General features: G+C 37.5%; 5 protein-coding genes and 1 long non-coding RNA gene across 8 annotated transcripts; 2 read left to right on the top strand and 4 right to left on the bottom strand.

The window, feature by feature from the left end:
• Window positions 1–23,416: 23,416 nt before the first annotated feature.
• LOC113313672 (glycosyltransferase family protein 64 protein C5-like) lies at window positions 23,417–27,237 on the top strand. Its single transcript, XM_026562467.1, has 4 exons — window positions 23,417–23,985; window positions 24,095–24,217; window positions 25,097–25,264; window positions 25,373–27,237. The coding sequence occupies exons 1-4, from the start codon at window positions 23,680–23,682 to the stop codon at window positions 27,056–27,058; spliced, it is 2,283 nt and encodes a 760-aa protein (XP_026418252.1). The 5' UTR covers window positions 23,417–23,679; the 3' UTR covers window positions 27,059–27,237.
• Window positions 27,238–27,329: 92 nt separating this feature from the next.
• LOC113313674 (betaine aldehyde dehydrogenase 1, chloroplastic-like) lies at window positions 27,330–31,671 on the bottom strand. The gene is made up of 15 exons (XM_026562468.1): window positions 31,417–31,671; window positions 31,071–31,213; window positions 30,635–30,715; window positions 30,397–30,545; window positions 30,142–30,234; window positions 29,901–30,024; window positions 29,719–29,784; window positions 29,441–29,507; window positions 29,133–29,209; window positions 28,886–28,999; window positions 28,450–28,527; window positions 28,201–28,352; window positions 28,055–28,115; window positions 27,817–27,923; window positions 27,330–27,723 (listed from the first exon to the last, which is right to left on the bottom strand). The coding sequence occupies exons 1-15, from the start codon at window positions 31,535–31,537 to the stop codon at window positions 27,618–27,620; spliced, it is 1,539 nt and encodes a 512-aa protein (XP_026418253.1). The 5' UTR covers window positions 31,538–31,671; the 3' UTR covers window positions 27,330–27,617.
• Window positions 31,672–32,303: 632 nt separating this feature from the next.
• Window positions 32,304–34,227, bottom strand: LOC113307630 (LOB domain-containing protein 30-like). Of its 2 annotated transcripts, none has more exons than XM_026556078.1 (4): window positions 34,126–34,227; window positions 33,379–33,851; window positions 32,843–33,271; window positions 32,304–32,603 (listed from the first exon to the last, which is right to left on the bottom strand). In XM_026556078.1, the coding sequence occupies exons 1-4, from the start codon at window positions 34,139–34,141 to the stop codon at window positions 32,568–32,570; spliced, it is 954 nt and encodes a 317-aa protein (XP_026411863.1). In that variant the 5' UTR covers window positions 34,142–34,227; the 3' UTR covers window positions 32,304–32,567. The 2 variants fall into 2 exon arrangements, with proteins under 2 accessions (XP_026411863.1, XP_026411864.1); XM_026556079.1 differs by having other exon boundaries at window positions 32,304–32,598.
• Window positions 34,228–37,147: 2,920 nt separating this feature from the next.
• LOC113311808 lies at window positions 37,148–38,967 on the top strand. The gene is made up of 2 exons (XM_026560607.1): window positions 37,148–38,239; window positions 38,452–38,967. Exons 1-2 carry the CDS (start codon window positions 37,148–37,150, stop codon window positions 38,965–38,967), a joined length of 1,608 nt encoding a protein of 535 aa, XP_026416392.1.
• Window positions 38,968–44,225: 5,258 nt separating this feature from the next.
• Window positions 44,226–46,684, bottom strand: LOC113309168. Of its 2 annotated transcripts, XR_003340419.1 has the most exons (3): window positions 46,323–46,684; window positions 46,109–46,229; window positions 44,226–45,130 (listed from the first exon to the last, which is right to left on the bottom strand). It is a non-coding gene; the product is annotated as an uncharacterized LOC113309168 (long non-coding RNA). The 2 variants fall into 2 exon arrangements; XR_003340418.1 differs by having other exon boundaries at window positions 44,226–46,229.
• A 9,462-nt stretch (window positions 46,685–56,146) lies between these two features.
• Window positions 56,147–56,880, bottom strand: LOC113311806 (ATP-dependent RNA helicase drs1-like). The gene is made up of 2 exons (XM_026560606.1): window positions 56,575–56,880; window positions 56,147–56,338 (listed from the first exon to the last, which is right to left on the bottom strand). Exons 1-2 carry the CDS (start codon window positions 56,878–56,880, stop codon window positions 56,147–56,149), a joined length of 498 nt encoding a protein of 165 aa, XP_026416391.1.
• Window positions 56,881–72,089: the final 15,209 nt, after the last annotated feature.

Raw genomic sequence — 72,089 nt, 5'->3', positions numbered from 1 at the left:
CATTACACTAACTAATCATCACCCAAAATTAATCAAGAGGGTAATTTAGGTATTAATATAAATATCTAGATAAGGGGTGACCTAGATTTACTTCTAATGTCTTTACCCAAAATAAAACTATGGTCCCCCAAAAAAACTATAGTCCCCAAAAAATCGTTCTTAATATATCCCTACCATCATGGTAGGAGATTTAACTGCTTGTTCTTATCACAAGACAAGTGGGGCAGAAGACCCATCTCTTATAACGACACAAAAATACTAGTAGAAAGTTTAATGACAGCTTAGGACCTTAGATACATGTCATTCTCTGGACACGACTTTACATGGACCTACAAGCAAGAAGGAAATAATCGGGTACTGTAAAGAATTGATCGGGCCATTGTAAATAGTGTGTGCGAGGTTGCTTTTCCGCAAACTCACATTCTTCATTTACCCTGTATCAATTCTGACCACTCCCCAATCTTGGTTTCTCTTGGTCCTAATATAAATAGCCTGCATAAATCTTACCACTTCAGGTCCATGTGAACAAAAGATCCGACCTGTAAAATTATTATTGAACAAGCCTAGGCAGTTAAAGTGAGAGGCTCAAAAGCCTTTCAACTGAAACAAAAACTGAAACATGCTAAATAAAACTCAACCACCGGAATAAAGTGTCTTTTGGTAATATAAATTTCTCAATTCATGAAACTAAACAGAATTTAAAGGAAGTGAAAAACAAATCCCCTGGAGATACTAGTGCGATATGTATTTTATCTGATAAATTAACATACTTATATTCTCTAGAAGAAATCTCGTGGAAAGATAAATCTGGCTACAAGAAGGTGATAAAAATACGTCATTATTTCACAAATCCACCATGTTTAGAAGAAAGAGTAAAAACATTTCTTGGCTTAAGGATAGAACTGGAACTTGGTTAACAACTAGAGCGGCTATTGGCGAAGAATTCATCTCATATTTCCAACAACTTTATAGAACTTCTGGTAATACTGAACAAGACAACATCGTCGATACAATTAAATCTAAAGTTACACACATGGAGAATGAGGCCCTAGAGGCCCGTTATTGGATGAAGAAATAAAGAAAGCTTCCTTCCAATTGGGAGCAAAAAAATCACCATGACTTGATGGGTTCACTGGTCTTTTATTTTAAAATTACTGAGACATAGTAGGAGAAAGTGTCACTATGATGGTTCAACAATTATTTGATTCTGAACATCTTCTAACTCAATTTAATCATACAAATATAGCTTTGGGACATAAAAACCCGATGGATGACTCTGTAAACCAATTCAGGCCTATATGATTGTGTAACTTTACTTACAAAGTAGTTTCTAAAACCATGCCTAACAGGATGAAGCCATTAATGGAAAAAGTAATCCCACCCAATCAAATTGCATTTGTCTCAAAAAGACAAATTGCTGACAATGTCGTGTTGGCACATGAACTCATACATTCAATAAAACATAAACAAGGAAGGGTGGGATTTTCCGCCATAAAATTGGATATGTCAAAAGCCTACGACAGGCTTGTGTGATCTTTTTTGGCCAAAGTCTTGACGATATTGGGTTTTCATCCGAAGTGGATAAGGCTGATTATGAATTTCCTTGGAATTGTACCTTACTCTATCATTCTTAATGGTGCCTCATTGGGAAATTTTAAACCAGAAAAAGGGTTAAGTCAGGGGATCCTTTGTCCCCCTTCCTGTATATCATTTGTGCGGAGACATTATCATGTTACATCAAACATTTAGAAGAAATTAACCTGATTCATGGAATTAAATGTGCAAACTGGACCCCTTCTGTGAGCCATCTTCTTTTTGCTGATGATAGTCTTCTATTTGTTAAGGCCATCATTCCTGAATTCCATGGTATTAAAGAATACATGCAAAAATATTATAAAGCAAGTGGGAAAAGGATTAATTTCGACAAATAAGGAATTTTCTTTAGTAAAAAAATGTATCCAAGACATATAAGGATTTTGGCGAAAATTCTTAATATATCTAATCTCAACCTTGGGTAAAAATACTTAGGGGCTCCTATAATAGTTTTAACATCAAAGGCGCAAACCCATCTCTCCCTTTTTTTTGTTGTAGAAAAAAGAGTTAATGGTTGGTTCACCTAATTTTTATCTCAAGTAGGAAAAATCACCTTGGTAAAACATGTGGGTCAAGCTATGTCACTATACCAGATGACTACATTCCTAATCCCTAAAAGCATGGGTCATAAGATTGATAGTCACTTAAACAGATATTGGTGGGGTGAAGACCCCAATTCAAAAAAGAAAAAAATTTATTTGATAGCTTGGGAAAATATTTGCAAATCAAAATAGGGCCTGAGATTCAGAAGTAGTGAAATTAACGACATGGAAATGATGACAATGAGTGTGTGGAGACTAGTAGAGCAACCAGAACCACTCCTAGCAAAAGTGTTGAAAGCTAAATACTTTCATAAGACAGATATCCTCAATTCTAAATTCTCAGACCAATCCTCATGGGTCTGGAAATGCCTACACCGTACAATGTGTAAAATCAAACCATTTATATTGGGTTGTGAGGGAAGGAAACTTCAATGACCCATGGTGTGATAATTGGAAACCTGGAAAAGGGATTGTTACACCGTAGAGTAACTCTACCCTCGATTTAAACCTGAAAGTACAAGACCTTATAATTCAAGAAACAAAAACCCGAGATACAACAAAATTAAGTGTTGTATTTGATCAATCTACGAAAGAATTGATTGAACAAATACCTCTTAGTGTTGAGCCCACTATGAAAAAGCGGGAGTCTAACAACACCACCCAATATTTCGCTTAGCAATCTGTATGGACTAACTCCGAAATACTTTGCTAGAGAATCAACTAGACAGTCAGACTCAATCTAGATAAAAGTATCTCAAGGAGTTAATATCTCTCTCTTGATTTGATTTTTACTCAAGCTAAAAACAATAGCGATTCTTTATCAAATACAAGGAATACTTGGACGGTACCAAAGACCAATGTCCAAGGATCAATCAATATCAATCAACAACCAAAGGTTGAATTTCCAATTGATGATCACGAACGCACAACCTGTATTATTTCAATTATAAAATATAATGCGGAAAAGAAATAACACAGACACCAGAAATTATGTTAACGAGGAAACCGCAAATGCAGAAAAACCCCGGGACCTAATCCAGATTGAATACACACTGTATTAAGCCGCTACGGACACTAGCTTACTGCAAACTAACTTTGGACTGGACTATAGTTGAACCCCAATCAGTCACCCACCAATCCAAGGTACAATTGTACTCTTACTCCTCTTATCCCAGCAGGATACTGCGTACTTGATTCCCTTAGCTGATCTCACCCACAACCAAGAGCTGCTGCAACCCAAAATCACAGACTTGATAATAAACAGATCTGTCTCACATAGAAAAGTCTATCAAAGGATAAATCTGTCTCCCACAGATAAACCCTAGAAGATGCAAGATCATATTACACAACTACGATAAAGTAGTATCGGTCTGGCTTCACAATCCCAATGAAGTCTTTAAGTCGTTAACCTGATTTTAGAGAAGAAAATCAAAGGTTAATGGAGATCGACTCTAGCGGGCGCACTAGTAGCACATAGACTTGTGGGGATTAGTTTTGCACAATGCTAGATGTCTCCTTTATATAGCCTTCAAATCAGGGTTTTGCCGTAGTTACAAAGCAATCCTTATTCACCGTTAGATGAAAACCTGATTTAGATTCAAGCTAATATTTCTCAATCGTTAGATCGAAAACTTAGCTTGTCACACACACTTGGGTAGACGTTTACTGGGTTCGTGAAAACCATGCCCAAACGTGTACGTGTATGTTGGGTCAACATAGTAATCCAAAAGATTAACCATATGATCATTTCATATTAACCTTGTTCTTCTTCACCATAACTAATTCAATTGACTCAAATGAACTAGTTAAAGAGTTGTTCAATTGTTATGAGATCTTATGTAACTACACAAGACACAATTGAAATAAAGATGATTCGATTTGATTGAATCGGCTCATGAACATTATATCCATGGTTTGCATAAAAAACTCCTTAGTAATTTAATGTTTCATGTTCAGAGCACATCTTTAGATCATAACCTCTTAAGTTCACAAACAAGTTCGCGGACTTAAGTTAATCGGTTGAGTTTTCCAAACTCAGCAGAAATTCTCGGAAAGAGAACTTCCGCCAGTTCGCGGACTGGGTTCGTGGACTTAGCACACAAACGAGTTTTGGAAAATCCAGCAGAAATTCTCGGTCGAGAACTTCCGACAGTTCGCGGACTGAGTCTGCGGACTGGATTCGCGGACTTGGCAATCCAATTCCACAATCCTCCCGATTTCTCTTGATCAACAAAGTTTGAAAACTTCGGTTCAAGGAATACATGGTTATGTAATCTAAACTCTCATTTCAATCATTGAGACATTCTCAGAGGACGCTATGTAGCCGTTATTCACAGTCTGATTCACGTCAGAGCAATTCTCAAAGTGATTGAAACTTTTCATGACTTTCGTCACTAGGTGAAGATAAACTTGATCAAAGGGAAACGCTTTACCAACACACGATTTCGAGATAAAAGATAAGCAATGAATGCTCGGCTCGAAATGTCAAATGTGTATGATCTAGTCTATATAGCATACGACTTTTGTCTCATAAGAAGTAGGAGATAGAAGAGATAGACTTTTGAGTGATAGATAAGTTCAAGTATCCACATACCTTTTTGTTTATGAAGTTCCACGGTTCCTTGTATAAATCTTCGTCGTTGTATGATGAATCGCCATGAAGTCCTTGAGCTCAACTACACTTTTCTATCCTAGTCCGAGACTTAGATATGTAGGCTACAAATCAATACTTATAGTTTTGATCACTAACATTGACAAACATGCTTGAGATAGAAACGCATGCGAGGTTGACCGAGCTATGCTCTAACAATATCCCCCTTTGTCAATTTTAGTGACAAAACTATTAATACATATGGAATACAAAAAAGATAAACTTTAGTGGCTCCTATTCCATAGTATAATCTTCAACGATCCTTGAAATCTTCGTCCTTCCAAGTACTCAAATGATCCCAAAGGTTGTAAGTTTAGCACCATCGTTGTTGAAGATCCGTAGCTATAACAATGAGAGAAATCGAGATTCTCGATCATTATTATACAATGTCATAGTGTTATTATATAACATCAAAGCCCAATTGTATCACGACTTTAACATTAATACTACGATGATATGTATTACTCCCCCTTGGTCAATACTCCATCTCGATCATGGAAACCACTCCCCCTTACACAATGATCCGAAAACCATATGTATTTGTAGTGTGAACTACAATATTTCTCCCCCTTTTTGTCAATAAAATTGGTAAAGGTACAAGAATGGGTTCATAATGAAATTTCCACCAGCCGAAACTAACAACATTCATCAAGGAGTTTTAAGATAAAAGATAACCCCTAAAAAATTCCACAACCGCACTCCCCGCGATATATTATCATTAAGCACAAGTTCAAAAGAACTCTCCCCCATTTGATGTCGTTCCCGAGAGAACAACAAGAGCGACCTTGATTTCGAAAGAAAAGAATAATTTTTTTATTGGACACCAAAAATCATAGGAATGATTTTCTATATCCAAAGCTCAACCAAATTAACCACAAGTAAACCCATGATTAATTCAATTGGAATACGCAACTAAATCAAACCACAAAAGTAATCAATTTAATTGAAAGTGCTCAACATAAGTAAACTCACGGATCTACGACTAAGTTAATCATATGGAGATGACTAACTTAACCGTTCAAATACTCAACATAAGGAATAACTTACAGAATATATGACTACATTAACCAAATAACATGATAGTGTAGCCTTTCATATACTCAACACAAGAACTTGTGGAATATATGAAAACTCAACTAGATTAATTACAAGAGAACCTATATTTAATCTAATTGGAATAAAACAACCAAACTAATCACGAAGTAATTAATTTAATTATTTTGGGCTCAATCATAAGAGAACTTATGGAACCCCAACTAAGTTCATCATAGAATATGACAACCTTAACCGTACATGTACTCAACATAAGAAAGAAGACTTATGGAGTACTAACTAAATAACCAAACTAGTTGATTAATTTAGTTCCTAATGCTCGACATATAACATCTTATGGAACAACCAACAAAACCAAGGTAATTCGACTTAGTTGTAAGGTGCTCAACATAAGACACACAATGGAGCCTTCACGGTAAAACATAATAAAATGGATCAATGAAGATCAATACCGTGGATAACATACAAGTATCTATTCTATTTTTCATCATAATGACATAATAGACTTTATCCTTGTTGAAAAAAAGATTTTATCATATTTTCCATCAAATACATGATTGCATAGGCATAACTTTTGTATATGTCAAAAGTCCATTCGTCCTTTCATCAATACGAGTACCAACCTATGAACGACTTTACTTTTGACAATATGGGATACATATATAGCAAATATTTTCATAACAAAAACAAAAATATTCAACGCTAACCATAAAAGTTATTACAACCCATGAAGAGTTTAAACCAAGGTTTTAGAAAAACAAACATTAGCATTCATACATTATAGAGATTACTCACTTTCATAATAGTGATCTCTCTCGATTTCATAGAACTTTTCTCCAAGGGCAGGTAAAACAACTACAGGATACTCCACCTTTTCTTTAAGAACAGAAATTTCTCTCTTGGCGCAAGAAAGCTTTTCTTTTGTTTCAGCAAGTTCAATCTGGAGAAGGTCCATCTCATCCGCATCAACAACAGGTGGAGCTATAGGAGCATTTCTGACAGTCGAGGGCATCATCTTTTCAATGCTTGACCTTCTTATCATTGATAGTCCTCCGAGATTGGTTCTAATCATTTGAAGGTTGTAACTAGCACAGATTCTTGAAATGAGACAGGGAAGTCCAGGTCTTCTATTACTGCTTTGTTTAACATTGATCATAGAGTTGACAATCACTCCACAGAAATGGATCTGCCTCCCTTCAACAATTAGATAGATAAACTCAGTAACATCCTTCGTCCAGCGGTTGTTGTCACAGGTGCTTGGCAACATATTTTCCACAATTAGCTTAGAAGCAACCTTGAGATGAATACCTGCTCCTTGTACACAGACCTTACCATCATTTCGAACGAGATTCTGATTAAACAGTAAGACAAAAAGGTCTTCTAAAGTTCGTCTTTCAGTTGGAGTAAAATGAGTGCCACCAATAGGTATTGAACAAGTCTTGAGACAATTTCTCTGTTAACATCAATTACAGTTCCTCCCACCATGGTTTTGAAAGAGCCGTATACACGGTTCACATCATGAATATTTGCATAAAATTATGCAACCAATTCACTATGAACATTACCCGAGGGTTCGTGGATTATTCCCCAATGATGATTACTAAACAAATTGTTAAAGTAGGGAATATCACCAATAGTTGGATCAAGAAAACGTTCGCGAATGGGTGTTTTTCCCATGAGTTCAACAAACAGTTCACGTGCTGCACGGTTAAAGAATCTAACACTTAATTCTAGATCAAGAAACGATTCATCCCTGGGTTGATGACTAGAGCTACCAACTTGTCTAGTTCTTCTATAACTCATGATTGGAAGAAGAAGAAAAATCAAAAAGAGGTAGAAGACTTACTCGGTTCGCGGTTTTGGACTAATGGTGAATCTCGTACACAACCTCGAAACACAAAACGAGATTCAACCCAAGGTGCACAAACTTCTTGTAAAGACAGGGGTACTCACGGTTTTTTTGTTTGGTTCAAAAATGTGAGCATGAGGGTGGAAGAATTGAACACGAACTGTTGAGATAGTTCTCTCGTTTTCGAACTGAAGAAGCAATGGAAGAATGTGAAGTGACCGAGGGGAGGATTTTTCACTTTTTATGTGTTTAAACAAAACACTTGCCACGTTCGCGCACTGGACTCGTTTGTGAGACGGTTCCAACAACAACACGTGCGAGCGGCTTGTGTGGTACCAAGGGTGTGTTTGGTTGTCCCTCATAACACCATGAGAGGGATTCCTTCCAACAGCTCTTACCACTAGCAAGAACTAGATAACTCCAGAGTAAAGTTCTTTTACAAAGAGTATAATCAGGGTCAAGAAATTTTTATAATTTCTATTTTTCCATCTTTTATGTCGAAGATTTTTTATGTTGCATAAAGCAAATTTTTTGAGAGAACAGAACACCCTCATTCCTTCATAGGGCTTGATAATAGAATTATCTTGGTGAAAAAAATTAGGAATAGAGCAATGAGCCAATTCACGCTTTGAGATGATATACTCAGATGTCTGAGATTTAAACTCCTCTTGTAGTTCTTTTAGTTTATCAAAACTAATTGGATTACACCAAGGAGAAGCATTGAATTTATTATTTACCATAACTTGATTTAGCCTATCAAGAGACTCCTGTTCCTTCAGAACAAAAAGGTCAACATCAGAAGTTAGGTTTTCAAGTTTCTTTTCAATCTCAGAAAACATTTCAGGGGATTTTAAACCTGGTGAAAGTTTAGACAAGAATTCTTCTATTGAAAAGATAAAATCAGACATGGAAGAGAATTCTTCAATTCCTGGATCTGGTGGTGTATTTATTGAGATATCACTTCTGTCCATAGAGTCAGATCGTTACAAACACGGACTTTTTAGGTATTAACGTGTTTGCCTGCTCTGATACCAATTTAAAAAGCGGGGGTCTAACAACACCACCCAATATTTCGTTTAGCAATCTGTATGGACTAACTCCGAAATACTTTGCTAGAGAATCAACTAGACAGTCAGACTCAATCTAGATAAAAGTATCTCAAGGAGTTAATATCTCTCTCTTGATTTGATTTTTACTCAAGCTAAAAACAATAACGAGTCTTTATCAAATACAAGGAATACTTGGACGGTACCAAAGACCAATGTCCAAGGATCAATCAATATCAATCAACAACCAAAGGTTGGATTTCCAATTGATGATCACGAACGCACAACCTGTATTATTTCAATTATATAAAATATAATGCGGAAAAGAAATAACACAGACACCAGAAATTTTGTTAACGAGGAAACCGCAAATGCAGAAAAACCCAGGACCTAGTCCAGATTGAATACACACTGTATTAAGCCGCTACAGACACTAGCCTACTGCAAACTAACTTCGGACTGGATTATAGTTGAACCTCAATCAGTCTCCCACCGATCCAAGGTACAGTTGTACTCCTACGCCTCTGATCCCAGCAGGATACTACGCACTTGATTTCCTTAGCTGATCTCACCCACAACCAAGAGTTGTTGCAACCCAAAATAACAGACTTGATAATAAACAGATCTGTCTCACGCAGAAAAGTCTATCAAAAGATAAATTTGTCTCCCGCAGATAAACCCTGGGTTTTTGTTCCGTATTTTGATATAAAATCAAGGTGAACAGGAACCAATTCATAATCCAGTCTTATATTTCCGAAGAACATCCTAGATTAATCAATTACCTCTCTACAATCCTTCCTGACTACACAAGCTGGTTGTCGAGGAATCACAAACAGTGAGACGAAGATGTTTGTAACTTCTTTATCTTGCCTATCGAAGAACTCTCACGATATCAAGCCAATCAATCGATTGTACTCGTATGATAAAAAATGCAAGATCAGATCACACAACTACGATAAAGTAGTATTGGTATGGCTTCACAATCCCAATAAAGTCTTTAAGTCGTTAACCTGATTTTAGAGAAGAAAATAAAAGGTCAATGGAGATCGACTCTAGCGGGAGCACTAGTAGCACACAGACGTGTGGGGATTAGTTTTGCACAATGCTGATGTCTCCTTTATATAACCTTCAAATTAAGGTTTTGCCTTAGTTACAAAGCAATCCTTATTCACCGTTAGATGAAAACCTGGTTTAGAATCAAGCTAATATTTCTCAACTGTTAGATCGAAAACTTAGCTTGTCACACACACTTGGGTAGACGTTTACTGGGTTCGTGAAAACCATGCCCAAACTTGTACGTGTATGTTGGTTCAACATAGTAACCCAAAAGATTAACCATATGAGCATTTCATATCAACCTTGTTCTTCTTCACCATAACTAGTTCAATTGACTCAAATGAACTAGTTAAATAGTTGTTCAATTGCTATGAGATCTTATGTAACTACACAAGACACAATTGAAACAAAGATGATTCGATTCGATTGAATCGGCTCATGAACATTATAGCCACGATTTTCATAAAGCATGCCTTAGTAATTTAATGTTTCATGTTCAGAGCACATCTTTAGATCATAACCTCTTAAGTTCACAAACAAGTTCGCGGACTTAAGTTAATTGGTTGAGTTTTCCAAACTCAGCAGAAATTCTCGGAAAGAGAACTTCCGCCAGTTCGCGGACTTAGCACACAAACGAGTTTTGGAAAATCCAGCAGAAATTCTCGGTCGAGAACTTCCGACAGTTTGCGGACTGAGTCTGCGGACTGGGTTCGCGGACTTGGCAAGCCAATTCCACAATCTTCCTGATTTCTCTTGAGCAACAAAGTTCGAAAACTTCGGTTCAAGGAATACATGGTTATGTAATCTAAACTCTCATTTCAATCATTGAGACATTCTCAGAGGACACTATGTAGCCGTTTTTCACAGACTGATGCACGTCAGAGCAATTCTCAAAGTCATTGAAACTTTTCATGACTTTCGTCACTAGGTGAAGATAAACTTGATCAAAGCGAAACGCTTTACCAACACACGATTTCGAGATAAAAGATAAGCAATGAATGCTCAGCTCGAAATGTCAAATGTGTATGATCTAGTCTATATAGCATACGACTTTTGTGTCATAAGAAGTAGGAAATAGAAGAGATAGACTTTTGAGTGATAGATAAGTTCAAGTATCCACATACCTTTTTATTGATGAAGTTCCACGGTTCCTTGTATAAATCTTCGTCGTTGTATGATGAATCGCCATGAAGTCCTTGAGCTCAACTACACTTTTCTATCCTAATCCGAGACTTAGATATGTAGGCTAGAAATCAAGACTTATAGTTTTGATCACTAACATTGACAAACATACTTGAGATAGCAACGCATGCGAGGTTGACCGAGCTATGCTCGAACACACTAGTATGGGTTACATCAAAAGATGGTAATTTCAACACCAAATATGGTTACTCTGCTCTAAGTATAAGCGCGGACATTACAAACTCTGATCTGTGGTTAACTGTGTGACAACAAAATATTCCTGAAAGAATTAAGTTTTTTGTTTGGAAAGCTTTGAAAGGGGCTTTACCAGTAAAACAAATTCTACATAAAGGTACACACATTTCAGAATATATTTTCCCTAAATGCAAATTGAAATCTGGGACCATTATGCAATCCCTAGTATCTTGTGCTAGACTGAATAGAGTATGGATAATCCTAAATCAAAATGCACAATTTCAAAATTTTACCTTTGATCAGTGGATTAGATATTGGATCCAGCTGCATCCTTACAAAGACTCTTCTGGAATAGATGAATTGTTCTCAAAGATTACGTGCATGACGTGGTCAATTTGGACAAACAAAAATGAGACCGACCACAACGATTTAGTAGAAGAACTCTCAACAAATTGGGCAAGAGAAAAATTGATGTTGTTAAATACCCCCAAAGCTCTAAGAATGAACAAAATATCTGCAATAACACTTCAACAGTTAACATCACCTTGGGAGGCTCCTCCAACAAATTGGATAAAAATAAACACAGATGGTGCTTGGAATTTAAATTCTCAAGAAGGAGGAATGTGATTTATCATCATAAACTCATATTTGGAATTCATATTTGCCCAAGCGATTGACCTGATTTGCTATTCAGCAGAAGAAACGGAGATTCAGGCTATTAGAGACGCCCTAAAAGCTGCGTTCGAGAAAAAGCAGGACCGGATTATTGTTGAAAGCGATGATGTGAACACTTTAGAGCAAATTAAACAGAAGACGTTTATGGGAGATTTGAGAACTCATGTTCTCTGCCTAGACGTGAAAAACCTAATTCCTAAATTAAATTCCATCTATTTTTCTTATTTCAATTGAACAGCTAATAAAGCTTCCCACAATCTGGCTCAGTGGGCTAAGAGTAATGTAAGTTATATGGTATGGTCTACTCCATCGGTCTTGTTAATTCAAACTCTTTATGATGACCACTGAGTGCTAAGGGTTAGTTTGTAAATTCCTTTAATTTGCCTATATAAAAAAAAAAACTAATTAGGCACAGGTGGAATAATAAAACCAAACACTCTCGTAACAATGTATTCTTCTTATTTTATCGAAATCTAGTCCTAGAAAGGTTATAACAAGAATGTTAAACAGATGTCAAAAACAACTGCTTGTGGTGAAAAATAACCATCGAGATTGGGATTATGTCTATATTAACCTCAAACTTTGAGTCCACTGGTAGGGTTAATATCGATAATTTTAAATTTATATACTTCCATACAAGAACGAAAACATATCTTCTCTTCTGGATGATCCACGATTATAAAAGTTACCAGGTCATATTTCCATACAGGGACAAATATCGTTATTTATTTATTAAGTTTTTATGGGATCACCACTGGACTCAAATATAAGAGTTGGGTTCCAGGCCAACTGAGCTAGCCCCTAATAACCACGGAAATATGACATGGACTAACACTAGATTAGTCCAAAAAAAAAATTAAATTTAAAATTTAAATAGTGGAATTGAAGAGCTAATCCGGACTTGACCATGTTAGCTCTCTTTTATTGCGTCCGTCGTTGTTTCCATAATCAACCGAAATTTCGAAGGTCTATATGAGAATTTTTAATCAACCGAGAAACAAAACAATCCAGTTACGATTTGCATATACAAAAATTTTACCGTCGAATTAAAAACATGGAATGTGTGGGTAAAATACCCGATGGCCACGTGTCAACATCCTAAGGGATGAATATATGATGAGATGATAAGGTTGGAGCACCAAATCATTCGTTGAGAGAAAGTTTTGTCTAAGTCGAGGAAACTGCACAAGTGCCACATGAATGACGCGTGTGTATAAAGGTCTAATCTGCTCAGACGGTCAAGTCTAAAAAGCAAGACCGCATTTAATGAAGGATGAGAATAGGACTTGGGTAGTTGGGCATCGTGACGGAAGACTCGGACGATCTATACTACGACCCAGAGACGATGGAGCACGGGGTTCTCCACAGAAGGTTAGCATGATCCAAGGGAGAGCGAGATAACTCGGAGGGAGGACCAAGTATGCCATCGCGAGGGACGGTATAAAACGAGTCCGAGGGAACCAGGACGACGTAAGACAGCTCACCCAACTTGGACGATCAAGCGACCACGAGTTTATTCTGTCTATAAATACCAGTCCATGTACCAGGAGATGGACAACTTATGTAATCTTAGATGGTCTTTCTACAGAGAATTCCTGAGAGAGACTTATAGATAGAGAGAAAGTAATAAATGTAAAAGAGATCTGTAACACTTTCAAGGGTAAGACCTTATAATCAATAAGAAAACATCTTCTTCTCCGTGGATGTAGGTCTTCATGGTCGAACCACGTTATATGCTTGTGTCAATCTTTACATTTCATGTTATTTACATCTTGTTTATGTTGAATCTTGTATGGTTAAGTAGTTTTTAGTCTTTAATCTTACTTGGGTGTAGTAGTCAGAAAATATGCAGCTACATTTTGGCGCTAGAAACAGGGAGGTATGAAGATCTAATCTACCTCCATAACAACAACTCTATATTGTTTTCATAATCTCTGTAAGAGAAGTGTTTTCACACTACAAAGTATATTTCTGTTGAGATGAATGAGTAGAGCTCGGACTCAAAAAGGATCTTCATGATCTGAGAAGTCTAGAAGAACCTCAAGATCAACAGATCTACGTTTTTTCACTAATTTTATTTAAGATTTCTTGTTATTTTCGATATTTTTAAAGTCTTCCTCAAGTAGCTCAGGAGAGTTGTAGATCGGAGTAAACATGGAGTTTTAAACGCTTTGGTGCTCAAACGACCTCATCCATGAAAGGGTTGGGAAGAGATGCTAGTCAGTAAACTACATAAGGAAGCAATTACCTTATGAGAGTTGAAAAAGACGAACTTTTCATGATGTTCATCATCAAACTCACCATAATCTTGGAATCTCCTTCTTAAAAATTTAAATTTAAGTCAAGGGGAGGAATTAATGAGTATATAATCAATCATCAAACTCAAAGTTTGTTTGAAATCTTAAGTTAAAAGATGATGAGATATATTTCCTTGAATGGGAAAAACGTACTTGATCGTCATAATTATATTCTTTCCCTATAGAGGTATGGCGTGTTGAATGAGATATTTCCTCGAAAAAAGAGGACTGGAAAAACACCTTTTCTCCATCATCAACACCTCATGCAAACAAGGATGTTTTGACATTTTCACATATCTCCAAAATCTACTGCAAAGTCTTCCTGTACTAAACTGTCCAGTCTGAACTATGACTTAGTAATTGCAAGTGACCTGCAAATTTAGGGTCCCACTTTTCTAAAAGAAAAGAAAAATTAAGTATTATTGCATATATTGCAGGGAAGGTAATAGTGACGTGGCGATCTGCTCGTGCGAGCCAAGGAGTAAATAGTGGAGCCCAAACAGAAGGACTCGATGATACGAATCCAGGCGAGGCTCTGATCCCAGGCGAGGGACAACCCGATGACCAATATCGGGAAGGACTAACTGATAATTTAGCTCCGAAGGCGAGGGAAACCCCTTCGAGAATCATGATGATATTCATCTTACTCATCCAGGAGGGTTGAGCCGCTTGCCGAGACAAGCGGAAAACAGTGAGGCCAAGAAGGATAGCCCTTCAGACCTCGCCGATGCTAATGTTGCTATCGCAGCCATCTTGAAAACCCAAGAGGCATAGGATAAGAGAACGATGAAATTATAAAGGCGTAATAGAAGGATGGAACGGTGAAACCGCAGGCTAAACACAAAGTACCCAAGAAGGTACCACTCACCACCATGGACGAAATCCCAGAGGAGGAAAACCCTTTCGAGCGTTTGCAAGACGACGAGCGAATTAACATCCCTGACACCTCGAACGAGGAAACAACGGATCGATTTCCTAAGGGAAGTAGAGGTGTGCCCGACCACAAGGATAGCCTATCCGAGGGGTCATCAAATGTTGATCCCAAACACAGACGAATTAAGATCGACGAAGTAAATATCGACTACGAGACCGAGAATCTCGCAGCCACAAACCCAAGACGAGGGGAGAATTCGAGGTCAACTCGTTCTAAGATAGTGTCATACGTCGAAAAATCGTACGATGACTCAGGGCGGTCAAGGCATCGCCATCAGGAACCATCTTTCTCGCCCGAGAGAGCTCTGGGAAGAAGAGAGAAGGCTGAAACCAGGCGAGATGAGGATAGACTCCAAGTCCGAGTTAACCGACTCGAGGCGATGTATAGAGAAGCTATAGGGAAGCAGGAGAATAAAAAATTGGCAGTGGTCATGCAAGAAGCTGGACAATCTTCCTCATTCGAAAATCTACTAAGATTGCCATTCCCAAGGGAATGCTCTCTACCAGTGTTCACACCCCCGGGTACCGGAGATGCAATTGAGCACCCTAGGACTCATCATATGACATTGACCACTGGGGCACCCATACATCGTATGGAGATCAGCCGCGAGGAACAGTACTTAGGATGTAATACTATATCACGCTCGGCGATAGCCACCCCCGTACGAGTAGAAAATATTACTGGACGACTTCACAAACGAAACTTCGACGGCGAAGAAGTTTTCAGTGCATCCAGAGAACCCAAATTGGAGGAATGGATGAAATTTCCCATTACCTTTTCATCCTCAGAAGCACCAGAAGGAGGACAAAACCACAATGACCCATTAGTGGTCACGATGGACATCGCACTCCCTGAGCATAAGAGCGAGGAGACAAAAAACAAAGCGCTGTCATGGGCGATGCCCAGAATCTTGATCGATGGTGGCAGTTCTGTGGAGATCTTATTCTATGAAACATTTAAACAAATGGGTCTCAAGGACGAATATCTCGTACCCTCCACTGACAACATATTTGGCTTCAACGGGTCATCAACCCGCCCAAAGGGTGAGGTCACGTTAGAGATTCGGCTGGGAAAGATCCTCACCCTAACCACCTTCTACGTGGTAGATGTATTATCACCTTACACAGCCATTATGGGACGATCCTGGGCCCACGGAATCAAAGGAGTGGTCTCGACTTACCATCAAAGCCTAAGATTTCCTACGCCAGATGGAGTGGCAGAAATTATTGGAGATCTTGCCGAAGCAAAATATTGCTACGAGACTGAAGTTCAATACGGAGAGAACAAAGTAAACTCTGCCAGAGCGAAAAATAAACGAGCTAAGAATGCCAAGAATCAAGCCGAAATCGATGCTTACATAGCTAGAACGAACGAGGCAAGATGTTGAGGCGATGAACTCGCAGTGGACAATAACGTCCCATCGGACTAACCCATGGGACCAGTACAAAACCTCTCCGATATAGGGGAGCTGAGATCAAATTTCTCGGTCTCGGAACCAACCAAGGAGGTCAACATCAGAACACCCGAAAATCCGGGTATGGTGAAAATAGGGACACTCCTTAGCAATGAAGAATAAGAGAAGCTGATACAGGTCATAAGGGAATATTCCGATGTCTTTGCATGGCGCATGGAAGATATGCCAGGAATAGACCCCGAAGTGTGCTGTCATCATCTAAAAATTGACCCAAAACACAATCCCATGTGGCAAAAAAATGAGAAAAGTGGCACCAGAATACCATGAAGCCATCCAGAAAGAGCTAAAGAAAATGGAAGCTTCGGGGGTGATACGAGAAGTCCAATATCCAACAGGGTGATCGTACCAAAGAAAAATGGGGGAGTAAGGATCTAACATATCCAACGTGGATATCTAACATGGTGATCGTACCAAAGAAAAATGGGGGAGTAAGGATCTGTATCGACTTTAGCGACCTTAACAAAGCTTGTCCTAAGGACAGCTTCCCACTCCCTAATATAGACCAACTCGTAGAAGCAACCTCAGGATATGTATTGCTGTCTTTGATGGATGGATATTCTGGTTATAACCAGATCCCCCTCGCCGAGGAAGATCAAGAACATACCTCTTTCTTCACCCCTCGCGGCCTATACTGCTATACCAAAATGCCATTTGGGTTAAAAAATGCAGGGGCCACCTACCAAAGAACGGTGGAAAATATGTTTGACGGTTGGATACACAAAACCCTAGAGGTATACGTAGACGACATGCTTGTTAAGAGAAAACTCCCACAAAATCATGCACATGACCTCAGAGAAATCTTCGCACAAATGAGAAAATTTAACATGAAGATCAATCCCGCAAAATATTCCTTCGGAGTAACCTCATGCAAATTCTTAGGCTACTTGGTCACCAAACGAGGAATTGAGGTTGACCCCGAGAAGGTACGGGCCATATTGGAAATGCCTTCCCCAGCAACGGTCAAAGATGTACAGAGACTGAATGGCCGATTGGCGGCCTTGGGTAGATTCATCTCCCGATCCTCTGATAAATGCAGAGACTTATTCAACACCTTAAAGAATGGTGAAAAGTTTTTTTGGACTAGTGCTTGTGAGGAAGCTTTTCAAAAAATCAAGGAACATCTGGCAACCCTGCCAATTTTCCAAAAGCACAACCCTGGTGAAAACCTCTACATCTACCTATCGGCAACTAATACTTCGATTAGTGCAGTACTCACTCGCATAGATGCATATGCGGGGCAACCAATTTATTTCATCAGCAAAACTCTGACGACGGCTGAAAGAAACTATTCAAAGATCGAGAAGATAGTGTTATCTTTGGTCTACGCAACACAAAAGTTGCGCACTTATTTTCATGCATACACTATAACAGTCATCACTAAAGCCCCCATAAAGTCCGTGTTAGACCATGCCGACAGAGCAGGTAGAATCTCCAAGTGGGGGGCCCAAATCAAATAATTCGGTGTCAAATACCAAGCCCAGACGACAATTAAGACCCAGGTGGTCGCATATTTCTTAGCGGATTTCCCGATTGACGATACTGATGAGATTGAGGAAATCCCAGGGATGGAAGACGAGTTAGAGGATCCTCCCGAACTACTTTGCTCCGAAGACCCCAACCGATGGGAAGTCTTCGTCGATGGGTCGTGTAACTCGGAAGGATCAGGCATCGGAATGGTTTTCACAAACCCAACCGGACGAAGAATTGTATATAGCTTGAGGCTCGAATTCCCCGCCACTAACAATATAATCGAATACGAGGCGGTAATACATGCCCTCCGAGTAATCATCGCGCTGGGCATCCATAATGTGCGTCTCACAAGCGACTCACAACTCATTATCCGTCAGATAGACGGAACGTACCAAGCCCCGTATCCATGTTTTCCATGGTACCTTCAACTCGCCAAGCACTACATCAAGCAGATACCAAACATCACGTTCTGCCACTTTAATCGAATCAACAACAGATATGTTGATGCCTTAGCATTCATAGCTTCTATGACAGTTAACCCTGAAGCTACCAATGTCAGAGTTGAAAGGGTTCTACTACCTTCCATCCCCTTGGAAGGGAACATAGACATCCTCACTGTCGACTCAGTAGCCCAGGAGGAAAGTCTGCGATAGGATGACTGGAGGACACCAGTTATCAAGTATCTAGCTAACGGATACCTCCCTATCGATCAACTAGTCGCACACAAGATAATATCAAGGTTTGGAAACTACCAACTCCGGGATGGCGTGTTATACAAACAATCTTACCTTGGGAATCTCCTCAGATGTCTCTCATTTATGGAAGGACAAACCATATTAAAAGAAATACAATATGGTTACGCAGGAAACCATAGTGGAGGACGATCCCTCGCTCACAAAGAAAGACTACAAAGGTATTTTTGGCCTCGCATGAAGGAGGAATCAAAGCAAATGGCAAAAACTTGCATAGAGTGCCAAAAATTTGGCAAAAGAAGGCATGCACCTTCAATGGACTTAAAGTCCGTGCTAAGTCCTTGGACATTCGCCAAATGGGGAGTGATATTGTTGGACCCCTGAGAGCCGGTACTGGACAAAGGAATTATTTAATCGTGGCCACAGACTACTTTACTAAATGGGTGGAGGCCTAGGCTTTAAGACACATAAGAGACCATGATGTCTTTAAATTCTCTTCGAGCATATTATTTGCCGCTTCGGTATCCCAGCCTCCATTGTATCTGACAACGGGGCGCAACTTTGAGGAAAAAACATCGACCTTCTCTTCAATTGTTTCAAGATCAGAAAAAACAAGCCCATGCCAATCTATACCGAGAGCAATAGCCAGGCAGAGGCCATAAACAAAACCATCGCCGACATCCTCAAGAAGAAACTCGACGGATATGGAGCCAGTTGGTGTGAACAACTAAACAACGTCCTATGGGCCTATCAAACCACTAGAAGGGAAGCCACAGAAATGTTTCCCTTCGCCCTCACATATGGCACAGAGGGAATCATACCAACAGAAGCCATGATCCCCACAACGAAGACCGAGGCATGGGAGAAAAACCTGACCTTGGACATGATACTCTCCAAACTAGACGATTTGGAAGAAAACAAAGAAATTTCTCTCCAAACATTAGAAAACTATCACAGAAAATTGGCTCGGGAATACAACAAACGTGTTCACCAGAGACAATTCAACCCAGGTGATCAAGTCTGGCGCGATATTCCATCCTACCAACGAGAGTCAGGCAAATTTGCACCCGTATGGGAAGGGCCACTAACAATCCTAGATAAGGAAGGGGATGGAGCATACAAATTGCTCAAATCTAATGGCGAAGAACTTGAACGCCCATGGAACATCAAATACCTAAAAGCTTACAATGCTTAGGAAGACCGTCCAACGGTCCTAGGATGGGGCACGATCCATACTTGTACAACAGATCATAGAACCTTCCTATCATGTACTCGGAGCTTATTAAGATATCTTTTGACAAATAATAAAACTACTCCCTTTGTGTTAATATTGCTTTCTTGGTTTGTTTGTTTGATTTACTTCTATTCTTTTTTCTTTTTGCTTTCCCTTTTTATTTTTTGTTGCTAATTACTTTATCCCATACTCGCATACCACAAAAGCCCATAAACCACTATGGCACGGTGCTAGCCACACCTTCCATTCTACACAGAATGATGCAGGTACTTTACCTAAGCTATCCGACACGGACACATACCTAAGGTAATGCTACCACGATCACGGAATCAGGTGATGTCCTCCACAGTAGGAGATATCCAGAATCGAGATACTTTCCCTTGGCCGGGGCACGTATTACTCGATCGAGGTATCACCCTCCAAATCATATGGAGGAACTCTAATCCCAAACAGGGAACAAAAAAAAAGAGAAAGCGCGAAGGAAAAGATCCTATGTATAAAATTCCAATACTATAAGTGGTGCCTTATCCAAATACAGGAACTGATCACTCCTTGGCTTTGACATCCATGATTGGACCAACATTACATATGGCCACTCCTTCGAGACACATAACTCGTACAAAGCAATCAAATAAACAAACTCTGCACAGTACATCACTGCAAATTACACGATGCCTTCAAACAAGAGCATCGCGCTCGCTCCTCGCTTGGAGCAACGGGTTCCTCACCTACTAGTTCCTCGCCCAAAGCGGCCTCCACGAGTGGGAGCATAACCAACTCTTCTTGGACTGGAGCAAGACACCAATTGATTTCCCACCGCTTTAAACATATTCCAAGCCTCCGATGCTAGGGCATAAAACAGGGGCAAGGTATATATATATATACAGGGGCAAGGTATGTATATATATATATATACGTTTGAAAACAGAAATAGTATTTTATACCCTAGCATCTTCAGCAACAAATGTCTCTAAAACTAAAACGCGCAAACACCCACGCAGCATGCAGTGTTCCCAAGGCAAATCGTAAGAAGAAACGCAACACACGAAGTGTTTCGAAGCTTGTCCGTAAAAGGAAAACCAGTGATAAATACGAGATCCCATAACAGGAGGTGCAGACACTTGACGAACAAACGAGACTAGAGATGTCATGCGAAAAGATAGGTCTATCCGAAAAGACATTGGTGATGATCTAGAACAGGATCAAGAAAAAACGAAGCAATACATGAATGAGAGGACATACCATCATGGTAAAAAATACATGAGAAACTACCTCGTTCCCATGGAGGACGAGGAAGAAAAAATTTAGCATACATCTGAGAAAATAATGAAGGAAGAAAGGAGACTATATCCTCACCACAAAAGGACCCTTCTTAAATAGAAGGCAAATCTTTGAAAAACTAACTAGATCTCTCAAACCCAAGAAGGTCAAAGGTGCGGCAAGCTAGACGATAAGAATTCTAGAGGAAAAGTACAAAAGAAAAGACATCATGTTCCCAGAAAATCTGAGAGAACCAATAGATATCTTAAAACAAACTGACAGATACACACGTGTCAAAAAAGGTGGGACGGTTACACAGTTTTCTTCCCATCATGCCCCCGGCAAGTTGCAAAGAAAATGAGCAAAATGTGTGGGTAAAATACCCGATGGCCACGTGTCAACATCCTAAGGGATGAATATATGATGAGATGATAAGGTTGGAGCACCAAATCATTTGTTGAGAGAAGGATTTGTCTCAGTCGAGGCAACTGCACAAGCGCCACATGAATGACGCGTGTGTATAAAGGTCTAGTCTGATCAGACGGTCAAGTCTAAAAAGCAAGACCGCATTTAATGAATGATAAAAACAGGACTTGGGTAGTTGGGCATCGTGACAGAAGACTCGGACGATCTATACTACGACCTAGAGACGATGGAGCACGAGGTTCTCCACAGAAGGACAACACGATCCAAGGGAGAGCGAGACAACCCGGAGGGAGGACCAAGTATGCCATCGCGAGGGACGGTATATAACGAGTCCGAGGGAAGACGGAAGACAGCTCACCCAACTCGGACGATCAAGCGACCACGAGTTTATTCTGTCTATAAATATCAGTCCATGTACCAGGAGATGGACAACTTATGTAATCTTAGATGGTCTTTCTACAGAGAATTCCTGATAGAGACTTAGATAGAGAGAAAGTAAGAAATCTAGAAGACATCTGTAACACTTTCAAGAGTAAGACCTTATAATCAATAAGAAAACATTTCTTCTCTGTGGATGTAGGTCTTCATGGCCGAACCACGTTATATGATTGTGTCAATCTTTACATTTCATTTTATTCACATCTTGTTTATGTTGAATCTTGTATGTTTAAGTAGTTTTTAGTCTTTAATCTTACTTGGGTGTAGTAGTCAGGAAATATGCAGCTACATGGAACCCACAAAATTGCAATTAGTTACCGAGTTAAGCCCCAGTGGTGCAAAAGACCTACCGTGTACAACGTTGAGTGGTAGCCTGAACGTTCTCATAAAGCAAGGTACCCATATCATATTTTATTTTTCGATTGACAAACAAAGGAATATATTATCAAAAAAAAAAAAAAAGAACGGTATGGAAGCTTCGTACAACCCAAGGCCAGAAAACCTATATGATTGATGGCTCTCCAAACCTATATGATGTTTGGCATGAAATTATTGGAACATCTCATGAAAAGTTTGATAATACCACAAACTTCATGGATTTGTTCAACTCTTGGTTTATTCCTGAAGTCTCCTCTGAAGAAAAAACCATACATATGCTACTACTTGTTAGTACATATGGAAGGCTAGGGTGACTTAGTCTTCAATCACACCAAGCCAAATGCCAAACACACATCTCTAAGTATTAAGCAACATTTGTGTGACTATAACAGAGTTCACAATCTACCAGCTCATGGTCTTAATCATTTTTCTCTTAGTGATGAAGAGTTTGACAGTGAGGAAAACAGTACAGTTCCCTATGATCTCAATCTATTTACTCCACGAGAGTTTGGTTTTATCATAAAAATTTGTACTATACAAGGCCCTGAAAGCTTCACTTATTTCTCTGCACTATCTTGGATGCTGCAGGAAACGACATTGATAGCAGAGGATCACCCAGGACACACTGGAAAATGGGGAGTAACAGGAGGAGCAAATCTAGCTTTCACCTGGGCAAAAGAGAGGCAACACATGAACATTAAATTACAAGCTGAAACTAGGGAAACTCTGTTAAGATTTAAATTCCTTTATAATCAGGCAATCAAGGGGAAATTCAATCTCAATAAAAAAAAAACAACAACAAGACTTGCCGGATTTTGGCTCCCTCAAACGATATATTCTCCGCATGTGATGAAAATCATAATACACACCCTAGCCAGCTCTACAAATAATGTGCCAGCCCGACTGCCCCACTATGCACCAATGTGATCTTTTCTTGACTTTCACGTGGCACCTCGCAGTGGACGAGGCCCGCACTTTCAAAATTCTCTCCTCGTCTTCTTCTTTGAACACAGAAACACTGAAAAGACAAAAGACCTCCTTTTTCTTTCTTTCTTCCACGTCTTCGATCTTCATCTGGAAAATCAAAGCCCCCTAGATTCTCTGATTTCCTCCTCAAATATTTGACACATTCCCTCTTTTACTGAGTTGATTCACTGATTCAAGATTACCAATCTCTCTGTGTGTTTTTTGTGGGGGGATTTTTAGGGATTTTGGAGATGAAATTGAGATTTTGAATGGGATCAAGTAGTGGTGTTCGTGGAGGTTCAAGTAGTAGTCATAGTAGTAATAGTTGTTGTGATGTGAGTATGAAGTGTTGGTGTAGATGGAGATTGAATCAATTTTCATTCTCTAAATCATCATTCTTCATTCTCACTTCATTCCTTCTCTTTGTTTTTCTTGTTTCTATCTATGCTCGATTAGCTATCGCTCCTTATTCTAGAACACCGGTTTCGGTCGGTTGTCAAGAAGATAATGAAGGGTCTTGGTCTATTGGTGTGTATTATGGTGATTCTCCATTCAATCTCAAACCAATTGAATCTGTAAGTTGTTAGTTTGTTTATTAGGATTGAAATTTTGAATGCAACCCTTTGTTTGATTGATGATTTCTGGATCTGGGTTGTGATTTGATTTTTGATTTTGTTGAGACAGAGGAATGAATGGAAGGATGAGAGTTCTGCCTGGCCTGTAGCGAATCCTGTGATTACTTGTGCTTCAGTTTCAAATGCTGGGTTCCCTAGTAATTTTGTTTCTGAGCCTTTTCTGTTCCTCAAGGTATGTGTTAATTTCAAATTTTGAATTAGGGATTTCATGTTTAGAAGCAGTTTAAGGTGTTGCAAGATCACAAATTCAACAGTTCATCTGATAAGAACTAGATAACATAGATCCTAGCATAGATCAATCTATCGAGTGTCGTACGATAAGAATTAAATTTGATAAAGTAGATCAATCTACCGAGTGTAATAGATAGTCATGGCTAGAGAATGTATAATGTTAGTTTATGTCATCCCATAAGAATTAGGTGAAATGGTGAGTGTATGAAAGTTGTGTGACTAAACGGATGGGATCCTAAAATTAGCACAAAAAACCCTCTACCTCGATAAGCTTGAGATACTTGTAGTACTGTAGGAAGTTTAGACAGCTGCGTATTGATCCTAATTGTAAAGTTGTTCTGCTTGAATTACTCTTTCCTATTGAGTATGATGGATTATCATGGTCAGAATGTATAATTGTCCAGTGTGGAAGTTGTGGGACTGAGATGGGATTCTGAAATTGGCATAATAAACCTGAACTTTGAGCCTGAGACACTCGAAGTAGTTTAGGACTTCTAGAGAACTTTATGTTCATCTTAGTTGTACCAAGATACAATTGCCTTAATTAGATACTTCACCTAAGTTTCTGAACTGTGCTGAACATGTTTTCGTTTGTTTGTTAAAAGAAGACTGGTGTATCGTTGTTTAATAAGTTAAGAATTATGCTTTAGACATTTGGAGATCATAATACCACACAATGTCTATGATGTGTCTAGCAATATCCCTGGTCAAGTATCGCATTTTTTGTTTAATTGACGTTTTCCCCTTACTGTATATTGCTAACCTTTCGTGTATGTTGGAAACCTTCCGTAGATCTCAAATTTTGTTGGTTATTATACAGGGGGGTAGTCTTTATATGTTCTATGAAACAAAGAACTCTATCACTTTGCAAGGAGACATTGCTGTTGCAAAAAGTACTGATAAAGGTGTAACATGGGAACAGTTGGGTATTGCTTTAGACGAGGGATATCATCTCTCGCATCCATATGTTTTCAACTACAATGATGAAGTAAGTTAATGTTGGAGCAAATGGGAGAATTTCTATTTTTTTCCCCTTCATGTCTCAATTTTTTACTCGGCTATTCTCCTCTCAGTTTTTTGTTAATTTCTCCGGCAGGTATACATGATTCCAGAAACTAGTGACAAAGGTGAACTCCGTCTCTATAAAGCAATTGATTTTCCTCTCAAATGGACACTAGAAAAAGTTATCATGAAAAAGGCTTTTATGAATACTGTTATCATAAATTATGGCGGCAACTATTGGCTATTCGGCTCATATTACAGTGGATTTGGCTTCTTGAAGAATGTGCAACAGGAAATCTGGTATAGTAGCTCACCCCTTGGTCCTTGGAAGCCTCACAAACAGAACCCTATCTATAACACTGGTAAAAGCTTCGGAGTACTGCGTAATGGAGGCAGACCATTTGTGTATAATGGAAACCTTTACCGTGTTGCTCAAGATTGTGGCAAAATACATGGGCAGCGAGTTCGTACCTTTAAGGTTGAGATTCTCACTAAGGATGAATATCGAGAAGTTGAAGTGCCACTAGGTATAGAAGAACCTAAGAAAGGTAAAAATGCATGGAATGGTGCTCGATATCATCATTTGGATGTGCAAGATTTAGGCTCCGGTGAGTGGATAGGGGTAATGGATGGTGATCGTGCTCTTGCGGGTGATTCTGTTCATAGATGCATTGTGGGGTCTACAGCTGTTTCAGTTGTGCTTGCTCTATTTGTGTTAGTTGGAGTACTGCTGGGACCTGTGAATTGCATTTTACCACAATGTTTTCATGCTACATCTAAGAGAAATGACGCATTCTTGAGATGGGAGGATTATCCAAATCTGTTTTCTTCCAAAATGAGATGGTTTTATACTCGCATGAACATGGGAAGTTCGTTCGTGCGAGGTTGGGTTAAACCTAGTACCTGTATCGGAAAATTAGTTCTCGTGTTGATTTTTGTACTAGGTGTTGTATTAATGTGCACAGGAGTTGGATATATTTATGGCGGAAATGGTGCAGAAGAACCTTATTTGTGGAAGGATCAGTATTCGCAGTTTACATTACTAACAATGACTTATGAAGCCAGGCTTTGGAATTTGAAAATGTGTGTGAAGCATTACTCAAGGTGTCCGTCAGTGAAGGAGATTGTAGTGGTGTGGAACAAAGGTAATCCACCGGACTTGGGTGACTTTGATTCGGTAGTGCCAGTTAGGATTAGAGTAGAGAAACAGAATTCACTGAACAATCGTTTCAGGGTGGATCCAATGATAACAACCAAGGCTGTTCTTGAGCTCGACGATGATATCATGATGTCATGTGATGATATTGAACGAGGTTTTAGAGTGTGGCGTGAACACCCAAATAGAATAGTTGGATTTTATCCTAGACTCGTTGCTGGGAGCCCATTGAGGTACAGAAATGAGAGGTTCGCACGTAAGCGCAAAGGGTATAACATGATATTGACCGGAGCAGCATTTATTGATCGTACAAAGGCATTTGAGACTTATTGGGGTGACGAAGCCAAGGAAGGGAGGGAAATCGTAGACAAGTTCTTTAACTGTGAGGATGTTCTTCTGAATTTCTTATACGCCAATTCAAGTTCTTCCTCGCAGGCAGTTGAGTATGTCAAACCTTCATGGGTCGTTGATATGTCGAAATTCTCAGGAGTAGCAATTAGTGGGAATACACAAGTGCATGAGAACATAAGAAGTGACTGCATTGCCAAGTTTACTGAGATATACGGGAGCATCGATAATTGGAAATGGGATTTCGATAGTCGGAAAGATGGGTGGGATGCGTAGAACGACAGCAGTCACTTGTACCACTATGTCAGTTACTATGTTAGGTCTTCATTTTTCTTCTCATTGTTTATGTTAGGTCTTCATTTTTCTTCTCATTGTTTCCCAATTTTAGCTTGTCTACATTTTGTACCATATGGAATTAATGGATCAATCTATCTGTCAGGTTCTCTTTTTTGTCAGTTGCCTGTTTTACAGAATAATCTTTTTTGTATGCTGTACCAATCTGATGAAAATGGTTATAAAGTTGAAGAGTTGAGTTTGATAAAATGGATTGCAGAAAACTGTCAATTACGGCAGATATCTTATAATGCTTCTCAGTTGTTTATTCTTGACATTACAGGACTTAAGCCAAAATTAGTTGACAGCTATAAAAAAGGTCTATTGTGAGAAACAGCTAATAGCCTAATTGAAGAAAATGCTGTGAAAAGTAAAAACAAAGTTTCATATACTGGCCACTCCTCTTTATCCATGTTCTAAGACTATCAAATTTGCTCTGTATTCTATTTGCCGTTCAAAAAAGATGAACAAGTTTCCCCCTCCCTGACTATTCAGAAAAAATTTAGAGCTTTGAAAGTGGCTTCGTTGAAGGAGATTGATACCAACCCCATGGCTCAGTTGAGATGTACTGAGTAACTTGCTTCACACTCAAAAAGTTTTCGAGTCCCCTGTAGCATAACATTATAAGAAGATACATTAGAGTCTCGTGATACATGTTTGCAGTTTAATCAAATTTCTCACTAAAAGTTTGAATTTCTTACCATTCACCTAAATCCCGTCCAAATCCACTACGTTTAATGCCTCCCCAAGGAAGTTGGCAAAAGCAAGGTTGTGAACAATTCACCCATACAATTCCAGCTTGAAAAGCCTAGATAAGAAAACAAGATTTTGTATACAAATTTCAAAACCACATCCGAATTGAAAAAAGGACAGTACTGGCAGCAATCATTGTTAAAACAAGGTATTTGAAGTTCACTAAAAAGTTCATAATGTTTATACCTGTGTCATGCGTTCACACCTTTCTAGATCATCCGAAATCACAGCAGCAGCCAAACCGTACCTGTCAATGACCCATACCCCATATTTCAATCAGCTCACTTTTAACCCTTAAAATCAAATAATATAACGGAAGAATAAAAACTCACTCAGTGTCATTTGCAAGTTCAACGGCTTCTTCTTCAGTTTTGAATGTTTTAACACACAAAACAGGTCCAAAGACTTCCTCTCTCCAAATTTGCATGGATGTATTAACATTTGTTATGATGGTTGGCTCAATAAAGAATCCTTTTTTTAAGTGCTGCAATGCCATTCATTTGTGAGTAACATACTTGGATTATGAATAAAGAATAACAGTACTGAAACACAATGTAATGTATGGGTAACATTTAAATTACCTGTGGACGCCTTCCTCCACAGAGAATCGTTGCACCTTCACTCTTAGCGACTGATATGAACTTCATTATCTTCTCATACTGTTAATAAAAAGCATAGAAGCTGGGTTATTTCTGGTAATATACTCCATTTTTAAAAAATAACTCAGAAGCTTGAATAAAACCAGAGGACTATCACAAACTTATCAGTTACCTAGCAGTTGACACTTCTAAGTTCTAACCAAAATGACAAAACATAAACCCCACTAGTCCATGTAAAACACTCAAATTATATTCAGCCTAAACTTCGTGGCACTTTGAAACTTGAAAACTAAAAGAATGTGGAATAGTAAAGTCAGGCCTAATTAAGTACCAGTGAGTACTACATGAGTGCTACAAGATATTCTAAATTCTATGCTCGGAAAAGCGAGAAATAGTCCTAGTTAGACAATGTTGGTACCTGTCCTCCACTAACAACAGGGCCAAGCCTGCAACCTTCTTCCATAGGATCTGAGACCTTGACTTTTTTAACCCAGCTAACGAGTCTCTCAAGAAATTTCTCCGCAATATTTTCCTGAAATATAAAATAAATACTTCTTTCTTATTTCAGGATCAATATAAAAAAGCTAAATGGAAGGAAGAAAGGCCACATGGCATGAAATGTAGCCTTGCAAAGCAGAGGCAAAGGTTTCAGTATTGCTACTAACATGTACAATAAGTCGAGATGTTGCACTGCACATTTGACCATTTGTCCAGAAACAACCAAACATAGTCCACTCGGCAGCTGTTTTAGAATGAAAACACAAGCAACAGAAACATTAATATCCACACAAAAGGGAACACTGTAATGTTATGATTCAGCTTCAAGTGTTATGACATAACTCAAGTAACTTCAAGTGTTACGACATAACTCAAGACACCAAAAGCTATTCCATACAATTTTACGTGTCGGTAAATATTGTGCAGATATTCGGATATTATTCAAGCAAAATAAAGTTGTAAATAAGATATTAACCTTTGTCAAGGTCTGTATCCTCAAATATAACTATTGGACTTTTTCCACCGAGTTCCAAAGTAACGGGCTGTAGATCAATCAAATACATCAGTGAGAGGAAGGATTGATATCAAAAGAATGAAATAATAATTACTGATGAGTTTCTCTGTCGGCATGTGGAGCTTACGTTTTATCTTATCTACAATGTCTCTAAATCAGGGTCCTTACTATGGAATAAAACAGACAGGAACATGGAAAATTTGAGGAAAAAAAAAGAAGAAACAAACAAGTTTTTATACCTTGACGAGTTGAGATGCAGCTGTCATTATTCTGCTTCCTGTTGCAGTACTTCCAGTAAATGAAATCTGGTAAAAATCAGAAGAATTAGACAGTACAAATGGCGATAGTTGTAAAAGAAGAATTACTCAAAAATTTAAACAGTTTAAAGTTACATGACTAAGATATATATATATATATGTACCTTGTCGACATGAGGATGAGCTGCTAAAGGAGCACCAGCTTCTGGACCTAATCCAGTTACAATGTTGAGTACACCAGGAGGTAGACCAACTTCTCTACAGATATCACCCAACTCTAAGCAAGTTCTAAAAAATGAAGATGCGATGAGCTAGTCAGGACAAGTAAAAAAATTCACGAACACCCACACAGACAAAAACGGAAAAGAAACATAAAAATAAATAAGAAGGAAAGAGAAGTATTACATGGATGTTAACTCAGAAGGCTTTAGTATAGCTGCACATCCAGCAGCCAGGGCTGGAGCCACCTTCCAGATAGCCATCAAAAGAGGGTAATTCCTTCAATAAAGAATAATCCAACATTAACGTCAAAACAAGTTTCACAGACATGATTCTCTTATCTTATATATTGGATTGATATGATGGGTATGCACACAAATACAGTTGTAATACAACAAGATAACCAGGAGTTCACAAAAATTCAGGTAGAATCATATATACCATGGAGTAATGAGACCAACGACTCCAATGGGTTCTTTGCGAACATAACTCTTAAATGTCTCCATTGGGACGTTAACAGGAACCTTTTTCTTTGCATCTAAGCCTTCAGCGAGATCTGCATAATACTCAAAACATCCAGCAACATCATCCTGGATTGAAATTAAAAAAAAAGGTGAGGCAAATATCCATGATAGACTAAACCTCTAGATTCTTTCGAAAAGGTGCATTGTTATCATACCATGTCCCATGCTGCTTCATCCAATGGTTTTCCACAATCGAGGGCTTCTAGCCTAGCCAACTCAGATTTTCTTTCAAGTACCTGCAAAGAGAGTTAAAAACAAAAGCTTCAGCACACCCAAAAGAAGGTAAGATTTTTCACACAAACATAGATACACTATTACTGCAGCAGCTAAAACACTTTGGAGTCAATAACCAGCTCCAGAAACGAGCTTAATTACTGTTAAAATCTGTCAGTCAGTCGCCCAAAAACCAATCTAGTAACAAACGACTTCCAACTTGTGACCAAGAACATCAGATTTTTGTTTTTGTCTTCACTAGATTAGGTGGATGGACTCTAATAACTAAGATCATATCATCTTTCTAAGTCTCAACTTGTTAAACCCCAGAAGTAATGGAAAATTGACATGAATAATTAGAGAATTAATCACAAATACCTTAGCTGCAATAGCTCGTAAATACTTAGCGCGAAAAGCTCCAGTAGCCTTTGGCCAATCTTTCCCTTTATTCCTGGATAAAGCCTTTCGAGCAGCATCAACAGCAAGCTCTACATCTTCAGCTGTTCCTGCTGGTATATCACCTGCAACAACAACAGAACAGAATACCCAAATTCCTCAACTAACATTCAAATTCGCAGTTTCAATCAATACAAAACAAAAAATTTATCACTAGATTGCACCAATTAATATTCACAAAAATCAAAATCTCTTCAAATTAATATTAAAGGAAATACAAAATAACAATCCGTTGAATTAAAAAATTGAAAAACAGAAGAAATCATACCAATAATCTTCTCAGTAGATGGATTGACGATGGGGATTCTTTTTTTGTGTAATGGTTGTCTCCATTCACCATTGATGAACAGTTGACGACTAGGAATCGAAGAAGATGAAGAGATCGCCATTATTGATTGATCAGATCTATCGAAATCAGCAAATACACAATTTGAATTGATCAGTTGAAGTTGGATTTTCAAGTAAATAAAAAGTGTTTTTATGGGGAATGAGGAGGAGTCACTCTGGACTCAGTCAGGACTCTGGAGTACATATATGTAGGAATTTGAATCTTACTGTAACTTCTCTCCAGTGATTAGTTTGAAAGCTACACGGAAGTTATAATAATTCCACGTGGCCGAATTTGTTGGGTTTCCGATGGGAACAGGTAAAAAATACAAGACTTTAGAGGAGGGAAGGTCTCAAGTTCGAATCCCAGCAGCAGCATCTGTATTAGTTAGTGTAGGGGTAGTCAAAGGCTGGACAGGCAGTAGGCTAGTGGGGATGCAAGATGATGCTGAAACTGGCACCAAAACTGGCTAGTGTGGTAGTTTTTGGACTGAACAGATGCGGTTCTGGAGAATTGGCATAAGCGACCTCAGTACTGATGAGCCTATTGAGACACACCAAATAGTTTAGGGCTTATGGAGAACCGTGCGTAACGTCAGATGTTTAGACTATTATGCTACTCAATTGTTTAGTAGACATTGCAGGACTTTGGCCAAAGAGTAGTCGATAACAGTTAGTCGGTATAAGCATGATAACTTTCAATAGTCTGCAACAACAGCAACAACAAAAGGCGAAAAAGCACAGGTTCCAAAATTGCTATTTCAAAGTAGAATTCATGAATGACCATATGCATAATACGGTTATCAAAACGCCTGTAAGATTGACAAAATTTGCACATAAACATACATTCCAAAATTTCTCTCAAAGTCGCATAACTTATAGAAGAAATTGCAAAACAAGTAGAAATGAAGTTTCATGAACTATCTAAGTTTTGAGGAAATCAAAATTTGCTCCTATGTTAAGTTATGTTATACTGCTTGATATACTTTCTGAACTCTTTTGCTTTACAAACAACCATCTGACATCTATTATTCCACTGACATTGGCACCAGTAAAAGCTCTCCATATTTATCTGTTCTTCATTCACCAAAATTACTCGCCTCCCTTTGCAGTTGAATCAACACTGCACTAAAAAACACAGCAAACTAGTTAGGATGGTACCAAGCTATTCTCATCAACAAAAGTTGATGCCACAACTGCAAAGTAATGCCATCTAAGTTGCTTATGTGCTCATTGTATTCAGTCACATTTAGAGTTGAAATGCAGATGTATATGATGGTATCACAGAATATTAGTAGCCTAGGACATTTCATCCAACAAGATATGACATTATTGCAATAAGAATTCATGTAGTTAAGACTACATACCTCTGGTTCTTCTTTGAGATGATGGGAGTACTCCGCAGCAGCCTCCTCTCCATCCTGATTGAACTTTGCAGTCCATTCATTGTAATATATGCAGTTCTTCAGATCTGGTTCCTCAACATCCATGGAGCACTTGACATTGTTCTTCTTTTCCTGACTGAGATTCACATAGTCTTCATAGTTTCGTACGATGCCCTTGTATTCCTGATCCGAAGTCTTAGTCAAGCCTTCAGCATCTTTCGACTGCTTGAACACAACTCCCGCTCTAAAGTGATCAGAATTCTCCCACAACCCATCAGACTCCTTGTTATGGTGCTTCACTTTGGCCATAGAAGTGTCTCCCAGATTAGCAGATATTGAACTACCAGAAGGCTTTGTGGCATCATAATAAACTTGTGCAGTTCGGAAATACGGCGAGAATTGATCATTTTGCTACAACCAAAGACAAATAGAGAAAATCAATCTTGTCAAACACTAACAACTGGAGAAAAATGTCTTGTAATTGACATAGCACATATATGAGGAAGTGATAAACTTACTGTAAAACTACTACTGCCACATTCTTGCAGGGAAGAAAATGGTACTGCTGCCCTTAGTGGCGACGGAGAAGCTTCATTCGATTCAACTTTCCAGTGTTCTTGCTGCATCACTCCACTGCGGTGACGATGAAATTGGTTTTGCTGATTGACAAAAGCAAGTTGAGAAGCAAGATCATTCAATTTCTTTGAAAGGGCCTTTGCAATCCCTCCCAACCCATGAACAGGATCAGATCTTCTAGCCCTTGCCTCCATTATCATGGTCTCAGCCGCTGAACGTTGTTCCGCACCAGCTGATTTGAGAAGCAGCTTTGTGAAATTGCTTGCACCAAAAACTTTAACAACATGCTGGAAATCTTCTCCCCCTGTATCTGAAGGAAAATATGGAGCTAAGGGACATTCTGGTGAACATTTTTTCCTATGGTACTTACAAGCTGCACAGGCTTTCTTATTCCTCACCATTTTCACACCAATTTCTACAAAAATCATATGAGAAGAAATCAATCAACAAAAATCAAACAAGAAGAAAATCAAAATATTGCACTAGAATGGAACCAAACGATGAAACAAGAAGATGGGTTTTCATGAAAATGGGGGTTTTATACCAAAAAAATAATGGGGACTGAGAATCATCAGAGATTACATGAATCATATAGAGAAGAGATTATACAAAAAAAAAAAGTGGGTTTTCATTGGATACTTTGGTACTCAAAATGCTTGTCAAAACTTAGATTTTTTGAAGAATCTTACCAGATTTTGAGTCCATTATAGTAGCCCCAAGAAGCAGCAGCAGTATGTTTAGTTGGTGAAGAAGAAACCCTTAAGAATTTTTTTTTTCCATATTTGGGAGAAATAAAGAAGACGGCTCTGAGAAAGAAAGAAATAAAGAAGACGGCTCTGAGAAAAATGGACTGGAAAGTTAATATTCTTGACAGTCCTGGGTGTGTGGTATAAAATTATACAAAAATCAGTAATTAATCATAATTTTAACTATTAAATTCCCAGTAAATTCAACACACACAAATTCGCATATTGGAGTGGAAATAAGAATTTTACCATCTTCCGGTAGTGGCAGCTGGCAAATGGGAGTAGTAACTTTTTGTTTTGTTTGGGCAACATGACTTTAAAAATTAAATTGATGGTATACAATGAGTTTAAGCGGGTCGAGGAGCACAGTAAGGAGGAAGTCAGGGGTTCGATCCCCACTGTAATAGAGGTTTGTATTTAAATTAGTTGTATAGAGGGATTTGGCGGGGTTGGTCTAGCAGTGGGGCTAGTCCAACTGGTTGGATTTGGGTAGAGGTCTGGGTCTGGCTTTAGCCTAAAGTAAGTTTAAGATCGATAGTAAAAGAATATAAAGTAAGAAGAACATACCATAAAAGTACAATACTAGAAATCCAAGAGTACCATACTAAGACAAATACAAGTATGAGTAAGATCCGATTAAATCAGAAGAAGAATGGGTTTTTTTCGGAATTAGAACCCAACCATTTAGTTTGACGTGTTCTCAAAATAGGAGTGATTTGTGTTGAGATTATAGTCCCACATTGTCTAGGCAATCTAAGATCCTGCGGTTGATAATCTTTTGGGCCTCTCCACTCATTGCCAACTGGTTTTGAGTTGGATACCCCCTCAGACTTTAACATGGTATCAGAGCAGCCTATTTGTGTCGAGTCATTTGATTGACTGCACCTTTACTCCGCTTCACCCCATTTATTGTCCAGCCAATTGGTTTAGAGTTGGATGCCCTCATACTTTAACAATTTGTTCAAATTTCTTGTAACTAGTGATGAAGCTTCCTTTTTTAAAAAAACACCGATGAAAATTGCGTCACTGGATACGTTGATGAAGATTTGTCGTGGGAGACAACAAAGATGAAGGTTTCGTAGTTGGAGGACAATTCCAACCCAATTCATATATCTCGAGCATACACAACTCACCAAGTAGATGATCTCGCTCAAATCTACATGACTTGTATAATGAATGACTCAGGACCTTAGGAGTGCATCAAAAAAAAAAAACTAGCAATATTCACAAAGAACAAATCCACATACGAAGATATCTTTCCTTTGGTTTCAAATCATATACAACATCCATAAATAATTCGATCCATCCATTGATGTTTTTATCTAAAGACTTAAATTTTCTTTGGCCGTTGGATATCACGACAGAGTCCCATATATCCCGAGTATATACGACCGAACAATTAGAAAAACTTGCTCAAAACCAAGTGAGGCTCTGGACCTTAAGAGGAGTACACCAAAATAAGTAAATTTACTACATAAATACTGAAGAGACGAGAAATTTCAAGATATTTAATACATGTTCAAGGCATTATTATAAAATCATCATCATTTATACACCTTTTATCACGCATTCAAGTGCATAACAACATGATGAGCATATATTTTTATCCTGTGGCGTTCAAATGTCTAACATAGTGAAGGCTTACTAAAAAGAAAAATATGATTGTTTCCTATGGTAGAAAATATACGGATGGTATCATCTGGGTATAATTCTTCATAAGGTTATTCATTGACCTATACAAAATTTTTGGAAGCATGATTGATCCAAGATTTAAAGAGAATTTGCGAATGAAGCTTACTGAGAATATTGACATTGATGATCTTTGGCGCCTCAACAGAGTAATTATATGTGGGTATGTCTACGATTTTCCTTTCATATTAGGGTTAAGTGGCAAAATGCCCCAAAATGGACCCCAAGGTTGTGAAAATGCCCCAGACGTTAGGGAAAAGATTAAAATGCCCCATTCCGTTAGATTTTCCGTTAGAGAAAGTTAAGTAGTCGAAATTTCCCTTCAGGGTACATTGTTCATAATTCAAGGTTCGGTGTTTAAAATTCAGGGTTCAGGGCTTAGGGTTCATGGTTAAGGATTTAGGATTCAGGTGGCGGTGGTGGTGGTGGTGGTGCGTGATATTGGTGGTGGCAGCGATGGTGGTGGTGGCGGTGATGGTGGTGGTGGCGGTGATGGTGGTGGTGGCAGCGATGGTGATGGTGCTGGTGGCGGTGATGGTGATGGTCACCACCACTCTCAGGTTCCCTTTCTTCTCTATAAATTATGTGATTTTTTCCTTAATTATTTGGGGTTTTCATTTCAGTATTGAATTTTCTAGGGTTTTGACTGACTTTTGAGTTCAATTTGTTGTTGTTTTTGATAGCCATCATCAATACAGATATCGATATCAAGAGTGGATCAAGTTGATGCAGCTTGATTATACATCCAAGGATTCGAGATATCGGGATATTGAAAGAACAGTTAGTTCAGGAATTCAATTCTACAAGGTATTATTTTTACATTTTTATTGATTTATAGGTTGGTTAGTAGATTGATTCCAAGGAATACTTTGGATATAGTGTTCATTTGTGTCATATCTCTTTTGGATGTGATTAGCCAGGGTTCTTGTTTCAATATGAACCAGATAAAACGTATACTTTGGATATGGTGTTCATTTGTGTCATATACTCTATTCCAGTTATAGAACTCCACAAAGGATAAAACGTGTTAATGTCTAGGTGTTCAGTATACGAACTCATGAAGTATAGTTGTTAAGTGATACTATGCAACTTGAAACGCCAAATGGATGGCAAGTGTGTAACAAATGTTTGGTGACCCTGCAGTGATCCCCTTTCAACCACTCTATCCAGCAGCCACAAACTTACTTGTGTAGGAAGGGGCCTTAGACAAGATGATCCCCTTTCACCTATCTTGTTTATTCTAGCCGAAGAGGTGCTCAGCAGAAATATTACAAGTATGGTGCAAGATGGAAGATTACAAGCTATGGTAAATAGAGGAGGCTGTCAACCATCTCACTTGATGTTTGTAGATGATATCTTCATCTTCTGCAATGGGAACAAAAGGTCATTGGATAACTTAATGGGTATGTTGGGGAAATATCAATGCTCATCTGGTCAGGTGGTGAATAGAGCTAAAAGTAAGTGCTTTGTTGGTGGTGTAACTGATACAAGGAAAAATGAGATTGCAAATTACTTGCATATGGATTTATCTGCATTTCCTGATAAGTATTTTGGAGTAATTTTGAATCCTGGAAGAGAAAAATATTTTCAGGTTTGGGGTATGGTGAAAATGATGCAACAAATGCTTGCAGGCTGGATGGGGAAATTACTTGCTTTTGCTGACAGGTTAATTCTGGTAAAATATGTGCTTTGTATCATGCCAGTATACAACATGTCAGTATACAAGTGGCCAAAATCAGTTATAAAGGAGTGTGAGAAGATTATAAGAAATTTCTTGTGGTCAGGTGACCCTGCAGTGAAAAGGTTAGTAACAGTCAAATGGGATGAAGTAAATTCACCAATTTCAGAAGGAGGGCTGAGACTAAGAAGATTGGAGATAATGAATAAAACATTGCTAATGAAATTATTATGGAAGATTGAAACAGAGGATGTTGAATGGACACAATTCATGAGATCCAAATATAAGAATAGCAAAAATGAATGGATTACGTCATATAAACAATCATCCATACGGCCAGGTATTAAATGGGTTATTCCTGCAGTTAAGGACGGAAGCAGATGGTTAGTAGCTGGTGGGAAGAAAATATATGTGTGGAAGGATAAATGGATAAAAGATTATGCACTTATTGATAGGTATGCAACTGATCCTTTTGTGGAACAAAATAAGGACTTGAAAGTTCATCATTTTATTGTGAATGATAGGTGGCAAATACCAAAGCATATGTACAAATTCTTTGAAAAAAATGAAGTTCCAGTTCTAACTCAGGGGGAGGATACACATATTTGGGAAACTGATCTTCAAGGTAAATTTTCTGTTTCAAGTGCAGCTCAACTGATAAGGAAAAGTACCCAACAACTCAGTGGGCAAGTAAAGTTTGGGATCCATGCATTCATCCATATACTTCAACTAATTTGTGGAAGATTTTGAGAGGTGCCTGTGCTACAGAAGAAACAGTAAGGAAAAAAGGATTATTGGCTGTATCAAAATGTTACTTGTGTGGTAATAATCAAGACACCATGGACCATATCCTATAGCAGTGTGATTTTAGTGTTCAAATATGGTATACGCTGGGTGGATAGTTTCAATGCCTGAATCCAACATATTTTGAAGAGGTGTTACAGGTGGCAAAAAGGAAGAGTGGTGCTATAAAAGCAATATGGTTTAATTGTGCCTTTAATACTATGACTGAGTTATGGCATACAAGGAACAGAGTCATATATAAGGATGAAAAACAAAACATCATTAAGTTTAAACAGAGAATTATCAGATTTACTGGAGAATTTGGTGTTAGAATCAAGAGCAGTAAATGGAATGGGATGTATGATATGAACATATTGCTATATTTTGGAATAACTGGAGTGAAAACTCAATGTACACAGGTGAAGCAATGTCATTTCAAACTCCCCTCAAGAAACCAAATTTTAATATGTTGTGATGATGCATCTAAAGGGAATCCAGGAAATGCTGGTTTTGGTTTTGTGGCAAAGAATGAGATAGGAGACTGTGTAGGAGCAGCATCTGGTGGCCTGGGGCTTGCAATAAACTATTTAGCAGAGGTAATGGCATTGGTGATGGCAGGAGTGTGGGATATGTGAGTAAACACTACAAAGAGGTATGTTTTAGTCTAGATTCAAATGTTGTTCTACAGGCTTTCATTAATGGCAATATACCATGGATTGTTGTGAGAAGATGGAGGAATATTAAGTCATTCATTACTTCAATAACATTTAGACACTCATAAAGAGAAATAAATTTCTCTGCTGACCAAATGGCAAAGAAAGGAGTGCTGCTTTCAAGAGGTACAGTCCTGTACTATGAAGGAATACCAGATTTCCCAGGGGATGGAATATGAGCAGGGTGTATACTTTAGATTTAGCTCTTAATATCTTTCTTGATTTGTAAAGTTGTTTTGCTTATGGCTCTTTAGCCTTTCTTTTGTATAACTTTGGTTTTCCTTGAGTAACAATATTTTATGATTTAAAAGAAGAAAAAAAATGTGTTACCAGGATTTTGTGACTTGTTGCTACTCAAAATGCCGCTAAAAGTAATTTTTTCCGCCATGAACTTGGATGATCCAAACCCGTACGGACTCAGTGTACGGTTATAACATGAATCTATTGAATTGCACCAGCCTCCACCCTTTAAAAGAAAAGAAAAACAAGCCGTCATGAATGTGCAAACACCACGAATAACAAATTACTCTAACTAATATAGCTAAGCTTGAAAATCAAACGGTGAACATAAATAATAGAGTTATGTATACCTCAATGTGAATAAGCCAATCATCAGAACCAGAACCGAAACCCTTGCTGAAGTAATACCCAGGTTCAGTTCCATCTGAACAAACTGTCTCCCAAACATCCAAATTTCAAAAAGAAATAAAGATAATTATAAGAAAATAATATATAATTTCAACTTTCAAATTATAAACAAAAAAATAAAGTTGGAAAAATAAAAGTAGTTGATAATTTGCATTACCCGCGCCTATTTCCTTAGCATTTTGCAGAAAAATCCTACGAGGATGGGTTTGAGGTTGACACAGCTGAATATGAGAAATACATAAAAATCGTCAAATTAGTTTATAAATTATTTTACGATAAAAATTTACGCGAAAATAAGAAGCGGAAAGAAAAAAGAAGTTGATAATTGGCATTACCCTTGTCTATTTCCGTAGCATTATGCAGAATAATAAAATCAACTGACGGGGTTGAAGGTAGTGCATTGGTAGTATTTGTTGTATAAATGATTAGAATCAAAACAACCAAAAATCTGATACCATTGCTTACACAATCCTTTCTTCCCCGATTTGGGACACAACCTCGACTTCTCTCTGCAGTTTCGTGCGTTTGTAATTTTTCCATTACAAGAACAAAATTTGGTACTACTCCATCCGTTCTTTTTTAATAGGCCAGTTTCTATAAATAAAAGTTTCAAAAAAATAGGCCAGTTTCCTAATTGGGAAAGTCAAATGTTATTTTAATTTTTTGGGACCACTTTTCTCTTAACTTCTTTTGATGACAAGTGTCATGTGAACCACTTCACTTTACTTCTTTTGCTAACAAGTGTCATGGGGACCATTTCACTTTACTTCTTTTATTGACAAGTGTCATGAGAACCACTTTCAATGATTAGTTCTCTTAATTTCCTTAAATTTCGCTAAAAACAAAACTGGCCTATTAAAAAAGAATAGAGGGAGTATTATTTTGAAGTACCAAATCCTTTGTTTTAAAAAAGGTTGAGCATGAAAGTTAGAATTTATATGGGAGAAAATATAACAGACTAATACAGCTAGCACAAAAAAACAAGCTATTTTTGATGAATTTAACCAATTGTTTAATTAACAACTTGTACAAGCTGTACCTAAACAGAATTATGATTATGCCGTAATCCTTAAATAGCAGCCAGCCGGAGGTGAATCCATTCTTCTACTTGGCATGTTCATCTGATTATTGGTTGAATGGTTAATAGATTATGGGAGAAAAGCTGATAAGGTTGGCAAAATTTGCACACAAGAATACATTCAAAATTTTCTGTGAAACACTTCTAACAATTGAAAATGCAATAGAAGTACAAAAGAAGTAATAAAGTTACATGAACCAACCATTACTCATGTTTTAAGACTATCAAAATTTGCTCCTATGTGGAGTATTTTGTATTGCTTGGTATATTCTCTGATCGAACTCTTTCACTTTACGAACAATCTTCCACATCTATAAAATCAACTGACATTGACATCAGTGAAACCTCCCCAAAAGTTTTATGTTCTTCAGTCATCAAAATTACGCGACTCCCTTTGCAGTTGAATCAACACTTCACGAAAAACACAACAAGCTGATTAGGATCGTACCAAGTTATATGCATCAAAAAATGTTAACGTGACAACTGCAAAGTAATGCCAGCTAATCTTGTTTGTGCTCAGGTATATGATGGTACCACAAAAAGTTCCTAGTAGGCTAAGAATTTTCATCTAAAAAATATACAATATATAACAATATAACGATTAGAATTCATGTTGTTAAGGTCCTTAAGGATACAGACCTCTGATTCTTCTTTGTGATGATGGGAGTACTTCGCAGTAGAATCGCCTTCTTCATTATTGAAGTAGCTGTCTCTATGCAGTTTCTCGGATCTGCCTTGTTTTCCTGAATGAAATTCGGAGTTGGTTCCTCAACATTGATGGAGCACCTGGGCCTGGCGTTGCCCTTGTTTCCCTGACTGAGACACTTAGTCTTTATAGTTTTCTACGATGTTCTTGTATTTATTAATGGAAGTCTTAGTCAAGCCTTCAGCATCGTTTGACCACTTGAGCACAACTCCATCAGTAAATTGGTTTGAATTCTCTTTCAACCCATGAGAATCCTTGTTATAGTACTTCTCTCTGGCCACAGCAGTGTCTCTCAGATTAGTATAGGCAGATAGTAAACTGGCATTGTATTTACACGGAGCAACTCGGGCAGTCGGGAAATACGATGACAATTCATCGTTTTGCTATAACAAAATATAGATAGAAAAACTTCAATCTTGTCAAACATTAACAACTTGAGAAAAATATGTTGTAATTGACAGAACATTTGAGAAAGTGATGAACTTACTGTAAGACTACTGCCAACTTTTTTGCATGGAAGGAGATGGCACTGCCCTTTGTGGTGATGAAGAAGCTCCCTTAGCTTCATTTGATCGACGTTGTCGTTGTTCTTGTTGCAGAATTACCCTGTGTCAACGGTGAAATTGGTTTTGTTGATTAACAAAAGTAAGTTCAGAAGTAAGATCATCCAATTGCTGTGAAAGGGTCTTCACAATTCCTGCCAACCCATGAACAGGATCAGATTTTCTAGCCCTTGCCACTATTATCATGGTCTTAGCCGCCAAATGCTGTTCCGCGCCAGCCGATTTCATTAACTTTGAGAAGTTACTTGCACCAAAAACTTTAACAACATTCTGGAAATCTTCTCCCCCTTTATCTGAAGGAAAAATTGGAGCAAAGGGACATTCTGGTAGATATTTCTTTTGTACAGCATTTGACATAAACAAACGAAATTTGAAGAACAGCGTAAAATCTATCAACAACTAGCAAATTATGTATTGCAAAGCATGAGAGAGATTCAGTAACCAGTGGTACACTCAGTGGATGTCATCTAATTAAGAAGTGAATTATGCGTGAGAGAGATGAAAGGTGACCAAAAATGCTGCAGCAAAGATAGGAATGCGGCCACTAGTTCAGCTGATGAAAAAACTCACCCAAAACTCATCTAAACTGTTTTTGCACAGCTTATCTTCTTTGGCGATGGAATTGCATTTGTTGATTAACCAAATCAAGTTCAGAACTAAGATAATCCAGTTGCTTTGAAAGGATCACAGCAAAAACTCCTAGCCCATGAACAGGATCAGACACTCTAGCATTAGCTTCAATTATCATTGTCTTAGCCGATAAATGTTGTTGAGACTTAGCCGCTGATTTCACTAGCTTGATGAAATTACTTGCACCAAAAACTCTATGGACATTCTGGAAATCTTTTTCTCTATCTTGAGGAAAAATCGGAGCAAAAGGACATCCAGGTAGACATTTTCTCCTGTGATACTTGCACGCTGCACACCCTTTCTTATTCTTTTCCATGTAGTCAAGACTACATATCTCTGGTTCTTCTTTGAGATGATGGGAGTACTTCGCAGAAGCCTCCTCTCCGTCCTGATTCAAGTTTGCAGTCCATTCATTGTAATATAGGCAGTTCTTCAGATCTGGTTCCTCAACATCCATGGAGCACTTGACATTGTTCTTGTTTTCCTGACTGAGATTCACATAGTCTTCATAGTTTCGTACGATGCCCTTGTATTCTCGAACTGAAGTCTTAGTCAAGCCTTCAGCATCTTTCGACTGCTTGAACACAACTCCCCCTCTAAAGTGATTAGAATTCTCCCACAACCCATCAGATTCCTTGTCATGGTGCTTCACTTTGGCCATAGCAATGTCTCCAGGATAAGTGTAAGCAGATTTTGAACTACCAAAACGCTTTATGGCATTATAATCGACTAGCGCAGTTGGCATAAAAGGCGAGAATTCATCATTTGGCTACAACCAAAGACAAATAGAGAAAATCAATCTTGTCAAACATTACAACTGGAGAAAAATATCTTGTTGACATAGTACATATATGAGAAAGTGATAAACTTACAGTAAGACTACTGCCAGTATCTTGCAGGGAAGGAGATGGTATTGCTGCCCTTACTGGTGATGAAGAAGCTCCCTTAGCTTCATTTGGTCGAAAATGTGGTTGTTCTTGTTGCAGACGTACTCTATTGCGACGATGAAATTGGTTTTGTTGATTCACAGAAGCAAGTTCTGAACTAATTTTCAATTGCATGTACTAATCACACACTACAGTGATGAAATTGGAAGAAACAAGAAGATGGGTTTTGAAGAAAATGGGGGTTTTATACTAGAAAATGGGGACTGACATTGAATCAGCCATTACATTGAATAAAACGGGTTATTACATTGAATGCTTCTAAAAATCAAAAAGTAGTATCGAGTTGAAATCTTACCAGATTTTAAGTCCATTATAGTTGGGGAAGAAAGAAACCCTTGAGAATTCCTTCACTTCGAAAGAAACTGTAAAGTATTTTTTTTTTTAGAATTTTACCAGATTCTGATAGTTGCCCAAAGCAGCAGCAGTATCTTTAGATGGTGAAGAAAGAAACCCTTAATAATTTATTTCCATATCTGGGAGGGAGAAACAAAGAAGAAGGAAACGCAGAAGTTCTGAGAAGAAAAATGGACTGAAAAAATATTTGCTATAAGAGCGTGATGATGCCCCACCATACTAAATATCTAAGACCTTAATCGAAAAAAATAGTATTTAATCATAATTTTTTTTAACTATTAATCTCCCACTAAATAAAAATGTGACTGACATGGTACATTAGAGAAGGTGATAACATGCTGCAAGACCACTGCCATTTTCTCTCCATTAGCTGCATTTGATCTAAATTGTCTCTTGTTGCATTACGCCACTGTGCCAGCGATGGTTTTGTTGATTTACAAAAGCAAGTTCAGAAGTCAGATTATCCAATTGCAGCGAAAGGGTCTCAGCGATTCCTTCCAACCCATGGACAGGATCAAATTTTCTAACCCTTGCCTCCATTATCATGGTCTCAGCCGCCAAACACTGGTGTGGCTCAGCTGATTTGATTAGGTTTCTCAAGGGTTACAGCAAAACCTGCTAGCCCATGCCCATGAACAGGATCTGACACTCTAGCATTAGCTTCATTTATGGTCGTCTCAGCCGATGAAGGTTTGTTCTGACGGCTTAGCTGATTTCATTAGCTTGATGAAATTACTTGCACCAAAACTCTACAGATATTCTGGAAATCTTCCTCTTTTATCCCTAGGAATTATTGAAGAAAAGGTCCAGGTAGACATTTTCTCCTTTGATACTTGCACGCGCTTTCTTATTCTTCCCCATGATGTCAAGTCTAATATGATGGGAGAACTTCGCAGTCATTCATTGTAATCTATGCACTTCTTCATATCTGCCTTGTGTTCCTGAATGAAACTCCAAGTTGGTTCCTCAACTTAACACTGCTCTTGTTTTCCTGACTGAGATTCACACAGGGTCTTTAGACTTTTGTGCACGTCCTCATATTCCTGAACGGAAGTCTTAGTCAAGCCTTTAGCATCGTTCGACCAGTTGAACACAACTCCACAGCTACACTGATTTGAAGTCTCTTTCAACCCATCAGAATCCTGGTTATGGTGCTTCACTTCGTCCATAGCAGTGTCTCTCAGATTAGTATGAGCGGATAATAAACATTGTTCAAGGAGAAATACAGGATACATGTCATCAAAGAATGAGATTCCGTATGCTAACAGGTTAAAGATAGGCTATAATGAATCTGTAGATATGGCTTCAACAATAAGTTCACACAAAAAAGGGTGCAGATTTTACATAAACCATATAACTAAAACAACCAAATTTTTATGTAAACTAAAGATAACCCAAATTCATTTCAGGAGACTGCCTCTCTTCCTCAATTATTCCTCTCTTCATCAACCTCATTACTCCTTTCATCGCAAAAGCTTTCAACCAAATGTGCCTCTAACACCTAAAGCTACAAGGCGTTAGAGGCTGGGATAAAGCTACTTATAAATCTCTTCTTAGTCAAAGCTCTATACCACATAAGATAAACAACATAGGTCTTTCTGGCTTAAATTTTGACACATTCAACTTCTACATAAAATATTTCACTTTTCATGGAAGATAGCTCATAACAGACTACCAGTAAGAGCTATCAATACTGTAAGAAAAATTTACTCAAATATACATAATACTTTGATTACAAGTGTTAAAATTAGATTAAAAGTAAACATGTATGAGCCTTTAAAGTTAAAATTGTGTATGAGAAAGATTTGTTTGTTAAATTTCTTGATTACTGGTTTGGGTATAGTAGTCTGAGATTGTTCACTTCTTTAAGTGTGTGTGTGAATAATCTCTGTTTTATGGAAAAATGTCATAATTTGAGCATCAGTCTACTCTCTTCAACTAAAACAACCTGGTTTCCTAGCCGAGGCTGAATATGAGTACATCTGACCTTGCTTCTACACAGGTTAATTTATCAACTATGTCCACCCTTAACCCTCCATTACCTTGTTTTGTTATGATGATTCTCTTTACATTTAATCAGTTTTTGGATGGTTATTGATTAGAAAATGAATAGATCAGAGGACAGGACAGTACTTACCTTTGTGTTGGGAGGAAATATCATAATGTTATTGAAACAAAATTCCTTGATTCCTCCACCAGAATCCCGTATAATAAAACCATTATTGTTCGATCTATAACCCATTTGCATTCTTTTCTACCTGATCCAAAACAACCATTGATCAGGAAAAAGAAACATAAAACCTTGAAATCATAACACATTAATGAAATGAGTGCTTAGGAGAAAGTAAGACCCTTCTCTTCTTCTTTTATAGCCACCACATCACATGAGCTGATGATCACCAGAGACTAAAATAAAAAATCCAAGCAGAGGCTAGATGTTTAGAGGAGATGTAAAACTAGGGTTTTCTAATTGAGTCTTTTGATTCATCAAAATGAATTTTTGTTGATTGGTAGAGTGAAGGAAAGGGTAATTAAATTAAGTACAAGTAAGAGGTTTTAATGTGAATCGCAAATGGGTTTTTCTTTCTTTCTTTATTCTGATCTGAAAATACAGACAGAAACCAGTTTCTCCGGTGTTGAGTGATTGAATTGGTTTTGGTTAAAAAAGACGTGCCCAAGACTACTCAAGAGACTGCTAGATAGAGTAGCTAGGTCTTTTACCCAGCAAGGTGTACACACACCACCGGGCTACCAGCATGTATTTCACTTACTTGCTTTCGCCGAAGAAATTCAATTTTCATTTTTTATTTTTATTTTAATGGTTTTAAATAGAACCCATAATCGGGAGATACTCAAAAAAAATAATAAAAAGAAATTAAATAATTTGAAAAACTCCTTATCAAAAATAAAAATAAGTTTGGCAATGGCTGAATCATCTTTGTGTATCCTCCAAGTGTGTTATGATTAAATTTTAGATTTTGATTTTGAAGAAGAAAAAATAATTTAAGAGATTTTACTGAGGATTTTGATGTTGGGGAATCATCATCAAATGATGACAAGCACACAGGCGGCAGATGCACTTAGCAAATCAGGCATTATTTAAGAACGCGCAATTGGGAGATACTTTTATTAATTGGGGGATATGAATTAGTATCCTCAACCAATAGTTCATGCTAAGGGATGATTTTTGGATATGGAAATACTAAAATACTTTAGTATTTTAACTTCTTTTTTTTCTTATCTTCTCCTTATCTTTTCCTTCTCTTCTCTTCTCCTTCTCTGCCGGTTCCTCTTTTTGATTTTCATTTTCTTCATCATCGATTTCAGCACGATTTCATCGTTGTATCAAAAACTTCTTTAGCGATTAATTTATTATATAATATACCTCCTTGAAAGAAATCTAATCATTGATTTGTTTTAAAAGAATTTGTTTATGTTAAGAATCAAAAATTGTAACTGTATATTTTCAGTTTCAGTTGATACCGGCATTGTATTCATCATGAATACCATGCCGATATCTAGTGCCGACATGGCTTTTATGATGAATAGCATGCCGATATCTTGTGCCGTCATGGCTTTTATGATGAATACCATGCCGATATATTTGTGCCGGCATGGTTTTTTGAATGAATTCCATGCCGATATCTTGTGCCGGCATGGTTTTTAAGATGAATACCATGCCGATATCGTGATAGCTCAGAAAGTCTGTCCCAAAATTTGTTTGTGCTGGCATGGTCGATTTCCAAGTGTATCGTGCCGATTAGGACAAAAATATACATAAAATCTTGCATCATGTGTCGGCATGCTCGATAATGATCTTTCTATGCCGGTAGTGTACTTACAATTTCATAATTGGAGGATATTGTATATCGGCATGGTGAAAGTATGAATACCATGCCGATTTGGTCCCTACCGGCATAGTATTCATACTTTTATGATGCCAGCACTGAGTTTTTCAGGCGCAACAATGGCGAATTCAATGAAAAAAATTCAAATTTCAATACATTAATACCTATATATGAGTAATTGGAGCAATTATATGTTCAGCTTGTTTACTTTCCTGGGTTGGTTCTTCACCTAAACCTTCATGATCATAAATATCTTGATTTGATGTTGTTGCATCAACAAATTCAATGATAATGATTTACTCAAATTCAATGATAATGATTTATTCTAATGATTATCAAACTAATCTATTAACTTAACTAATTATATTTAGCCACTAATCATGATTAGTAAGGAGTAGATTAGGAATTATACAAATTACCCGGATAGGAGGTGACCTTGATTTACTATTTAAATCCTGTTTTTGTCTTTTTCTTATATCCCCAATTAATAAAAATATCCCCCAATTGCGCGTTGTTATTTAACCTTTCTACGTTCCCTAAGTCCTAATATTGTAAGAGGAATTGAAACAAAAATCAGTAGAAGTTGAGATTTTCAAAACCCGAGAAGAATGACAAAAAGAAAATACTTAAGAAAGATGCCACCAAAGAAGTAACTTTGTTTGACTCATGGATCTGCATAGTAGTGTTCGCGCACTGAGCAAAAAAAAGTAAACACAAGACACCAACAATCGGTATTGTCTAATAAAAAACCAGTATAGGCAAAGTTCAAAGTCGGCATTGAAAAGTATTTCTCGACAATACCGATTGTGGACAATTTTGGAGCAAAGAAAATGCAATTGTTAACTAACATGGCAATTGGCATTGCATTCAATTGAAAGACAAGTTCGACTAAAACTGTCGGCATTGGGTTCATCCACGAAACAATGTCGACAATAACATTCGTCATTGTATTCATATATAAACCAATGCCAACAGTTACTCTGAAACTCTTCAAGTTGACCCAATTTTTTATTTAAAACCTAAAGAATTCAATCATAACACTAAAAAAATTAATGGACGAAAATTGTTTTTTGAACGAAAATTATTCCCTCGCGAGCAATAGGTTTTGAGGGAATGGGGATACAAACTTAAAATACAGACACTTTATCTTTTAAAAAATATGCTCTTAACTAAATTCTAGCCATGTAACCTTGAGTATCCCCCAATTGTGGGTTGTTTAAATACTCTGTAAGTAATTAATAATGTTAATCAACCATTATTTTCTTCTTTCTCCCTCTCAAATCTCAACTAACTTTATCATCACTATTATAACTTGTAAAGGTGACCAAATCAAAAATGAGAAGGTGACCAAATCGATCTAAATCGTGCGACGGTGAAGGAAGGTTCGAACTCATAATCATGACCTAGTCATGAGAGTGGCCTCTAACCAATATTCCACTTTGTTTTTTTAGGCTTAACGAACTTTTGTTAGTATATAGTAAATCAAATACCAATTAATACTTTGCAAAAGAATATCAACTTTGATAAATATTCCTTATAATTCAAAATTATTTACAAAAAAACATATGATTTGATAATCGACTGTGGATCTTCGATTCAGGCTTTAACATGCAGTTCGATTCACAAAATAAAAAAACGATTCGTTCAGTGGTTTATGATTTCATAAACTTGAGAACGAGGGTGCCCCTATACATTACCACTAGCACCACTATATGCAATTGTTTTCCATAAAGATGTTCTCATAAAGATTCGGTACCCAAAATGAGAAGCACATAAGTTATAGTTTGATCACATAATGCGTTATTTAGTTTCTCTTTTTTCTATTTCAATTAGGTTTTGGATACGATTACACCCTTTTTAATAATTTTATATTGATGGAACTTTCACTTTAGTTGTCCACACTATTAAAGTATGTACGGAAATGCAAGTAAGTTTTACGATTTGATCTCTAAACCCGATTAAGATGGTGATTTGTGTATGAATTTCTAAACCTAATTAATTTGCCGGCAGTGGAGATGAGAGGTTAGGTTAAGTATGGGAGATTAGGAAATATTACATCGAGTTTTGTTTACCAAATCTACGAAGAGTTATACGAGACTTGATTTGTATACAGTTGCGGAACTAGACTTTAGGTATGTGTGTATGGCCTTTGGCTTTGAACATTTTCTTAGTCATGGCTTAAGCCCAAATTTTATACACTATCTATGGCCCAATATAAAATAAGCTTTAAAAATGAAACCTGTTTTGAGGCATACTCATTTTTTTTTTAGGCATACTCATTTATTATACCATTTAGGGTGGGTTTATAAGGGGTGTCTAAAGGTAGTGGAATTACCTATATATCCTTAAACAATTTAAATTACTAGAGTGCCCTTATCCTCAAAAACCTAAAATCAAAAATCAAAATAAACTTTAAACTCAAACATCTTGGACTCCAATTCAATCAAGAAATTGATCAAGCAAAGCAAACACGAACCGAAGTGAGCGATGTTGGAGTGAGAAATCCAAATCTCAATTGCTTTTAGATGCATTTTAGAATGTATGTGTACCAAACCCATCTTGTTTTTGATTGATTTTATTTTGTTTGATCGATAGAATATGATTTCAAAGATGCAATTAGGTTTTCAGAAGATTAGTTCGGCTGATCTAGGAGTATCAATTTTGAGCCGAACCTAGTGTATGATTTAGAGAAACACTATGTTCGTCTAATGCGACTTTGCTACATTTTGTTCGAATCAGTCGAACCAAAATTCGTCAGTTACAGAGTGAAGTTCGGCTGAAAAGTTATCAGGCGAACTGTTTATCTGGTCAGTAGATCTGGGTTTTAAAAATTCAATTTTTTGACAGATTCAACTTATAAAAAGAAATTAAACCTCGTATAGAAGTCTTCCTATGATTTGAATCACACATTTTGGTCACTTATAATCACTAAAATCTCAAAATTCAAAACCCAAGTTTTTTTTCACTTCTTCTTCTTCCTTTCAAAATCCCAACTCTCTCACATAAATTTGATTTATCTACTAAGTCACCACTAATAATTTAATTTTTAATAAATCCTTAAAATTCCTAGCTAATCAAATCTAATCATAATCATTAACACCAATTATGTAAGGATAGTTATGCCATTATCAAAAAGGGTGGATAAGGGGTGATGTTGTTTTTTATTTAGTGACCCTATTTTGGCATTATTTAGTATGCCTCAAAATAAGTTTCTTAAAAATATTGACTTGGGCCTTTTTGAGGATGGCATCAGCCAGGAAAAGCCCGGTTGTAGTTCCATCCCTGTTTGTATAGTTTTTGGATGGAATTCAGGGAAAGAGAATATGGGAAATAGGCAAAACCTTTTCGATTTGATGGAGTAATTAATTTCCATTTTCCAGTGAAAACTATCAATTGCAAGATTGTTAATAGGGAATACCAATTGCAAAACAAAAGTACAATTAGTTCGTAGAGATTATTAATAGTGGATACCACTTTTTGATTTTCCAAACAAAAGTACAATTCGTGGTTCTAGAGAACCTCAATTGCAATATTGTTAATAGGAGATAATACAGTGGAATGCAGGTATGTTAAATTTCTTTGGCTAAAGACCATACCTAATAAAATGAGTTTTCTTATCTGGGTTATATTTAATAACTCGCTTCCTACGAGAAGTTTGCTTAGACACAGAGGAATTGAGCTGGAGAATGATAAATGTGCGTTTTGTAACACTGAAATAGAGACTGCGGAGCATCTTTTTCTCCACTGCAATTTCGCTTTCAAAATCTGAGATTACTTTATCAAGTCCTTCCATATTTCTTGGCCCATTCCTGCCACTGTACTTCAACTCTTCGAAGCTTGGAATTGGAACGTTCTGCGTGGGAGAAGTAAACAAATATGGGACATCATTCATTATGCCTTAATCCGGGTCATTTGGAAAGAATGTAATGGAGAGTTTATGGGGATAGGCATAGATGTGAAGAGGAAATTATATACCTGGTTAAACAAACACTAGTTCTGTGGACATGCGACTCGCAACTGTTTAACTCTGTGGACTGCAATCTAGTCTTGCATCATTGGGAAACGGTGATACTTAATTAGCCTTTTTTTGTAACTCTTCAAATGTAAACTCTGAACCGTGTTTGAACTTGGAGTGACCTTTGTGTGGTGATTTTTAGTAGTCTGGGTGACTCATGTAAAGGGCTTTGCCCTCTTTTCTTCTTAATACAACCTTTCTTATTCGAAAATAAAAATAAAAATAGGAGATACCAAATTATTTGGAGTTTACCAAATTTCATGTAGGACAAAATATCTTTTACTCTCCTAAATTACCCCTAGTAGCAGCCATGCTCAATTGTTGTCTCTCGTTTGATCTACTTGATCACAACACTACCAAGTGCCAGCTGCTAGTTAGTGCACAGTTCAAGAGACTCTTGTTTTAAATTGATCCCCCGATCTCTATCTTATATTTCCTGTGGATGAGTCTAGTTTTCTATTATGCTGGTTCATAAATAAACACAGTTCCATAGGATACGAAGAGTATAATGATTCTTTACAGACAATTCCTGAAACAACACAAAAACCATCTCACTCATATTAGAGAGGGACCTCCCTCAAAACATTAGTAGGGGTCCCATTTTTTTAGTAGGTGGGTCCCAATCTAACGAAAATGGGATGGATTTGTGTTGTTTTTGGCGTTGTTTGTTTAGAGTTTTCATGACTAGTATTGAAAATATCACTATTTACCAAAACAAAATTCCACCATAACCAAACAAGGTACGTTTGCAAACTCCAAAAAAAAAAATCTCTATGCATCTAAAATATTATTGATAATAACTCCCTTTACGGTTGTTTGGATATCTTGCGACTAGGATACGTAAATAGTTTGATTTATCTCGGGGCAAGTTAAGATCATGGACCTCCCATCCATACATGATTGGGTGCAGTGTCGTCAAAATCGTTCTCCAAGGACGATTACTTTCCGAGTAATCGTTACAAGCTATATGACCGAGGCGATTTCCAATTCCAAGTCATTCCCGATTTTTAGCGATTAAGTCCGATTCAGACCGATTTTTTAGCAAAACAAGTTGGAGGTTTTTCCGAGTTAATCTTGCATGCCCCAAAATCAGAAAGGAAAATTTTTGTAACTCTTTAGATGGGAGTTATCAAATGGAAATACCTCAAAAAGAAAAAGATAAATATGTTCAATATAACAATATTACACAGTTAGTTACATGATAGTGTTAAAAAAATATTAATTAGGTACAAATCATGACTTATGAGCAGCAATATATAGATAGGTTCTGAGTATTAGGCCGAGTTTTGGTGATTTCCATATCTGAACTTATTACTCCTCGCTCCAAGCTCCCCAACCGAGTAGTATCGAGGAACGATTTCTTTTGAGTGGGTCCAACTGTTTATTAGTTTGGGAGAAAAGTAAGTACAACTACACCATGCTGACGATGAGATTTATTTTGTTGATTAACAAAACCAAGTTGAGAAGTAAGATTATCCAATTTCTGTAAAAGGGACTCTCAACAAGATCAGACATTCTAAACCTCGCCTCAATTTTCATTATCTCAGCCGCCAACCGCAGTTGTGGGACTGGTGATTTCATTAGATTTGAGAAGTTATCTGCACCAAAAACTTTAACAACATTCTGGAAATATTCTCCCCTTTTATCTGAAGGGAAAATTAGAGCAAAGGGACATACTGGTAGACATTTCTTCCTATAATACGTACATGATGCACAAGCTTTCCTATTCCTCCCAATTCTCCAAGTTCTACAGGAGAAAAAAATATATGAGAAGTAAAACCAAGGAACCACCAAAGAAAAAATCAAGCAAGAGTTGTACTTAAAACAAGAACACGGGGTTGACGAAAATGGGGGTTTTTACCAAAAAAATTATGGGGACTGTAATCATCAGCCCTTACATGAATCAAACAGAAATCATGATTTTAGCCCCCAAATACTGTCTTTCAGGCCATTTTCACTCGAAGTCCTACAAAGACAAAAAAAAGTAAGTTTTATATTTGTTGGGGGAGTGGGTTTACTTTCTTCTCCATCTTGGTTGTGCATACTCTCTAACGGATCTTCACTGGTCATCTTAATTTCAACTCAGGTAAAAAGATTCAATAAATTTGATTTAATTTTGGATTTTGCTAGGGAAAAAACAATAAATTTTGGTAGTTGCATACACTACACGAAATCAGGAAATTTGTAACATCCGATTTTGCAACGGATTTTTTTTAAGTAACGTCCTATCGACGTTGGTAACTTTGTAACGTTGAATAAGCCTTGCAATAATTGGTGTCTGTTACAGAGTTTTGGGAGGGTTGTGTGTAATTACCTTCCTATCCTCAACTTAAATTGGCAAGTTACATTGTTACCCTCCATTACTACTATTAGCGCCCCTATTACTTTTATCAGCTCCCAATTTCATCTCACACTCAAGGGCTACCTAGCTTCCCAACGATTCTGGCTTTTTTCTCCAACATTTTTTCCCATTATAACTCTTCATTTTAATTACCGAAAATCAGAAAACAAAACTAAAATCAACGAAATTAGTTTTTCGTTTTTTTTAATTGTGCGAAAATTAAAAAAGAATAAACATGTCGAGAACAACTGAGAGCCTGAGACATTTCTCCACCCATTTCCCTTTTCCTCTCCGTCCATTTTACTCCATCGATTTGAGCTTCGGAAACATCGAGATGCAGCTGCAGAGAACTTCATTAACAACACGAATCAGTCAATTTTTCTGTGAATCATCGATGTAACACTAAATTTAAGTTGAATCGATCTCTCATAGAAGTTTGACACTGATTCATAATCTTGGAAATGCAAATCTGGGTTATCATCATCTAAGGTATTTCATTTATTGGGTTTTCTCTGAATTATTGTTTTTCAACATTTTGGGGGTTTAATAATTTTACAAATTGTAGGTTAGAAACTATTGGTTTTGAATTTGAATGATGCAATTTCTGATGGTGTTTATGAACATGTATATATTTTAGATTTATATGTGATTGTAGATTTTAGGTTTATGGTTTTTGTGTTTGTTGAGTGTGATTAAGAAGATTTGTATATCAGTGTACTTTGTAGGTTTAGTTGATAATTAAACTGAGTCAGACATAGTATTTTACTTGTTTGTAGGATGTCACAATTTGTTTATAGGATATCTCCATTTGTTTGTAAATGGGTGAATCAATAATTGTGTATTGAAGCAGTAGCTCTAATGAGAATCCCAACCAGTTTCAACAATTTAGATGAAAACCAAAGAGAAGCTATTGTTCATAATTTTTCCCTTTGCCTAGTCAGATTCTAGTTCTTTATGAATTCATTGCCAAAGTAGTTTCTTGGGTCGGTGGTCAGAATACATTGTAGATTAGATGTGTATATGCCTCCACCAGCACCAGCTAGTTTTGTGGGTCAGTGGAATCATGTAGGTTTCACAGGACTCAATCTTGAGTCACGTTATTACGGCTTTGACAGATGATCTACAGCTTGTTATACCTTTTGTTGATAAACTTAGACTCATTTATAGTGTTTGGGTGTAGGATATTGTTACCATTAGTGAATCAAGATTGTAGTATGTTTTGAGAAATAGTTTCTGCACTTTAGATGAAAAGCGGAGAGAATTAGGATTCGTAATATGTTCCCTTACCTTGTACTAGGATTCTAGTTCTTGATAGAATTCAGATAATGCTTTAGTAAATTCATAGATCATATAATACATTTCAACATACCACAGTTTAACATACCATTGTTCCTTTCATTAAAAACCACAAAGACATCTCCAGCATACCAAATGTAACCCACTATATTCAAATCAACACAAAAAGAAACCGTCACTATTATTGTTCAGACCCATAATTACTAAGTAGTTCCATTACAATCAAACCCATTCACAAGATCAACATGAAAACCCGACTCAAAAACCTAGTCTGTAATTCCCTCAAACATCTGAGAGATTAACTATTCATACCAGGAAAAACTAGATTGTTACCCCCCTGCAAACACACACCTTAATTACACACATACTAAAACTGTTACCCCCTACAAACACCTTAACACCTTAAAACTGTTAGAAGTTACCATCTGCATAACAGTATCAAAAAAAGCCCATATGTTCCACAAAAAAGAAAAACATCCGAATAGCAAAATAACCACAAGAAAATCAATACTTATTCTGTCAACAACTTCAGCAATATGAGGAAAATCACCAATATGAGAAAAATGATCAGCAAACACCTACAAGATTTCTTTGAATTTTCACGAAGTAACACTTATTCCGATTTCACAAAATCGAAGCTTTCCCATCGAAATCTTATTGATGTTCCAGGGATGATTATTCAGAATCATCACCGTTGTTCTCATTGATATGCTGACTGCTATCATCGTCGTCGTCGTCGATGCCCATCTCATCATCGCTGTAATCATTGCTATATTGACTGCCTGTTTCATTTGCACTTCCATAACCTCCATCACCTGCATCTTCACTTCCTTCGTCATCTTCGTTCTCTTCCTCCAAATCTCCAACCTCAACTGGTTCACCATTCTCATCAAGACCATCAATTGTTTCTATATCAGAATCAACATTCAATCTCTCATTCATGGTTCTTGCAAAAAGCATAGGGATTGATTTTTCTACTAAGAACCTTTCATACCATGCATCCTCAATCTTCTTTTCTCTCTTCCTCCTTTGTTTCTCTGTCTCATAATTTCTCTCATGATCATCACTTCTCTCAAAATCATCCTCTTTCTCTTCAGAATCACTTTCAGTTGCACTGCGGTTCTTTCTCCAAAAAATCTTCTCCCCTCATCTCTCTCCCCTCTTTCTCTAGCTTTCCTCACATCTCTTGCAATTCTCTTCCTCTTCCATAGTTCATAAAGTGGAGCATTTTCCTGAGGAACTCTTTCGTACTGAATCAGACGATTTCTCTTGTCAATCTCTTGCTGTAGAAAATCCATCAAATTCTCCAACTCTCTAGTACACAGAGTCTTGGCAACTTTCTTGGCAAACTTAAAAGGTATAGAAGACTGATTATCTCCGTTAGCATTGTTTCCTCCTAGATCACCCATTATCTCTAATCTATGTTTTCTTTTCTTTATTTCCTTGCCTAATTTAGGATGATTTTTGGATATTTTGGAAATTCTCTGTTTAATTTCCTTTTGTAGAGAAGATGACATTAATAGTCATTTAAGGCACTCGGTGGAACGTCTCGTCCCTTAGCTATTCACGCCTATTCAAAGGCATTCGCAACAAGTCCTAAACCCACCATAATAACTCCTTCACACCAACATTGTTAATGGGAGTGTACCAAATTAGTGGGGGGTGGGTTCCAAAATCATATAAGAGAAAACTGGTTTTGCCTTGGGGCTGGTACGCCCCCCACTAATTTGGTACACCCCCATTAGCCTAACTGCAGACTCTTCTGATTCTCAATATCTAACAAAACTGCCATTAAGGGGTTGATAGACAGTTCAACCAAACATTAATTATCATATTTTATTTTTTGATAGATACTGAAGATCCAACACCTGCTGAGATACATGATGTGGCGCTGGTTTACTGCATCTATAATGGCAGTGTTCACACCTGAAATGGCTTAACATTGATGAGATTTGTTAGGTGTACAAAAAATGGTCAAACATAATAGGTTAATAAGCCAAATAAAATCAGCGCACTTGTGTATATTTTGCATAATTATTTGATTTGGTTCAAGCATCATGCCACATCGCAATACCCTGGTCCGTGAGTCCTAACCAAAAACAAAATAGGTCAAGCTAAATAAAATCAGCATTGTGCCACATAATGCCTAAATTTTAAAGAAAAATAAAAAGGTCTAGAGAGATTCGAACCTACGACCTCAAACTTAATAAAACTAAAGTGAACCACTGTGCCTCACTACTGATGTATTTTCAAATGGTTGTTGTATTGATAGGGGTAAAAAAATTCGTTTCAGATTTATGAAGGAAATAATTTTTAGATTTAATAAAAATAAACCAAATTAATTTTCAAAGAGTGATGTCAAGATTTAAAATGGACTAAGGCTCAGGATTCACTATTACTTCAAGTTTATTGGTTATAAATAATATTTCAGAAATTATTATTAAGCTCTTTTTCTTATTAAATCACTTTTTAATTTAAAAGGTGTCCAAATATTAAGTTGTAATCCTTAAGCATGATTTATCAAAGAATATATTCTAAGCATAAAACATCAAACTGATTCACAAATAATTAAGAAAACCATTTTATCCTTTTTTTATATTTTTATCCAAGTGAATTAAATAAAATAAATAATTAACGAAATTATAAATAAAAATATTACCAATCAAACATGAGTGAATAGATCCTCCATTGCCTCAATAACCAAGAATTTAGCCTCTCATCATGTTTGAAAAATACTCAAAAGACTTTATTGATGCTCACAAGTTGATTACAAATGATGAAATAACAAGAAAATCAATTTATGACCGTCCTTTGCAACACACAGAAAACGTCTGAAAAGAACGGCACATGAGAAGTGCAGTTGACGTTGTTGTGAAATCGCGGGAAAGGAATAAGGAATTTCGCAGTTAAGCGACACTTCTCTACGACTTTCCTGGGTGGTCCTTGTTCTTCGTGTTCTTAGCTGAGCAGCAGCAGAACTCTTCTTGTTGTCGACCCTTTCCTTCGATTCTCTCGGCTCTAACTCTATCCCAATCACTTCTCCCTCAACTTGCTAGCTTTTCCCAAACTGTTTTGCCTTGTATTTATAGTGAATTGGAGCCAAAAATCCGACCATTGATTGCATATATTCTCCATTTAATCCAAATATTCTCGGCTGCCAATAATAACGAAAATTTCCATTTTTAATCCCATGCACGCTCCCAAATGTCTTCTCCACGCCTGAACACTCTTCCAACGCTAGTAGGATTCTTCCATGCACACAAGAACTCCATTTTTGCTCGTGTTACAGTGCAGTGCTCTGTTTTGGGCGCAAGGATCATCACGCGTTTTCCAGCCACTTCTGATCGAACCCACTGCCCATAATGTGTTCCTCATGCCATATCACATCTTCCTACCAAGTTTGAGCGATTGAATCTCCCAAAAACACCTTCATTTTGTTGATTGAAACTCTAGCATTTGAGAACTTCATTTCCCGCCAAAAAAAAAGTTTTTGAATTTAAAGAGATGAAGTGCCCCTAATCGTCTGTGGAGTGTAAATAGTAAATGCCCAACTGAGGTGCCCCTTAGCCAAAATGAGAGTCCGAATAACAAATGTCCTCCGGGGATGCCCCGCATAATTTTCGAGCAGATCTTTCCAAAAATGTTTATTTCCTAAAAATACATAAAAACACAATATTAGTACAAAAATAGAGTTCAAACAATACAGACATTGAGGACAGATTAGACACAAAAATGTGTCTATCAAATACCCCCAAACTTATTATTTGCTAGTCCTCGAGCAAATCTAATCGAGAAAGTAAAATGACTACACTTAGCACGTGCAACAAGCCGTTAAACCACTAGGTGGCCCTAGTGGCGGAGTGTTGTCTCCGGAGGGTTTACCAGAGGTGTACCCACAAAACCTTTACTCCAGACCCTAGCTATCTACAACGAACCTTGGAAGGCACTAAAGAATCTCCTTGGTTGGCTTACAATCACTGACTACAGGAGGAAGTACTTTAAAATTCATATAAAGTGACAGAGCTCTACTCAGATAGTTGCACTATGGACATCATATTCGGAGTCAAACTAATCATATGGATAGAAAAAGGAGATGGAAATAGAAAAATGTAGATGGTTTTGATGTTAACCAAATGATCGATGTTTCACATATCTGTCTGAAGGCCACTGCCAGAATGAACCTATCCTAATGGACTGAGATACCGGTCTGACTAATATCAACACAACTGGCATATACAAGGGAACCAGTGGTCAATAACTTAAATCTAGATCAAAAAACTGGCAAATACAAGGGAAGCAGCAGTTGACTACACAGAACAATAACCATTTTTTTCTCTTTTTTTTTTTAACTTAACGGCATGAATAGATCTTTTTGATCCAAGCGCATGCTTCTTGTCAGCAGATTACACGATAGTTCCCACGGGTCCTGCATTCCACGCTTGCTTAGGCGAGGAAACAGGGAGAACACACGCATATTGCTATCCAAGTGTTAATTCTTATTCCGATTGGTCTAACTGGTCCGGTCTCTTTTTTTTTTTTAGTAACTCAGTCACTCTAATTCACCCTAGCAGTGGTAACAACTTGAATCGTGTGCCCCACCTAATCACTTAGAGAAACATAGTTTAAAATGAAAAAATAAAATAAAAAAATAAATGAAAAGGACTCAACGAGATATGGTGCAACTATCATGTTATTTCTAACACCTGAGCTATGTGCTTTTATGAATAGACTCTATAGATGTTTCCATCTAATCAGATTGGTTCCTCAACTCCTACAACTAAGATGCTTCCATCCACTTAGATTAGTTAGTGCCATCCTGAATACGCATAAATTTCTAGGCTCTGGAGTTTATTTATTGCAACTAAAAACTAACAAAAAGTTTCTTCCCCACCACCAAACTTAAATCTAACATTGTCCTCAATGTTTCTAATTAAAGAGCAGTACCAAAAGTAAAATAACACGAGGAGAAGTTGGAAAGATAGTACCTGGGTGAAGAAAATCAAAAACTAATATACAACATACAACTGCTTCGATGGTCAATCAAGGGTAAACAGGGTCCTCCAGAGGGACCTCCTCAACATCACCTGTAGGAAAGGGCTCTAAAAAGGGTTTCAATCTCTGACCGTTAACCTTCGAAGAACTACTACCATCCGGTGTCTCGATCTCAACAGCTCCATGAGGAAAAACAGTGCGAACAATAAAAGAACCCGTCCACCGAGAACGTAACTTCCCAGGGAAAAGATGCAAGCGGGTATCATACAGAAGAACTTTTTGACCTGGAGAAAATGACTTCCGTAAAATGTTTCTATCATGCACAAGTTTCATTTTGTTCTTATACTCCTTCGCACTATCGTAAGCATCTATACGAATCTCGTCCAACTCATTGAGATGGAGTTTCCTATGGGCTCCTTCCTCGTCAAGTGAAAAATTTAGCTGCTTAATAGCCCAATAATCTCTCTGTTCTAACTCAACAGGTAAGTGACATGCTTTGCCATAAACAAGCCGATAAGGCGACATTCCAATGGGGGTCTTAAACACAGTACGGTAAGCCCATAAGGCATCAGAAAGCCTAGACGACCAGTCTTTCCGATTAGGATTAACTGTTTTCTCTAATATACATTTTATCTCCCTATTGGAAACCTCTACCTGACCACTAGTCTGTGGATGATACGGGGTAGCTACCTTATGTGTAATACCATATTTCTTCATCAGAAGCCTAAAAGGCCCATTACAAAAGTGTGACCCTCCATCACTAATTATAGCTCGAGATGTACCAAAACGTGTAAGTATATTATTTTTCAAGAACTCAATCACAACCCTATGGTCATTGGTTTTACACGCAACCGCCTCAATCCACTTGGAGACATAGTCTACGACGACAAGGATGTATAGGTTACCAAAAGAATTAGGAAACGGACCCATAAAGTCAATACCCCACACATCGAAGACCTCAACAATTAAAATAAGGTTCAAGAGCATCATGTTCCTATGGGAAATGGTTCCCAATTTCTGGCATCGTTCACAAGTAACGCAGTAACTATGAGAGTCTTTAAACAACGAAGGCCAATAGAATCCACACTGCAATATCTTAGCAGCAGTTTTCTTAGCACTAAAGTGACCCCCACAAGCATGATCATGACAAAAGGAAATAATACTGGACTGGTCACTCTCAGGTATACATCTCCTAATAATCTGGTCTGGACAATACTTAAACAAATAAGGATCATCCCAAAAGAAGTTCTTAACCTCAGCTAAAAATCTAGAACGATCTTGTTTACCACAATGTTGGGGCATTCGACCAGTAACAAGATAGTTCACTATATTCGCATACCAAGGTAATTGGGTAACAAAGAACAATTGTTCATCAAGAAAGCTATCCCTTATAGGAAGGGAATCATCTGCGGAACTAACAACTAGCTTAGACAAGTGATCTGCTACAACATTTTCGGCACCCTTTTTGTCTCTAATGTCTGGAGAAAACTCTTGCAACAACAGAATCCACCTAATCAATCTAGGTTTAGTATCCTTCTTAGACAAAAGATATTTTAAAGCAGCATGATCAGTATATATGATGATCTTAGAACCTAAGAGATAGGGTCTAAACTTGTCTAAGGCAAACACAATGGCTAATAGTTCCTTCTCGGTAGTGGTATAGTTCAACTGGGCATCATTCAGAGTTTTGCTAGCATAGTAAATCACATGAAGTAACTTATTTTATCGCTGACCTAGCACAACACCAATAGCATAATCTGAAGCATCACACATGATCTCAAAGGGTAGGTTCCAGTTTGGTGCCTGGACTATAGGGGCGGTAGTGAGTAATGACTTAAGCTTCTCGAAATCCTCTAAACAAGCATCATCAAAGACAAACTTAACATCTTTTGCAAGCAAATTGCAAAGAGGTCTAGACATCAAGCTAAAATCCTTAATGAAACGACGATAAAAACCAGCATGCCCTAAGAATGACCTAATATCTCTTACGGTTTTTGGGACCGGTAAAGTTTTAATAAGGTCAACTTTGGCTCTATCTACCTCTATACCCTTTGAAGATACAATATTCCCTAGAAAAATTCCTGAATGAACCGTAAAGTGACATTTCTCCCAATTAAGCACTAAATTCTTTTCCTTGCACCTAGTCAAAAATAATGACAAATGATGCAAGCACTCATCTAAAGACGAACCAAACACTGAAAACTCATCCATAAAGACCTCTAAGAACCGTTCTACCATGTCAGAAAATATGTTCATCATGCAACGCTGAAAAGTCGCAGGGGCATTAAATATCCCGAAAGGCATGCGTCTATACGCAAAGGTACCAAAGGGACAGGTAAAAGTGGTTTTCTCCTGGTCTTCTGGGGCAATAACGATCTGATTATATCCAGAGTAGCCATCTAAAAAGCAGTAGTGACTATGTCCAGCTAATCTCTCTAGCATCTGGTCGATGAAGGGAAGGGGAAAGTGGTCCTTCCTAGTGACCTTGTTCAATTTCCTATAGTCAATACAAACACGCCAACTCGTGGTCACTCGTGTAGGTATTAACTCATTGTTATCATTCTGGACTACAGTAATACCAGATTTCATGGGAACAACCTGAATGGGGATGACCCACTTACTGTCTGAAATAGGGTAGATAATGCCTGCATCTAATAGCTTAAGAACCTCAGTTCGAACTACTTCTTTCATATTAGGGTTTAGTCGACGTTGCATCTCCCTAGAAGGTTTGGTGTCTTCCTCTAAATAGATCTGATGCATACAAACAGTAGGACTTATACCCTTAATGTCTGTTATGGTCCACCCTAAAGCTTCCTTGTTGTTTTGAAGGACGGTTACTAGCCTACTTTCCTGATCTCTATCCAAGTCGGAAGAAACAATCACAGGTAAAGTCTCAGGTTTCCATCCATTACTAGTTTCTAACAAAGGGGTTGAATCTAACAAAGCATTCACCTCATTAATCACATTATCATCATCAAAATAAATCCCAAAGTGAGCTAGGCATTTTTCTAATGGATCTTCTAACAAAGTGTTTGGTAATGACTCCTCGACTAATGTTCCTATCATGTTCACCTCTTCTATATTCGAGTCATCTAGTTCAGAGGGTAGCTTACTAATATTAAAAATATTCATCTCAATAGTCATATTACCAAAAGACAAATTCATAATACCATTTCGACAGTTAATGATCGCATTGGATGTAGCTAAAAACGGGGGACCTAAAATCACTGGTATTTAGTTCTCTGGGTCAGGGACAGGTTGGGTATCTAGGATAACAAAATCCACTGGATAAATAAATAAATTTGTCGACCTCAATAAGAACGTCCTCGATCACACCACGAGGAATTTTAACGGACCTATCAGCTAACTGAAGTGTCATCTGGGTAGGTTTCATCTCACCAAGTCCTAGCTTAAGGTACACATGATATGGAAGTAAATTCACACTGGCTCCTAAGTCAATCAAAGATTTCTCAACATGGTAGTTACCTATTGTGCAAGCAATGGTAGGGGATCCTGGGTCTTTATACTTAGGAGTAGTGGTATTCTGAATAATAGGACTCACATGACTAGCTATGAAGGCTTTCTTCTGGACACTGAGCTTACGCTTTCGCGTACACAAGTCCTTAAGGAACTTGGCATAAGAGGGAATCTGCCTAATTGCATCTAATAATGGAAGGTTGATATTAACCTGCTTAAAAACCTCCAATATATCATTAAAGTTGGACTCCCTCTTAGTCGGAACTAGCAGCTGGGGGAACGGGGCTCCGGGAACAAAGCCGGGCTCATCAGGACCCTCATTGGTCTCTTTGGAGACTCTATCAGTCTCCTCATTTTCTGGATCATAAGGGTGAACTACAACATGTTCACTTTCAGGTATGTCGACCTTATTATCAACTTTCCTTCCACTCCTAAGGGTCGTAACAGAGTTAACATGACTGTACGATTTCTCTCCCTTAGGGTTAGGATCAGTATGACTAGGGAACCTTCCTTCCTCTCATTAATATACTTAGTTATTTGGCCTACTTGAAGTTCTAATTTAGCAAAATACTGGGCACTATTCTTAAAATTCTGTTTGGTTTCCTCTTGAAAATTACCCTGGATTTTTACTAACATTTCCTGGCTTTGTGATAGCATTTCCTGGCTCTTCCTTAATATACTAAGGGTTTCCTCTAAGCTAGTTATTCTATTCTCAGATGGTTTCTGGGTCTGTCCTGAAGGGTTCTTAGTATAACCAAAACCTGGGGGAGGCTGAGAATTACTAGACTAGCCTTGATTCTGGCCCTTAGACCAAGAGAAATTAGGATGGTTTCTCCAACCAGGGTTGTAGGTCTCTGAGTAGGGGTCAAACTTCTGACGGTTCTCAAACCTAGCATTGTTATAGACAACATGAGCTTGCTCTTCACTAACCTGACCTTCCCAAAATGAGTTATCGGGCTCTATTCCACAACTAGAGATTTGAGAGGCTCTATTAGGTTCAACAAGGGACTTATTTTTAGGTTGACCCATTTCTAACGCTTCTAACCTTCTAGATAAAGCAGCAAACTTGGCATATGACGCAAAACTTGTATCTACCATATTGGTGCTACTTCTATTGACCAAGAGTCTTTTAGGGGGTTCCACACAAGACTCCCACTGTTGGGATTTCTCAGTGATAGCTCCTAAGAAGGTAAAAGCATCATCAACATTTTTACTAGTGAACTCACCAGCGCACATAGACTCGACCATGGCTTTGGTCAAATAGTCTAAACCATTATAAATAATCTCTACAAGTTTCATCTTATCAAATCCATGGTGAGGACACTGGGATAGGAGATCATTGAATCTCTCTAAAAACCTATAAAGAGACTCTCTCTCTTGTTGCACACTAGTACTAATGTTCTGCCTAACAGCTGCAGTTTTATGCTTAGGGTAGAACTTCATATAGAAAGCAGCGATAAGTTCCTGCCATGTTTCTATGGATTCAGATGGTAGGTTGTTCAGCCAGGTCTTGGCTTTATCCCTCAAGGAAAAGGAAAACATCTTAAGTTTCAAGACTTCATCAGTAAGGTATTTTATTCTAACTGTCCCACAAATTTCCTCAAAGTCCCTAATATGGAAATAAGGGTTCTCATCAGCTTTTCCTAAGAATATAGGGATCATCTGAAGAATACTAGGTTTTATCTCGAAATTAGCCGTAGTGGCTGGCAATTTAATGCACGAAGCTCGGTTGGACCTAGTTGGGAACATGTAATCTTTCAAAGTTGCCATCGGTGGTACAGCAGAAATACTAGGGGTACTTTCCTCACGAAGAAACATATTCTCAAAACTGAAGTTTCCAAAAACGGGGCTCTCAAAAGAAGAGTCTTCGAGCTCCCCGCTTCCACAAGAAGATCTTTTAGGCTCGTCACTAATCAAACGACCAAAATTATCTCTTTTCCAAGCACGTTTTGTAAAGGACTCGAGCGCTTTTGGCATACACAAACAAAAATTCTAAGGAAGGGAGGTTCTAAGGAAACACACAGCAGGCCGACTCCACCAAATCAAACCTAAAAATTTCTAGCAAACAAAAAGCATGATGGCTCCACTTAGATTGTTTCTAGACCAGCTTCTAATCATTCGAAAAGGAATTCGTTACAATCTGAGCAAATTCTCTGGAATCAGTACGAGTCAAAGTGTGTTGAATAGAGGCGAGGGAAGCTCAGTGGAGCTTTGATACCCAAGGCCTCACCGGTATACAAGGCGGCGCAGTCACGCATTCAACTCACAGAAACTATCCTGAACTTCGAAGTATGCTCAAAAGAGTAATCAATATTTTTCGAATAACTGTTCTATTAAGCTCGTTACTCTATAGGTATCGTTCTAGTCAAAATTTTAGGCTTAGGTTCGCGTTAGGTTTCGTTTTCCTAAGGCGGGCAAGAAGGGAGCGGTGATGAAATCCAAACCCTTATCTTGTATTGGCCAGGCCTTGCCCTTTACTAGGAATTTAAAAACAGTCCAAATTCGTCCTCAATCAATGAATCACCTTAAGGAATACAGTAACTCGCTTACAGGAGATTTGCGAGTGTTTCGATGGGCTTACCTCCCGTACAAGATGGGGGATGAACCGTTGAAGTCGACTCGGGCCACGACTCCTATGTCATGTACGAACCCGAGGGGACGAGACGATATCGTAATCGTCGTCCTTCCCTGCACACAGTTTGTATTTAAGGTACCCTTCCGTAGGGTAAAAATAACTTAAAAATGTCCAACGTCACAGTCCAAGTCCAAAGTAAAGTGCAAAAATATTATAAAAATTTCCTAATACAATTAAAAAAAAATTCAAAAAAAAAAGAAAAAATTAAAAATTAAAAAAAATAATAAACCTAAATCCTAAAAAGAAAAAAAAATTATTTGTCTTTTTTTTTTCTTTTCTTGTAGCTTTAAGATTTGTTCCAAGTCCTTAGTATCCAACTTCAAACCTGCAAATCAAAGACACACCCAAAGAAACGTAAAAAGGAACAAATGAAAATAATAATAAAAAAAAATAATCTAAAAATGCTACCTAAACACAAATCCGCGTCGGTGTTGCCAAAAATTTGATGTATTTTCAAATGGTTGTTGTAGTAATAGTGGTAAAAAGATTCGTTTCAGATATATGAAGAAAATAATTTTTAGATTTAATAAAAATAAAGCAAATTAATTTTCAAAGAGTGATGTCAAGATTTAAAATGGACTAAGGCTCAGGATTCACTATTACTTCAAGTTGAGTGGTTATAAATAATATTTCAGAAATTATTATTAAGCTCTTTTTCTTATTAAATCACTTTTTAATTTAAAAGGTGTCCAAATATTAAGTTGTAATCCTTAAGCATGATTTATCAAAGAATATATTCTAATCATAAAACATCAAACTGATTCACAAATAATTAAGAAAACCATTTTATCCTTTTTTTATATTTTATCCAAGTGAATTAAATAAAATAAATAATTAACGAAATTATAAATAAAAATATTACCAATCAACCATGAGTGAATAGATCCTCCATTGCCTCAATCACCAAGAATTTAGCCTCTCATCATGTTGGAAAAATACTCAAAAGACTTTATTGATGCTCACAAGTTGATTACAAATGATGAAATAACAAGAAAATCAATTTATGACCGTCCTTTGCAACACACAGAAAACGTCTGAAAAGAACGGCACATGAGAAGTGCAGTTGACGCTGTTGTGAAATCGCGGGAAAGGAATAAGGAATTGTCGCAGTTAAGCGACACTTCTCTACGACTTTCCTGGGTGGTCCTTGTTCTTCGTGTTCTTAGCTGAGCAGCAGCAGAACTCTTCTTGTTGTCGACCCTTTCCTTCGATTCTCTCGGCTCTAACTCTCTCCCAATCACTTCTCCCTCAACTTGCTAGCTTTTCCCAAACTGTTTTGCCTTGTATTTATAGTGAATTTGAGCCAAAAATCCGACCATTGATTGCATATATTCTCCATTTAATCCAAATATTCTCGGCTGCCAATAATAACGAAAATTTCCATTTTTAATCCCATGCACGCGTTAACTTTGATCATGCACGCTCCCAAATGTCTTCTCCACGCCTCAACACTCTTCCAACGCTAGTAGGACTCTTCCATGCACACAAGAACTCCATTTTTGCTCTTGTTACAGTGCACGTGCTCTGTTTTGGGCGCAAGGATCATCACGCGTTTTCCAGCCACATCTGATCGAACCCACTGCCCATAATGTGTTCCTCATGCCATATCACATCTTCCTACCAAGTTTGAGCGATTGAATCTCCCTAAAACACCTTCATTTTGTTGATTGAAACTCTAACAGTTGAGAACTTCATTTCCCGCCAAAAAATAAAAAGTTTTTGAATTTAAAGAGATGAAGTGCCCCTAATCGTCTGTGGAGTGTAAATAGCAAATTCCCAACTGAGGTGCCCCTTAGCCAAAATGAGAGTCCGAATAACAAATGTCCTCCGGGGATGCCCCGCATAATTTTTCGAGCAGATCTTTCCAAAAATGTTTATTTCCTAAAAATACGTAAAAACACAATATTAGTACAAAAATAGAGTTCCAACAATACGGACATTGAGGACAAATTAGACACAAAAATGTGTCTATCAACTACCGTTTTTGACATTAGATGGACTTGTATTAAATTTATATATTTTTTATTATCTTCCTAAATATTAAATGAAGTAGCATGGTTTGGCTCAGGCATCATGTCATATCTCAATACCCTGGTCCTTGAGTCCTGACCAAAAAACTAATTAATCAACTAATGTCAAATAAAATAGGTCAAGCAAAATAAAATCAGCACACTTGTGTATAGATAGGCCATATCTTGAACTGCAACATGGTTTGGCTCAGGAATCATGCCATATCTGATATCTCAATACCCTGGTCCCTGACCAACAACTCAAATGAGCCACAAAAATCTAGCAACACTATGTCCGGAACAGCGCCTGACACATAACTCATTATCAATTCATCTAATTCCATCGATTTGAGTTGCAGAAAACTTCAGCAACCCAAATAAGGATGTTGTAATCTCTATTTTGTCTTGGATGTTGTAATATCTTTCTATAGATTACAACCCAAATAAGGTTTATTCAACTCAACTGTAATCTCTTTCATCAAATTGTTGCACTAGATTTATGGTTGTTTGGTTGTAATCTATTTCCCTCTTGTTCTGTATGCGGTTTGTTGTTATGTTTCCTGTATGGACAATATTGTTCTTGCAAATCTCTTTAAGCGTCTGAATAAATTCATTATTAGACAAAATCAACTTTGTCAAAATGAATTTATTCCTGCCCTTAGAGAGCCTTGTAGGATTAATATACACCTACATTGATATGAGTTGTATCCTTCGTCTAAGATTCTAGCCATTCCCATGAACACGATGCTGCTGCAGGTTTCCTTTTTAATCGCTGGTTTGTTTTGTCACCTATTATGATATATTAATTAATGAAGTTTCTATAAATGATTTGATTCCAAGTTGTTGAACATGAATTGCAGGATTGGCATACAACCACAAAAGCACAGGAAATTCATTTTTATGTCTAAAGATACAACACCAAGCACAAAATTTTCGGAGACAAAACATATATATTACTTGTCAAGTGTTTTGAAGACTCTGTGCATGTGGGTTATTTCTTTTGATACAAATCATGATACCCTTATAGAGATGGATGCAGCAAACTAGACAAGTAACCTCATTAATTCCATTTGGAGAGTGAACATGTAGCTGCTACAGGTTTCCTTAAGGTTTGTTTTTTTACCTATTATGATCTCTTCAAGTATATTTTTTACATGATTCCTGACAAAAGATGCAACTTACCACCATACAGTTTACGGAGTGGAGATGTATTAGTTGTTAGGTATGCTGTAAATGAAGGAGGTCAATGCATAGAACCTGCCAACTGACTCATCTCCACTCTAATTTCATTGGTGGGTAAACTCGTATAGTAAATAGTTTCTCTTGTTATCATTAGTTTCTCTTGGTTGATACACTAACTTAATAACATTTTCGCAGTTGGAGATGTGTTAGTGTCACAGTACCACCTGACGTGAAGAACAAGATATGAGACTGTTAGTTGTTCCTGCAAGGATGTTCAAGATCTTGAATAAATGAAGTCCTTCATGTGATTTTATTTCAAGCTCTTGAACAGGTCTGGTAGGATAGGTATACAACAACAAAAGAACAACATAATCATTTTTATGACAGAACAAACAACTCACCACAGAGAGTTCACGTAGAGAAACCATATTACCGTGTATCTTAATTTTTCGTAAACTTTGTGTAAGTGTGTTGTTTATTTTGGCACAACTCATGCTCATCTTATTGAGATCGATGCAGCAAACCTGACAAGTAACCTCTTTAATTCCAGTTGGTGAGTTAACTCTTTACACATTAGAGTTTCTTGCATTACTTATTATTATTAAGGTCTTTTTCCTTTGATGAAAATTGATTGATTTTGAATACCCTTCCCTGTGTTTTGCCAAGATTCTTTGATGCGACCTGAAGCTGTGTAAGTGTGGCAAAAATTCATAGGTAACAAGTACATATTTCGTAATGTATTTTTGCCACCACTTACGTATCCTTGCAGGACCAGTGATGAACCTAGAGATGTGCTTGAATAGCCGTTATATGAGACATTGTTGATGTGAAGGTGCAGGTTTCCATTTCTATCTCAGGTTTGTTTACTTACCTATTATGATCTCTTCAAATATATGTTTTACATGACTCCTGCCAACAGGTGCAACTTACCACCATAGGTTTTTCAGAGTGGATACGTATTAGTCGTTAGGTTTTCTATAAATGAAAGAGATCGATGCAGCTAACCTGACAACTAATACATTTTCCTCTCTAATTCCATTGGTGACTAAAAACTCTTATGATAATTAGTTTTCCTTGACATTATGTTATCCTGACTGAAATACTCACTTACTGCTATTCTTTTTTTGTTTTTTAAGGACTCATTGACCGGAAGACTTGAAGTTGGAGATGTGTTAGTGTCGCGGCATACCATCTGAAGTGAAGAAAAAGATAAGAGACTGTTGTTTGTTCCTGCAAGGCTATTCAAGAGATGGAATAAATGAAGTTGCTTCAAATGATTTTATTCTGACTTCTTGAATAGGTCTTTTAGGATAAGTATACAACAACGAAAGAACAAGATATTCATTTTTATGCCTGAACAAACAACTCACCAGAGAGAGTTCACGTAGAGAAAACATATTACCGTGTATCTTAATTTTCCGTGAACTCTGTGTAAGTGTGTTGTTTATTTTGGCACAACTCAGGCTCACCTTATTGAGATCGATGCCGCAAACCTGACAAGTAACCTCTTTAATTCCAGTTGGTGAGTAAACTCTTTACACATTAAAGTTTATTGCATTACTTATTATTATTAAGGTCTCCTTCCCTTGATGAAAATTGATTGATTCTTAATACTCTTCCCTTTGTTGTGCCAGGATTCTTTGATGCAACCTGAAGCTGTGTAAGTGTGGCAAAAATTCATAGGTAACAAGTGCATATCTTGTAATGTATTTTTCCACCACTTACGTAGCCTTGCAGGACCAGTAAGGAACCTAGAGATGTGCTTGCATAGCCGTTATATGAGACACTGTTGATGCGAAGGTGCAGGTTTCCTTTTCTATCTCAGGTTTGTTTACTTACCTATTATGATATCTTCAAATATATGTTTTATATGACTCCTGCCAACAGGTGCAACTTACCACCATAGATTTTTCAGAGTGGATATGTATTAGTCGTTAGGTTTGCTGTAAATGAAGGAGATCGATGCAGCTAACCTGACAACTAATATGTTCTCCTCTCTAATTCCATTGGTGACTAAACTCTTATGATAATTAGTTTTCCTTGTCATTATTTTATCCTGACTGAAATACTCACTTACTACCATTCTCTTTTTTTTCTGAGGACTCATTGAACGGAAGACTTGAAGTTGGAGATGTGTTAGTGTCGCGGTACCATCTGAAGTGAAGAAAAAGATAAGAGACTGTTGTCTGTTCCTGCAAGGCTATTCAAGAGCTGGAATAAATGAAGTTGCTTCAAATGATTTTATTTCGAGTTCTTGAACAGGTCTTGTAGGATATGCGTTGTTTCTCTTGGCACAAATAATTCTTACATTATGGAGACTGAT

The sequence above is a fragment of the Papaver somniferum genome, chromosome 9 (genome assembly GCF_003573695.1).
Source record: "Papaver somniferum cultivar HN1 chromosome 9, ASM357369v1, whole genome shotgun sequence".
In the NCBI taxonomy this organism is placed as follows: Eukaryota; Viridiplantae; Streptophyta; class Magnoliopsida; order Ranunculales; family Papaveraceae; genus Papaver; species Papaver somniferum.
Note: the sequence above shows the minus strand (reverse complement) of the source record. Positions and strands in the feature narration are given on the sequence as shown.

Bases quoted from the DNA above. Each gene is read 5' to 3' on its own strand.
- LOC113313672 (XM_026562467.1), top strand. From the start codon at position 23,680: ATGGGATCAAGTAGTGGTGTTCGTGGAGGTTCAAGTAGTAGTCATAGT. The intron at 23,986-24,094 runs GTAAGTTGTTAG...TTGTTGAGACAG, and splicing joins ATCTCAAACCAATTGAATCT to AGGAATGAATGGAAGGATGA. The intron at 25,265-25,372 runs GTAAGTTAATGT...TTTCTCCGGCAG, and splicing joins TTTTCAACTACAATGATGAA to GTATACATGATTCCAGAAAC.
- LOC113313674 (XM_026562468.1), bottom strand. From the start codon at position 31,537: ATGGCGATCTCTTCATCTTCTTCGATTCCTAGTCGTCAACTGTTCATC. The intron at 30,546-30,634 runs GTATGATAACAA...ATTTCAATCCAG, and splicing joins ATGAAGCAGCATGGGACATG to GATGATGTTGCTGGATGTTT. The intron at 30,235-30,396 runs GTATATATGATT...TCTTTATTGAAG, and splicing joins GTTGGTCTCATTACTCCATG to GAATTACCCTCTTTTGATGG.
- LOC113307630 (XM_026556078.1), bottom strand. The intron at 33,272-33,378 runs GTAAGTTTATCA...CTTTGGTTGTAG, and splicing joins GTGGCAGTAGTAGTTTTACA to CAAAATGATCAATTCTCGCC. The intron at 32,604-32,842 runs GTATGTAGTCTT...TGTGTTTTTTAG, and splicing joins ATCTCAAAGAAGAACCAGAG to TGCAGTGTTGATTCAACTGC.
- LOC113311808 (XM_026560607.1), top strand. From the start codon at position 37,148: ATGGTGCAAGATGGAAGATTACAAGCTATGGTAAATAGAGGAGGCTGT. The intron at 38,240-38,451 runs GTAAAGTTTGGG...CTGGGTGGATAG, and splicing joins CCCAACAACTCAGTGGGCAA to TTTCAATGCCTGAATCCAAC.
- LOC113311806 (XM_026560606.1), bottom strand. From the start codon at position 56,880: ATGGGTGATCTAGGAGGAAACAATGCTAACGGAGATAATCAGTCTTCT. The intron at 56,339-56,574 runs GTGATTCTGAAG...GAACCAGTTGAG, and splicing joins GAACCGCAGTGCAACTGAAA to GTTGGAGATTTGGAGGAAGA.